Source organism: Helicoverpa armigera, chromosome 17 (genome assembly GCF_030705265.1).
Source record: "Helicoverpa armigera isolate CAAS_96S chromosome 17, ASM3070526v1, whole genome shotgun sequence".
Lineage (NCBI taxonomy): Eukaryota > Metazoa > Arthropoda > Insecta > Lepidoptera > Noctuidae > Helicoverpa > Helicoverpa armigera.
Genome location: NC_087136.1, coordinates 5595253 through 5667341, shown reverse-complemented (window position 1 = coordinate 5667341; position 72089 = coordinate 5595253). Strand labels below are relative to the sequence as shown.

Genomic DNA, 72089 nt, shown 5'->3' with positions numbered 1-72089 from the left:
GCTATAGCAGCATACAATGCTATATGTCTTCAACATCGAAAACAAAATCTTTCAAATTCACTGTCAAATTCACAAGTGTACAAAGAAAATCTTTTCAGGGACAAACAATCTGTACACGACAGGTATGTTTAGCACGACATTGACGCGGGTACACAGATAAAGATTTCTCTTTCACGCGACTAATACCAATTACAGGAGCTGAGTGTGTGTTAGAAAAACCATAATTCTTTGGTACACACGTAATTCAATAAATCTCATTGAGAGGGATCACAGTTCCCACTCCTAGTAATATCGCATTCCGTTCGTCATAAAAACGAGGCCATCTATTCGACGTAGATGTATGGACGGTAATAATTCACGTCAATATTCATTCGTGTCAAACAAATCGTAAAGCGTACGAAATCCAGGTTTGGAACCAAATATGCTTTACAATATAACATAGAAGTTTTCAAACGACCCGCTTTGATTTGAATTCCATATATTCCATATTTGTCAGTGCTAATAAATCTGGATATTTGTTTGGCTTTGGATCAGCCATTGCAATCAGAGCTCGACCCGTAAACCATGGTATTTTGTTTTGTTAGATTTCTAGAACCATTATGTTGGAATTTTGTTTGGAATAGATGAAGCACTGGATACGGAACGCCAGAAATATAACATGTTGTTACTATTTTAAGATTTCATGTTGTGCTTCATTAGCTAATACTATCAAAACATTATAAATCGATTTCATTCGATTTTTTTACAAACTAATCTAAGGTATTTTGCGAAAATAATGTAGGCAAAACTCAAAATATAACACGAATAAGTAAAGTTTTGTTTTTGAACTTAAACGTGTAATTGAGAGTGAACGACGGTTCTTTGATGCTGTTTATTCGACTATAATTTTAAACTACTTACTTGCCAACAAGCTCCTTCGTGCGGAGAATATTGGTATTTGACCAGATTTTAAACTCACTTCCTCGAGTTTCTTAGTGGTTCAAAGACTCCACTAAGTTTCAATATTCAAATTAGAGTAAATATACTAACTACTGACTAAAAGTAAACAGTTTCATTTTTGTTCTTCGAAAATTTCTGAATTATGAATAATGTAACGTAACTTTGAAATAACGCTGAATTCTCCATGATCTCAACTAAAATAAAAACGCCGAAGAAAGTATTTTCAAAATATTTTCCTATCTGCAAATATAGGAAACTCGTTTTATTTGAATACAATACGTATATGATCTGATAAGACAAGCTTACATGCTTCTCGTTAGCAATCTTTTTGAATTCGAAATATTGCATGCATGTAATAAAATAAAGGAAACGAATCAGAAAAATACAACAGCTATTCGAAAATGTACAGAAGGGCAAATACTTTTATTTAAATCAAAGCCTTTTGTTAAATAACAATAGTCAAACCCATGTCCACGAAAAGGGGGAAATCCCTTTGCATCCTTTATTCCATGCATTTGCAGATAACGTATTTCAGTCCCTTTTAACATTATCCATTATGTTAATCTTAGGTCAACGGTTTATCGTCTCCGAATTTGCGAATGGATGTTAAAAAATCTGGTTTTATCAGTTCGTATTGTGAAAGCTTTGAATGTTGATGGCTGACAAAGACTTTGACGGTTTTAGGTCCCTTTTGTGAGCTTATTTGATTATTTGCGTTTGGATTTGTGATTTGAAATGTACACGTGTATCGGTTGTAATGTTGTTATTTGTTTGTCATGAATATGTTTGTTCTTATTGGACTGCCAAGTATATGGCTAACCCATTAGTTAGAGAATTATGTTGTTTGTTACTTAGTAATAACAGAAATTGTATATCCTCATTAGATATTTTAATTAAGCTTCTATTTTAAAATACTAATAAATTACAAATAAATAGCTGTCGTGGTGGCCTAGTGGGTAAAGGACCAACCTCAAGTACGAGGGCGCGGGTTCGATCCCAGGTCAGGCAAGTACCAATGCAACTTTTCTAAGTTTGTATGTACTTTCTAAGTATATCTTAGACACCATTGGCTGTGTTTCGGATGGCACGTTAAACTGTAGGTCCCGGTTGTCATTGAACATCCTTGGCAGTCGTTACGGGTAGTCAGAAGCCAGTAAGTCTGACACCAGTCTAACCAAGGGGTATCGGGTTGCCCGGGTTATCCTGGGTTGAGGAGGTCAGATAGGCAGTCGCTTCTTGTAAAGCACTGGTACTCAGCTGAATCCGGTTAGACTGGAAGCCGACCCCAACATGATTGGGAAAAAGGCTCGGAGGATGAGGATGAGGATGAAATATCCTCATTAACTTTGTGCTTTGGTATCTTTAAAAAATGACGATCACTTGCTATATCAAAGGGTTTGCGTATATTCCACTTGCAATGTAATAAGGAACTAAGCGCTAACTTGGAGAATAGCTGAAGTTACAACCGAAAATTGCTGGAGATAATATAAATTGAGATGAACTTTTTAGAGCTGTTTTTATTAAAATGAGCTCCTAACATTAAGGACATCTTCGCTATAAAGTGTTAAAGAAGTATGATATTTTTTATACCTCTAGTTACACAAGTAAGTCGAAGTTACAAGCACCTTAAAAGACAGAAGTGAAACAAAAAAACGTTTTTTACCGAGTTCAGAAGTAAATGCTTGTTCACATAAATCAGTCTTAATTAAAATCAAACTGTTATGAATGGTGGGCCTTTATAATATGCCAAACAATGATGTAAAATTATAAACAAAAATCAAACTGATATCTAGCAAAAGGCTATCGAATAAAAATGCGTGAGACCGTTAAAAAGTGATCCGATCCGTATCCGATTCAGCAACAAACATTCAAATCCACAAAGCTATTAATAATTTTGTACACATATATAGTCTACGTAAAATGAGCATACACAAGAACCGCTTCTTATAAAAACCAGTATTAAAGCTTAGATATTTATTTCACCAGCGTCTTTGATAATGATCCGCCTGCTTAAGATCTAAATGGTGCCAAGTACTGTCCAAAAGAAAACTCTGCTATTCGCTTTCGCTTGGCAACTTTTCAGTTTTTCTAAGTATACACTGGCACTTACTTTGCAGTAGCCTCAGGTTTTGTGAAATAGTCGGGGAGTTATCTTTACTAATATAATCAGGAGGAAACATTATTTTTGTTTGTTTGTACACTAAAAGCTCCGAAACTTCTAAACCGATTTTAAAAATTTGTATACCGTTGGAAAGCTACACTCTTCCTAAGTAACATAGGCTATATTTTATCCCGTCGCGTTTACTAGTTCTCACGGAACATGGGTGAAACCGCGGAAAACGGGTAATATATAACGTATTTTATAATGCTCAGTGTTCTTTTGTCATAAATTTATTAAAAAAAATCAAAATCAAAATCTTTTTATTTCACATAGGCCTTTGCAGGCACCTATGAAACGTCACATTAGTTGCACGGTTCCAAAAAGTTGGTCTCATGGAGAAGAGCCGGCAAGAAACTCCATAGACACTCTTTTTAAAAAGTAATATAGTCACAGTACAAACAGTCTATTACATAACAATAGTATGCTCACAGAATTATACAATGCAAGAAAGTTTATCTGTAAATCTATACAATGCAAAGGGAGAAGAAAAAGTCGTTTAATTGCCAGGGAAGCCACACATGGAGAGATGAGTTATCGCCATATAATATCTTTATCGTCAACAAAATCTTGAATTTTATAATAAGCTTTTTTAATTAGGGTGGATTTTAAAGTGTTCTTAAATTTTATATCCGTGAGATCGGTTACACACTTAGGCAGCTTGTTGTAAAAACGGACACAATTCCCTAAAAACGATTTATTTGATTTCGTTAATCTGAATCTCGGAACTACTAGCTTGTGCTTGTTTCTTGTATTAATGGAATGTATATCACTTTTAACAATAAATTGATTTAAGTTTTTGCGTACGAACATGATATTTTCTAGTATATAAAGAGAAGGTAGTGTAAGTATATCAATTTCTTTAAATAATTCTCTTAATGACTCGCGAGGGCCGAGGCCATAAATTGCACGAACTGCCCTTTTCTGGAGAACGAAGATTGAGTTTACGTCAGCCGCTGCCCCCCACAGTAAAATACCATAGGACATAATACAATGGAAGTAAGCGAAATACACGAGCCTAGCAGTAGCAACGTCAGTAATCTGTCTTATTTTTCTGACTGCATAAGCTGCGGAACTCAGCCTCTTTGACAGTGCTGAGATGTGGGCACCCCATTGCAATTTAGAGTCAATGGTGATGCCCAGGAAGACGGTTTGACTAATAACATCTAATTTATTATCGTCCAGAACGATATTGAGCCCTACTGGTGTTACATTAGGTAAAGAGAATTTAATGCATTTCGTTTTGGAAGAATTAAGAAGCAAGTTATTCGCGGCAAACCACTTGCTCAGAGTAACCAAGCTATCGTTTACGTCTATAGGACTAGATTCCTTTCTGTTAATTTTGAAGACAAGGGAAGTGTCATCAGCAAATAAAATAATATCAGAGATCACAGACATCATATACGGAGATCATTTATATAAGCTAAGAATAAAAAGGGACCTAAAATTGAGCCCTGCGGCACGCCCATTTTTACTAATGACCCAGATGAAGTTGAGCCACTTACGTCTACTACTTGCTGTCTATTTGATAGATACGAAAGGACGAGCGCGAGAGCTTTACCACGAATTCCGTAGTGGTTCAGCTTACAAATGAGAGTGTCGTGGTCAACGCAATCGAACGCCTTAGAAAGGTCGCAGAAAATGCCCACAGCATCCCGCGAATCTTCCCAGGCGTTTAAGATTTGGGTGATCAATCTTGCACTTGCGTCAGTGGTAGACCTACCCTTTGTAAAGCCGTACTGACGGTCATGAAATATGTTGTTTAAATTAAAATGTCTTAACATCTGATCGAGCATGATCCTTTCGAAGATTTTGCTAAAGGCTGGAAGGATTGAAATAGGTCTGTAGTTGGAAGGGTTTTTCTTACAGCCTGATTTAAAGATAGGAACAATTTTGCTGAGTTTCATCAAGTCAGGGAAGATACCGTTGTCAATGCAAAGGTTAAAAATTTCACTAAGTATTGGGGCAACACTCTCAATAATAGAATTAATGACTGTGACAGAAAAGCCCCATAAGTCCTCAGTCTTTTTTAGATTTAAAGACTTGAATGCTCTTTTGATCGTGTAATCAGAGACATATTGAAATTGGAAGTCAGGTATATTTCTACTGAAGTTCTGTCGAAGTAACGTCTCAGCTAATATTGAAGATGAATTAAGGGACTTGGTAACCTCTACGGGAATGTTTGAAAAAAAGGTGTCAAAAGCATTGGCAACCTCTACCTTATCTGAGATAACAGCATTATCAATAACTAACCGCGGGTCAGCATCCCGCATTTTAGTTTGGCCGGTTTCAACATTTATAATATTCCAGACCGTTTTAATTTTATTGTCTGATTTGGCTATTTTATTACTAATTGATTTCGACTTAGCCAAAATACATACCCTTTTAAATATCTTCGAGTAGTTTCTTACATAGTCATGAAAAGTTGGATCAGAAGTCAATGACCTTTCGTGGTACAAGTTATATAGGACATCCCTGCTTATCCTAATCCCTTTAGTAGACCATTCACTGAATTTAAATTTGTGAGTGATTTTAATAGTTTTTCGGACATGACTTATTAAGTTCCTGGCAGAGTGTATTAAATAAATGTTTAAATAGTTTATTTGGTTCTTTACAGTCCATGTTAATAGAATTTAATTTATCCGAAGTATTATCTTGAAATTTTGCAAAGTTTTTGTTCAATGGTCTAAAAGTAATTATCTTATTTAATGAATTTATTTTATTAGTTTTAAAACTAACAAGCTGACCTTTGTGGTCCGACCGTACACCAGATATTAAGGAAGAATGTTCGATATTACTGTTATTAGTAAATATATTATCAATGCAGGTACTAGAAGTAGCCGTAATTCTAGTAGGATCATTAAATAAATAATTAAGATTAAATGAATTAAATAACGCTAAAAGGTTACATTTATCAGATGATTCAGTGAGAAGATCTATGTTAAAATCACCACAAATATAGACTAATTTATTACTTTTAATAACTTTTGAGAGAATATCCTCCATATGAACGAGAAATAAAGAAAAATTTGATGCTGGTGGTCTATAAACGCATAATATTATATGGCTTTCTATCTCTGCACATGCTACTTCGCAGACGCGATCAACAGAGCCAGAGGTAATGTCTAATCTATTTTTAAATTTTAAATTACTCTTAGATAAAATTATTGTACCTCCACCCTCAGCTGAAACTCTGTTAAACACACTGGCAACCACAAAATTATTTACATTAAATGACATTTTATCAGGCTTTAACCATGTCTCACAAAGACATATTATATCAATAGAATATTTATCAATTAATAATTCAATATCTAAAATTTTGCCAGAAAAGCGGTTTATGTTCTGATGAAAGAGTATAAGGTTACTACAATGCTTTTCTATTGTCTCAGGAGCTAGTTTAAATATTCAATCACCGTATTGTTAGGTAAACTAGACAATACTGATTCGTCGCTTATCCTAGGTTTTGTCATATTGTTATCTATGACACTGTTAATATTATATGCTAACAAAGAAGCAATCAGATCTTTATATTTATTAGGGAAATACATACATTCCCTTGTTAAATAAAAATCACTAACAAACTTGTTAGTGTCAAAAAACAATAATTTGTCGCTATGACAACATGTCAAAGTGTACATGAAATTGTTCAAACTATGAACATACTTATTTTGTTCGTCTGAAGAGCAATCTGAATAAGGTAATGCACAAAGTATAATATTCTTCAGATCTAGTTTTAGTAAGGCATTGATACCATTAGCAATATCAGATTTCATTAAGTCAAGACTATCACCTATTAAAAGAATTAATGTGGAGTCAACATCGAATTGAGTATTAATTATGTTTTTTATTATATAATTGAAATGTAAATCAGGGTAACAGTGACTAGTTACAATGTGTGATTGAGAGAGTGAGTGTTGAATGTAGGAGCCTATACCTTTACCAAACCTGTCTGTGAATAAAATTGAGTTAAATTGCTTGATGTTACAGGAACCCTTAACAGACTGAGGGGGTTCAGGCAGATTAGCTGCAAGCCGGGGTTCAGGCACTGCTTCAGGTTGTGTACAGTTGCAGGAAAGATTATTGGCCAATGCCTCATACTTCTCAGCACTATACTTCACCAGGTCAACTAGCTCACCGGCCTGTTGCAAGCGGGCACTTAGTTCCTTTTGACAATCCTCATATTTACTGAAGATGTAAGAAAGCAATTTTTCTTTCACGGTTAGTTGGTCATGTAGCTGTTGTATGTCTAGGTCATAGGTAGCTCTGCACTGTTCAAGTTCAAGGGAACAAGTATTTAACTGCTGTACTAGATTCACACGTTCTCTCCTAAGGTGCATACAGTTGTTTACCTTATTCTGTTTCCTTACTGTACGGTACTTCCTGATAATTTTTTTACATTTAATGTATTTCTTAAGTTTATTTTTACTTAAAGCCAATGGACATTGCATTATGGTAACATCCCCAGTCAGATCTATAATTTCAGCCGAGCTGCACGCTGCTGTGGTGCTTCCTACCAACTCAGTGAATAGGTTGAGGGTCTCGGATGTCTGATCCTTAGCTTTGGCAGACTCGTACAAGGATATAGTCTTGTAGGCCTCACATAACTCGAGCTCAAGATCAGTAATACGCCTCAATGTAAGATGATGTGTTTCACTGCATTCGTGTAATGATGACACTGTTTGCTGTAGATGGTTGTGTTGGTCGAGGAGGTCCATGTGCTGGATATGCAGCTCAGCCAGGTCATTTTTCAAGACAGTGTTTTTGTCAACAACGTTCTTAACTTCCACCTCGCTGTCTTCCCTCTCCTGCAGCAGCTGGACGCATAGTTTTTTGGAAGTCTCCAGATCTTTCAGGGTGGCCCTCAGCTTGTCCTCTAAGTCTTTGATAGCTGTGGCTCTGCGGGTTGTCATTTTGTTGATACTTTCTCAATTTAATCTGAAATGTGAAAGTATACAGCTAAGTGGCTGAAAACTATGTTTTTTAGGACAAAATCAGGGGGTGATCATAAGTGCAATGAAGATTAGAAATGATTAGAAAGAAAATAGTTTACAATTACAACAAACAGAAAGAAAAATATACAATTAATAGGCTAGGGTATTTTAAAAACAAATAGGAAGTTTAACAGACTATTGAGAATTATAGATATGTATCACTATACTATTATGATTAAAGATAATAAGTTACTTATAAACCAATATAGAAAAACTGACTAGGCAATTTAGTTAAAGAATATTAAATAATAGGGACAGAAATGTAAACAATAGATTACTTATTTGAGTTTGAAATTAGGTTAATATAAAAAGTATGATAAAAGTAGCTTTGTGTAGTAGGTTTTGAAGTGAATGAGTGTCTGGGGCGAACGTTAACGTCGTCGATTCTGCTTCCACAATATTGTCAAGCAGAAGGAGACAGTAACTGAGCCGATGTGTGTGTATGGACGTTGCTCATAACAATGAGCAGTGTATTATGTATTGTTTAGTGTACAAACACAGAAACACAGTAATATAATACAAGTAAAACACAATACTCCCCAGTTTATTTGATGATTTCAAATCCGTCCGTTTGACAGCTGGTGCACCGAGTACCTAATGTTTTCTTCGTATTTTCAGAATTTACGACAAAAACACATGAGCTACACTATAAGCAACACTTGTTTATAATATTTCACAATAATAAATGAGTTTTAGGCTAGATTATTACTATAATATATTTTTTTAGAAATAATACTACGGCGAGCCGTTTTTTCACGACTTATCACCGATGTTGCCAGCGCAAAAAAGTATTGTAGTACTGTATAACAAATGCTCGTATTTAAATGAGTTTTTTTTTAATTTTGTTGCATTTTTTATCAGCAAAAAATTTATTGACCGTTAAAATGTTCCATCTTAAAAATACCCAAAAATAATTATGTATGTATGTCTCAAAATACTATGTATCGTACATATAGCCAATAAAAAGGATGTTTGTTTCAATAGAAGAATACTTACCAAAAAAAGGTAATACATTAAGCTTGAACCTTTTTCTTTACCCAAAACGGCGGTAGATCTGTAAGTAAAACCTTTCCTATGTTTTATTCCACTTCCTAATAGCTGAAAGATCTATACCACAGATGTTATCCGGGAGCTTATAACAAAAACCCTATCATAAAGTTTGCAAACCATCTTTTAATGGAGCTGTATAGATTTTGGGTTGCTATCCTCCAAAGTGTAGGTAGGAACATTTTAAGGACGTACCTGAATCAAATATAAACAATATCGTTATCGGCACGAATCTTGAGTTCTGACCTACATCTGCGCAGAAGTGATTTATTAGCAAAGAACCAATCCCAATTGACGACTATGACGCGATGCGCTGCGGGCCAATCACCGCTTTAGCCCACCCCCGCGCCTCACTTCATACCACAAAAGGGACCCAATAAATTACTTCTGCGCAATTGAGGGTCAGAGCTCAAGATTTGTGCCGATAACTATAACAAATCCATACCAAAGCAATAGGAATGTTACATTTGATTGCGGAATATTCCTTAGGTTGTGTTTTTTTCTAAATATCACTGATGAAAATGATAAATCATTTTATATTCTTCGAAAAAATTCCCAGCAACCGAAACAACCATTAATATTTCTTCAATAAATAAAGCATGAACGTAATATTTTATGGATGTATTAGTTCCGGTTTTTTCCTAAAGAAATGTGGGGTTATGGAGTCCATAATCAGTGGTCTGGAAATCTGTCCCTACATCTTAACGTTTTTATGTCAAAGCGTTCTGAAATTATTGGAACACTTGCCGAAAATGTGGCCCGTGTTTTTATCGGAATGGCCTTTTTGTAAGAAGACAATAATGTAGACATTTTTTTAAAGTATATTATTTGAAAAGGATTAATTGTCAAGAAGCTTACCTCAAATAATTCACAGGTAACGTTTTACCTATCTTAATCCAAGCAAAACATATTTTAACATCGAATTCGTAATCCTATAAAAGCATTAGCACGAAAAAGAAATCTTTTTACCTTTGAATAGAATTACTGAAGTCTCATTACTAATACTCGAACTGTCATACGTTTTTTATTAGCGACTGAAAACTTTTTCCGATACTCGCATTACCGAAGTAAAGTAAATCTAAGCAATGAATTACCAATTTTCTTCATAACAGAGTCGTGACTTTCGCAGTTTTAACCCTTTCAGTGGCTAAGTTCGTTCATTACGAAGCAAGGCTGCCAACTTTAGCCCGAATGTCGAATATTCCGAAAGAGCAAATGGGAATTTGTTTAGTATATTTCGATCAACGTGGCTGAATAAGCTGTGGATGTGGTAATTAATGATTGAGATACAAATTTAAGCTATCAGACAATTATAGTGAAAATATAGCATGACGATATTATTTCTAGTTTTTGAAATGGACACAATTATAAGACGGGTTATATTGCAAACAAATGAAAAGAAGCCATTTTCCATTATGTTTCTTGGTAACTGTATACTTAGGTATCTAATTTATATTATGTCTAAGTCGTGCCGAAACTCGATCATAATTCTTTTGTTTTAGCATTATCGTGTCAAATATGAAGACCTTACTTATTCTGTAAGTATGTAGCAACAAAAAAACATTGGTATCTAAATGGCTGCGTACGTACTTAAATATCGAAATGGACCTGCATATTCATTTTGCGGGTTGCATATCAATGATTCTACCAACTCCATGCATTGTTTACCAACAGAAGATTATTTCCTGTGGCTTCGCTCAGAATGGACGTTTTGATTCCAATTCTGTTGAACACTATTGTCATTTGTACGCCTGTGTTCGTGTTGTTCGAAAAACCGATTCCAAGTTATTAATACTTGGTTTCAAATGGAATTCAAGGTTGATTAAAACTGTGTTGTTTTAGGTTCACCTATTGTATTATTTGAGTAATTTTTACCACACAGAAAGACGCATGTTTTTTTTATCAATAGTAAACATCATTAGGGTATATCATGGGGCTATTAATATCCAACTTTTAATTATTTAGCCAGTTCCATCACTATATTGGTATGGTATCAGACATAATACAACCAAATTAGCTATTGTATACCTACGATTAGGGCATTTCACAAGGACTTTTCATTCAAGTACCGCGTTACTCTTGTTCAAAATGCTCCAACAATTTTTAAGTCATTTAAAATCACAGTTTCGGTCTTATCCTGGACTTAACGTTATTTTGATTTACAGACTTATTTTTGGGCTATACTATGATTTAAGTTCCTCAGCTATTCTTTGCTTATTTGCTAGACTGTATTGTATTTTGATATTAATAGCTACAGTTTATACAATTAATTTTGTTAAAGCTATAAGTCCCTTGATGTCAGTGACATTTTATGCAATGACTAAGATAATCAACGCAATTGTAAATATGCTGTTATCGTTAATCACAGCAGAGAAACATGAAATTGAATTTTCGTCCAAAGTTTTGTCCGAAACGGGCCTAAGACATAAAAACTTTTACAGAAATCTAATATTTTGTTATCTAGCGGTAAACGTTTCAGTTTGTATTGAACATTCTGAAGCACCGACTACGTATCCGATATCGTTTTTGAATATTACGACTTTAAATAGTCGTGCTACATCTGGCTACATACTACAAATTTTTTACGACACAGTACGGTCCTACCGATTATCGCTTATTAATAATTTTAAAAACAAACAATTGACAAGCCAAGAAAAAAAATATGAATTGAACAAGTTTCTGAATTCTTATATGAAACTCATTATTAATTTGGAGAGCGTATTAAAAATAGCAAGGTTTAAGGTAAGACAAATTAAATATACCTACCTACCATTAAATGGTATTTTTTTTTTCTAACAGGTTTAGGATAATAAGTTTTGTATATGTGTTTCAGATTATCCTTGGATTTATAGACAACTGTTTTACAATATTCAGTTCATTATACGTTGGAGTTGTGTACACTAAGCAGGTAGGTCCAAATCATTGCACTTACCGTTATTCGAGCATTTTCATCATCATCTTCTGCAGTCTTTTATTTAGAAAATTTTTAGTCAGAAATAATCTACGTAAAATTTATTGGTTGATTTTTCTTCCAGAAGACATGTTTTAACTATTATATTAATTATTTTTTAGCTGATATCCACGTGGTACGTACAAATATTGCTTGAAATATTGTTCACGTGTTGTCCTTTCATATCTATGGAACTTGCTTTTAATGAGCTATGTGAGATTAAGATCATTATAGCGGATGAACTTTTGACCTATGAAGGTAGGATTTACATACTTATATATTTTTGAAGGATTGAGTACGTTAGCGTACATTTTGATCAGAGAGAACAGAGGTTCCACAACACCAGATTTTTGGCTTGGTTTTTTATGCATCAAACATTCGTAATAACAAAAACCGTCGTTTGCTTAGCCAAGAATCTGCTAGCCTGAAAACGCTGTTGTAATGAATCCACCCAAGGGTGAGTTGCACCATTTAAGTATAACTTTGGTGAAATCGGCGATTTGACAATTGAAATTGGTTCCGTAATCGTGATAGTTAAATGGTGCAACTCACTGGTAAGCAAATGTTGATTCGATCATCACAGTACTAAATATGTGAAGATATCATTACAGATTTTTTGACCGTTCCTTTTGTATATTTTTAGATGATCATCTCAGGACAAAGTTGTATCAAACATTGGAATATATTGATGCAAGTGTTGTGAAATTTACAATATGGAACAGATACCCAATGAATATAACGATGGTAGTGGCCATTTTTAATTTCTGCGTCTCTTATATTATTGCCTTATTACAATTTGTGTTTTAAGAATTATTTAAAATAAATTTGCGATTTAATTGAGTGGTACTTACATAGTTTTTAGTGCATTTTTTTGTGTGTAGGTTGATTATGAATATATAGTCTAAAGACGAGATGCAATCACTGTTCAGCGTTTTAACGCAAAATATGTTTCTTCTGATCTACTCGCTCTTGCAAAGGGTAATTATGTGTGTGTGCAATCTGTTTACAAAGAATAATAAAGTTTGTCTCATAAAGCATTTGTTATTTAATAAGCTACAGGTAACCTAACTTTCTGTAATTTCTGAGAGTGTGAGCTCAGGAGCTTAGGCAATCAGTCATAGAAAATTAAATACTTTTCCTATTCACTTATATAAAAATCGAAATCAGTTGTTGAAACGTTTTGGGAAACATGGGAGGTATTCAAAGTACCTACTAACCTAATTAAATATTTTTACTTCGTACAATTTTAAATTATTATCTTGCTTATATACCCACTCTGTACGTAGAAGTTATGATAAAATCATTGAGCTATTTCCAACCTAATTTTTTATGTTGCCCCGTGCTAGTAGGTAATTTTATGGGCATGTACCTAAATGGAAATAAAACTACTGCAACGGCACTATCAAAGCAACTCTTGAAAGAAGAACCGTGTCACTTTCTTCAACATGGTTAAAAAAATTATACATAAATTAAAAACACAATTCCAGTATTATTTTGGGCTGAACGCAGTATTATTTTTCAAGTTAATTTTCGGATCCTATTATGATTTTAGTTCCTCAGTTATTCTACGCAGATTTGCGAAAGCGTATTGTATTTTTGTTATCATAGCTTACTGGTTTGTCATTTATTTTATTTGGACTGTAAATTCTAAAATCTCCCTGGCTTTCTTTTTAATAGTCATGACAGTCGATGCGGCAGCAAATATATTGTTTTCATTTATCACTGAAGAGAAATATGTTATAGAATTTTCTTCGATGGTTTTGTTCGAATCAGGTCTTAACGATAGGAACATATACTTTTATCTACAAATATTTCATCTGGTTATAGTGATATCAAGTTATTTAAAACGTTATTATTCAATATATGCGTATGCAGTGGGCTTTGTTAATATTTCGGCTTATAATAATCGCATTATATCATTTTATGTAATGAACACGTTTAAAGATGCTGTGCGATCTTTGAGGTTGTCGCTCAGTAAGCATTTTAAGAACAAGCATTTGACCAGCGACCAAAAACTGGTTCAAGTAAATAAATTTTTGAATGCTTATATGAAACTCTTAAGGATTATTGACAAAGTCTTTAAAATTATTAGGTGCAAGGTAAGTTTTCGTACCTACAATTTGTGACATTATTTTTTTACCTGTTTCGGATATTTCTTTTATGTTTTGTTTTTTCTGTTTTAGATTGCCTTTGCATTGATAGTTGATTTTTTCAAAATATTCGTTACACTATACCATGGATTAGTATATGCATATCAGGCAAGTGCTATTTTGCGTTATTATATTTATACGCTTATTATTAGGACTGGTCGACACGGTCGAAAGACCGGGAAGTGTGGAAGCGAGATGGCCTTGCCCAACAGTGGGACACTATAATGGCGTCCACAGCCGATTTCGGCCACGGCGGCTGTTCTCACTTAAGGAGATCAGCCAGCTGCGCAGGACATATTATAGTGCACGAGTATTTGCGCAGACACAGGTGCACTCTCTATTCCTTCACTCTCATAACCCGATGGGACGGCAATCCGACACGACCGGAAAGAGATCAGGCGCAGGACCGACATTTACGTGCTCTCCGATGCACGGTGAATCAATCACCAACTTCCAGACTACGGGCTGCTTTGTGAAAGTTTAAGAAAACCCACAAAGCAATTTCGGCCCAACCCGGGAATCGAACCCGAGACCTCGAGAACAGGCCGTCATACAATAATAAATATATTAATACTAAGTGAAAGTTTAACAAAATAATAATAATAGATAAGGAAGAAATGTATAAGCGTATGCACTGAAGGAACAAGGTATTTTAGTCACGAAGACTAGAAATAAATCCACCCACTTCAAGGCATAGTAGAACCTTATTTGATACTTTCTTTATGTTTATTTTTTAGGCCGTGTCTGTCTGGTATTTTGAATTATTTTTACAACTTTTAACTACATGTAGCCCTTTGATATCAATGGAATTTGCTTTAAATGAGCTGTATGAGATTAAGGTCATCATTTCAGATGAACTTTTGAGCTACGAAGGTACGGCTAATTATTATTTTAAATTTTAATTACTAATCCCCTTTTTTCCTAAGCTGATTTAGCAAAATTTTAAAGGCTCAGAACCAAACAGCTGATTTGAAAAAATCTTTCACTCTTACTTAAGAAAGCTACTCTCTTCCCGAGTCTCATAAGCTATATTTTATCACGTTGCGGGCTGTACTTCCCACTTGACGCGTGTGAAACCGCTGGAAGGCGGCTAGTTGCAATTTGAATGGTGGTAGACAAAGATGCAATTGTTAATAGTTTATATTTTTTACCATGGTCCCTATTTACAGTTTGCTTGTGTTTTTAGATGAACATTTGAGGACAAAGTTGTACCAAACGCTGGAATATATTGACATAACTGCTTCTAAATTTTCTGTTTGGCAAGGATATCCAATGGGCATAAACATGGTGCTGGGTGTATTTAATTTTATCGTCGCTTATATTATTATTGTATTACAATTTGTGTTTTGAATGTATCTTAGAATTAAAGGTAGGTATTTAAATATCTATAATATAAAAATGAATCGCAAAATGTGTTGGTAAGCGCATAACTCAACAACGCCTGGACCAATTTGGCTAATTCTTTTTTGTTGTGTTTGTTATTGTCAGGAGAACGTTCTTATGAAAAAAATAAATGAAAAGGTACTAGGTATCTATTTTAGAAAACTTCAATTATGTAATTACTTATGTGTGTGTGATATATATCTGTTGAATATAGTTTAGCATATAACGCTATTTGTCAAGAAAATTAATCTTTACCTCTAGTGGCAGCGCCAATTAAAAAATAGAAATAATGTTATACAAAATACCATATCATCGTAATATAGATCCCACCCAAAACAAAAATGTGAAAGGCTGCCAAGTTGGATAATATGGGAATGCTTTACCTATAAAAGAAGTGAGATCTGAATAAGTACCAAGTTCCATACACATACCTCAGTTAAAAATAGTTTCTTTTTGATGATGTTACTTGTCAAGTTTTCACACACCTTGTTGTAAACCTACTAAACGCAATGAATCAAGTATTTAATTTTCTATTAAAACTTGCCAAGTAATATAACCCACGGCCGGTGTGTCGCTTTTTTTGCTCGAACTTGGCGGACACACTGCCGTGTGTCTAGATACATCTGTTATAGCTTGTAATTACTGACAGTTCGAGTTACTCTGAAAATATGCCTATCAAGGAAAATGTTTCATAACATTACTAAATTAAATTCTGACCTTAAAGTTGGAGGCTGTAATTTGTGGAACATGTTTATAAACTAATTAATCTGTATCTGTGTTATTAATATGGAAAACATGAATTTCATGATTTAGGTATATAAATATCTGTGTAGATTTATTTAGTCTGGAGTTATAATATCATTAAACTTGGATATAACCGTTTTCCTTTCAATAAACTCATAATAAATGTATTTTTGTTTTATTTGACTTTATTATAATCCGTTTGAACATTTTTTGTCATTTAAATTAGTAAATTCAGAACTTTTCATCAAAGTATAATTTTTTTTCTGATGGAATCTTGGCTTTGAGATTCGTCACAGATTTTGGGGCCGTAAACTATTATTATAGTACTATGTCATAGATAGACGACTATTGTTTATAAATTAATATCCGGGATTATGACGCTAATAACTGTTTGAAGTTGCCATAAATCAATGCTTATCTTATAATATTATACGTAAACGTTGTTAAAGTTAGTCAAGGTTTAACAAAAGGAACTATCAGATATCATATGAAAAAAATTATAACTTGAAATCGAAAATAAAACTATAAATATCCAATGTAAAGTGGTACTCAATATTTTATCAAACCCTGTATTTGAAGGCTGTACCTATTTTAAATGCAAGAATATTCATAGAAAACACATACATGGACAAATGAGCATCTATGTTTTAATTTTAGTATTAATAACAGGTAAGTATGTAGTGATAAAATCAATCGGATAAAACCATCTAGGTATAATATAAGTTGTATTAATATACCTTGTTCTAAGTTGTCCTATCACTATAAGGCTTTATTTAAAAGTGAAGTGTTGTTATTTCATAATGTTACAACAAATTATTTTAAAAATCAAAAACAAAATCCGATCATGTTATAGTTTAAACTCTATTTTATTCCTCAGGCTACTATTTGGCTTATATTACAAGTTAAGTGAGTCAATTATTATTAGGTTATTTGCAAAAATCTATTGTATTTTATATTTAAGCCTATATCTCATTTGTGTTAAAATATATAACACAACTGATAACAATAATTTTACATTTGAATTCTACGGTTCGGTTATATTGATAGAAACAGTGACAAGCATTTTGTTTTCCTTATTTTCTGGGGAATCATATGTTAATAAGTTTCTTTCTTCTTTACCAGAATCTGATTTATATTCCTTTGATGTACCCTTAAATTTAATAATATGCCATTCAATCAAAGTGATTTTAGAGTACTTATTTGTACCGATCCCGGTATTTATTGGGTGGGTTTATTTGTCTGTACATATGACAATTTATAACAGTCGCATGACTACTGTATGTGTAATGGACATGTTGAGACAAGCTTACAAGTCTCTTAGTGGAACATTAATACGAAACATCATGAGAAGAAATGTTACTGATGAAGAGAAAATCACGGAAATAAAAATCTTTCTAAAAGGCATGATGAAATTGGGACATAATATGTCCATAGATATTAATATTACGAGGTTCAAGGTAAGATTTTGAATCACTTTTTTTACTTATTAGGATGGACTGTTCTTAAAAAAATTAAGAGCCGAGAGACTGATCATAAGGTGCTTAACGTGGTCGGTTCGAGGATGGGTGACCATCTAAATCATGACGAGTTCTACCGTATTTCGGAAAGGACATTAAATTGGTGGGTTGTCATTTGAATGTATTTGACAATCGTATCGAATATTCACAAGCCAGAACGTCTGAAAGCTAGTCTTACCTAGGGATATCGTATTGCACTGGTAACTGGGTTGAGAAGGTCAGTCAGATAGGCAGTTACTCCATGTAAAATACTGATACCCAGCTTATCCAGTTAGCTCGGAAGCTGACCCCAACATAGTCGGGGAAAAGGTAGGTTTATGAAGGATAGCTTCGTTATTTTTATTATTTATAAAGTTCGTTGATGTACAGAAAATAATGTTTTATACAAAAAAAAAAACTTTTTCACTTGTATTTCAGCTAGCCTTCGCTATAATATGTGATTTTTTAAAGCTAATGACCGTTTTGTACATGACACTTTCCTCAAAAAATTCGGTAAGTGTTTTGTGTTTGTTAATTATAATAATATAAAATATAAGATTTTTCTGTGTTTGTTCATTTTAATAAGATATTTTTAATAAATCAATGAGCACATACGTCATGTAAGGCACTTCTAGTATGAAATATTCAATTTCTCATTAATCTGCATAACAACAAGGTGTAAAAATCTTTTACTTAAAGTGGTCCTATGTGTTTAGAATTTTATAAATATTAATGGACTTTGCAAAGGATCAGTTAACCCCATTTCAGCCTAAAACGGTTTTTTGTAACCACCTGTATATGTTAAGCCTAAAGATGCCTTGAACGCCTGTGAAAAACAAATCAGATATTTCTTTTACTAAGATAAAAATGGGGCCAATCTTTTCAAATTACCTTTTTTTTAACGACGTTAAAAATCATCAAATGACCCCTCCCGCTGTGGGTTAGCAGCGGTGAGGGAGTGTCAGACTCTTACTGACTAAAACCGTCGTGTTCCGTCGTAGGCCTTTTATGTACCAGGGCCGCGATAACTCATTCGAACAATCCCTCAAATGTATTTTAGATCACCAAAGAACTTTAAGTAGTTGATTATATTTTCAGTCTTTTTTTGAGAATCTACCTTGGTATTTGGAAATAATGTTTCACTCATTAACTTCAATTGTTTCTGGAATATGTAGTGCAATTATTCTAAATGACCTTGAAGACGTCAAAAGGACTCTTTCTGAACAACTCTTGGTCTATGAAGGTACGTACATAATTATTATTCTTAACATTTATTCAGAGATCGTAGTTACGTTACAGTTACAGGAGTCGATTGATAATAACGCCTGGCGCGGTCGGTCCGTTGAGGGGTGACCATCTTCTTATTTCAGTTTAGTTTAGCAGTTACTAATTCACCTTTATTCACAACAAAAATATAATCCTATTTATATTTACTAAATGATAATGATAATTGATTAGTATCTTGACGATATTTCCGTCCATTTTCACACAAGCTTTCACAAAATTTTACCGGTTCCAAAAAAAAAGACATGTATATTTACATATACACGAAGTTAGTTGAATATTTCTTTCAAGTATGCTTAAATGTTTATTTTTTGCAGACAAAAACCTTAGAGTCTTGGTACTGGAGACGATGGAGTATATAGATTCCGGTACCTTTCGATATGCTATGTGGAACGGATTTCCAATGGGCACGCAGATAATTTACTGTCTTTGTAATTTTTGGGTTACTTATATCATACTTGTATTGCAAATGGTCTATTAAATAATATGTATATCATACTTTGGATTTTATTGTGGGATGTAGCTGACCATGTTTGAATTCAAAAAGTACTGCATTTATTGTACTTATCTTCACTTAGACATAAAGTAACGAATTATATTTTCTTATGAAATAATTTGTGATAGTCTTGCAATATCCCTTACAAAAGGGCGAAACAGGAAATGTAAGGAGTCACGTATTCTTAATCTCACGCATGCTTGCGTAGAGTATCAATCTCAGTCGTCTCGAAAACTGTAACTTTGATAAGTAGATCATGTCTTTACCTTTCTTTTGTCCTGACAAAAAAGCCAGCCTTCACCGTAACTCAAATAGATGATTCATATTTTAGTTTCAGTTTTCGAAAGGCCTTTTATACGAATTGTTTCAAAGCTCTTAGACATAAATATCACTCCAATTTATTAATTTAAGTTGTTCCCTTTGTATTTCAGTCTATAAACTTCATAATTGAAATTATCATTATTTAGTACAGTTACTTACCAAAATTTTATAGTCCAATAAAATGTTGGGCAAACCGTCGGTTTAAGTGTAAGTACCTACCAAAGGTGGTTTTACGACGTCGTAATTATTAACGTACTAGGTTAATAATTAGTCCGCTGTAGTGCAAAATTAAACTTAACCTTTAATAAACAAATACAAAATTCAATCTGAGGTAACTCCTTAAGCGCCGTTCGAAATAAAGTGGGTGGGCTAAAATTAAAAATAACAAACCTTCTGGGAAATGAGGCACCTTGAAAGAGGGCTCGTTATCTTCGACGCAGAGGCTTGAAGAAAATAATCAGCGGAAAACAAAGGAAAGCGGTAGGTAAGTGGAATAAATTCCATTTTTGAATGCAAAGATATTGTCCGAGACAACACAGGTCTGCCTCAGGGATATTTTTTTTTGGTCACGACATTCCTATCCCTTATGTATTCTTATTTTCCATAGGTATGTAAAATTAAATTATGGTCGTATATGAAATTTAAAGTTATGATTATTTATGTTGGACCCTGATTATGTAGAAAACAAAAGCGCTGATACGACGGCCAACATACCTACCTCATTAGCAGTATCAGAGTTCTAATTAAAGTTTCAAGCAACCTTCTATTACCTAGCTCATGCAGTTTCTGAATAAACTTCCCGAAGGCTCATTTGCAGTATAAATCTATGTACGTCTACAAATTTTCTAGCCAGCCAGAACTTCAATTAAACCGTCGACGCTCATTCAAGTTAATAACTTAGAATAACACGTCTTCGCCGGAGTACAAAGACGTGTTCGGGATTTTAATCACAAGTCTGCCAAGTGAACATTAAAAAAATGTTGTTTTTTCTGTCTTTGCCTTTTTTTATATCTGCTTTTACCATTCGTTTATGTCGTGGCAGATATTTTTCTCAGCATATTTTTTTTACTTTTTACAACTGTGCCGTAAAGGAAAGAAATTCATGCTACGATGTTTTTATTTACCTAGAATTTAATGTTTTTTTTTATTCAAATAAATTAAATATTCTGTCAATACTTTTTCCACAAATGGCTGTGTTCCTGGTACCAATTAATTCATGCAAATAGATTTTCTTTGACAACACTTTAAAATTAAATATCTAAATCTAAATTGTGAAACTCACTTGATAAAGCAGCATTAAGTACGTAGCATTTCCTTGTTACAAAAGCAAACCTTTATTTTTCCAGTACAAAAACGCTGAAAGTAAACATACTAGAATCCTTATTCTCATTAATTTGCCACAACTGCAATGAGATTCTTTTGTTCTTGGTGACGCTGCAACTTGGGATTCCGTAAAGCCGCTCCAAGCCCCATACGATGCTAATTTCCCAAGAGAAACACCAGTATTTGTCACACTCCATTTGTTACTTATGCTTACTTACTTTGAAGCAGCAAAAAAATGTTATAAAATTGAACCAAGACAAGACAGTAATAGAAATAGTGCAGAAGAATCGTGTCGATATTATTTTCTCTTTACCGCTCAACGCAATCACAAGGTAATGAGAATGGAATCGTGAAAAATACCGTCAAGCTGCTGCATCATAATCAATCCGATCGAAGCGACTCCTCTAACTTTACAATCTTTGTAAATTACCCAGCGCACGAGCAGCTGGTGCGGCAAAAGTATTTTGCATTAATATGGCTCGAGTTTAAAATTCGAATTTCTTGGCACTGGCAGACGAGAATTGCTCGAGAAAATTCGATAACCCATACTTTTGTGGCATAACTGCGAACTTTGATCTCTATCGTATTCTTTTTGTTTGTATATTGAGACTTCGGAAACTGTTTCGTTTTTCTTACAAACGACAATTTGCATAAACATCTAAACGGACGCCGTATTTTATCATGATTCGTTGTGTTTATTTGTGGACAGAGAGCCAAGATGTAGTATGTAGATCGCGTCTAAATCATTGCGCGGTAAACAACATAACGTAAAATAACTTTATTTGGTAACCGTAGATCCTCTTCCTATTTGGAGATGACTTATTATATGCAATGAATTTTGATTTATTATACCAGTTAATGTAATAGGGAAATGAGATAGACTCACTATCAAAAGTACTTTTGAGCCTCTCCTTGCTACTAGACGTAGTACAGGAAACAATTGACGACTACACCGTCCGGTACTGTCTCTGCTGTCCTCATGTCCAGATCCACTTAAATAAAATTAATAGGCCTAACAAAATTAACATTAGCGATACACTTACTATACAGGCTTCACTATAAACAAAAGGCTATTGAACAATATTACTATGTACTGTTTATGCGTTGTAACAATAAGTGAGCCTTCATTTTGTTCGCTACCCACATTCGGTTTTATGAACGTCGCCTATATTTGTTCCATACAATATTATGGCACTCTGAATACGGAATATGATTTTACGTGGTTTTAATTAGCAAGCATAGTGAGCTAACTTGCACAGCGTGGCAAACAGTTACGTTCTATATAATGTACGTTTCATGTTTCTACTGCGCTATAGTACAAATCTTTGTTGCGCGTGTAAAATTTTTACAAGAGCAAATTTTTGGTATTTCTAAGTAAATATATGTTTTAAAAATTTTGTTTTCAGCGATAAGGGAATAATAATTTTAATCACAATAGATGAATAAGTCGTATAGTTATCGGCACGAATCGTGAGCTCTGACCTACATCTGCGCAGATGTAATTTATTGGGTCCCTTTTGTGGTATGGAGTGAGGCGCGGGAGCGGGCTAAAGCGGTGATTGGCCCGCAGTGCATCGCGTCATAGCCGTCATTCGGGATTGGTTCTTTGCTAATAAATCACTTCTGCGCAGAAGTAGGTCAGAGCTCAAGATTCGTGCCGATAACTATAACTCCCACAAATATATTCTCCGGCGAATTTCTCATAGCTAAGAGTGAGCTAATTTATGTGGTCAGTTTGAGATTGTTTTAGTTGCAGAACTTCTAGGTTGAACTGGCAATGTCTGTGTTTTCACTGTCTCGTCGTCATCAAACTCAAGATAGTGTAAAGATCGTATTTTCATATCAAAAGTAAAAAAAAAGTCGCAAAAAAAATCAATCAACGAATCCAAAATTCCACAGCCGACCTATGTAACTGTTACCAAATTTCTCACATTTTAGAATTCGCTTTCCCGGTTGCAAAGTTTGCATGTTTGCTTTAAATGCATGTAGAATAATTAATAAACACGGCTCTGCACTGCAAAACGGAAGACTGGAGGTAGGAGCGTCGAGTTGAAAATTTACGATCTTCAAACAAACAAAAAAACGCCGGTTTCATAGGCACTCGGACGGTTACGTCTTTCACTGCGTTGGTTCCGTTGAAATTGGTTTATATTTTCAAAAATATTATATAATAGGTGTGTACTGTGACATAATTTTTTTCATTCCAGAATCTCAAAAAATGTATTTCAAATTGTATTGGGTTTTAATATGTTTATAGATTCTATAGCATAGAACAAAAATTCTGCCACAAAACAAGCTTTCAGTAAGCTAAATTGTAAAGATGTTATAAACTACATGAAATTACTCTAGTGTGAGTAAAACCGGGGAAATGACGTTAGTAAAAAAAGCTAAGCTAAGTAGTTAACAGAATAATCTCTATTTTTAACAAAAGCCAAGCTAAACGTTCCACTATCTACGATCTGTGTTGCACAAAAGCGGGCTGCCACGACCTGCAAAGACAAATTTTAACTAATTTGCATTTTACAAATATTCTACGTAAAACACCTATAAACTGGGTAAAATATTCAAACTCTGGTTACGGTGGCTTTATAAAATTAGTCCTTACTTTATAATCCAGAAATGAGGTCTGTGGTACTTGGCATAGTGTATGTGGTAAAGCAATTAATTTGCATAGTTGAAACGGCCACCGCGTCAGTCCCAGCCCTGTTGTCTCGACCATTCGTAAGTGCTGCATTGTATAATGTATGACTGAATCCGGCTGTATGTCAATACATTTGGCTAACTGGACACACATTGCCCGCCTACTGACTAGAAATAATGATGTCAACAGTAGAAGCAATGGCTTATTGCAATGATATCTCGTTTAAGTGTTATAGTGTTTTGACTGTAAGAATAAAAAAACTAATCCAACATTTTTTTAGATCCCTACCCCAATTGTATTTAGAGTCAGCGCAGCGTGTCTTCTTCCTCCTTATACCTCTTCCTGACTTCGCCTCACAAGTAGGTTCTTACCATCCATCAACAGTCTAAAAATATTACACCATATTTTCAAACCTTTCACAAGCCCTTCATAACACATTCTAGGAAAATGAAGTACTCATTACACTTTTAATAACCACTCATTGAACACTTCAGCTTCAAAGTTATCAGACTTCAACCAGTTCACCAGCGAACAAGAACCAAAATATCGCAGAAAAAGCGTTCTGAACAAGTTAGAGTACAACACTACCTCAAGCTTCTCTTGTAGCTAATTGCACTTTTTTCTTACAGCATATAATGAATTTAATAAGCGCTGAAGCAGAGTTAACTTCTTAGTTGGCCGCAGCAAACTGCTGTATGGATTAAACAGCTTTTAAAACTTATTTAACCCAGATTAACTTCAATATTCCAGTAGGATTTGTAGCCCACCTCTCATATTAAAATGTAATTTGCTAGATAGAAAACACGGATTCATGTAATGAGAGTTTATTAATTATTGTTTGGTGGATGGCATTTCCAGTCTTGTATTTTAAATAAGGTCTGCTTTTGAATGAAACGATTATTAAAGATATTTAACGGAGGACTTTTAACACATACAGCCCCAATGATCATTTGCATTGGGGCTGTAGGATTAAGCTTTCTCAAGACAGTTAACTCTTCTTTGGGACATGACTCCAGAACTGCAGGACTCCAGAAGTAACTTAAATGTAAACATTTAATACAGTCTGTAAGACTCTGGCAGATCTCATTTTATAAATATCCATCAGCAACATCTGCAAGTAATTAATCGTTATCTCTCTCATAATTACTGGTGACAACATTGACAACGATTGAGATGTAGATCAAACCAATAGGATTCACTCAATCCTATTGTAATGGCAAACATATCACGATCCTATTCGCTGAATATTGTTAGTGCATCAATCAAGTGTTAAATAAACGTCAATAGACTGGCTGCCTAGGTTGTGGATATTGTGGGGCACGATCGTATTAGTGCAGCTGTCACAACCCTATTAATATGAAGTTAAGACGATTTCCTACAATGAGGTACCTACCCTACTCATAGGAGTTATAGAATTTGGGCAGACGTAAACTTTAAACACTTGACTCGTTAATTTATTTCAGTGCTACTTTTGAAGAAACTTAGGCAGGTACTTGGTGGAAAAGAAACACCAAGAAACCATTTGTAATAAAAAAAAATAATAGTTTAAAAAACTAAAAAAACAGGCTTGTCATGTATTGTCATCAGAACTCAGAGCGTGTGCAAAATTTCATCCTAATCGAAAACCGGGAAGTGGGTCAAATTAAAATTCTAAAATCGTCTTACATACATAGTGAAGCTAATATAAGCGTGTATAAATTATTTAATCACCTTCAGCACTTGAATTCTTCCAAAAGAGAAACTATGTCATATTATCTACTAAAATGGCAATTTATGTTTTATACATTTAAGTCAAATAAATAAATAATGTTCACTAAATAAACATTTGTACAGTATTAATATTCCAAGAAGCTTTTTTCAATTGAAACCTGAGTACTGAAATGCTAACATAAATAATATATAAAGCGCCATTTGGTTTAAAGGCACAAATGTTGACTTGTATCTTTTAACTTTCACAGAAATAAATATCATTATTCATTTCATCAAAGCTTGGTGAGTTGTTTTAAGGATATTCTTTGCGAACGCAGAGTAATAAAACAGGAGTAGGAAAATGAAAAGAACCTAGAAAATATAAAATTGTATAACTAAATCAACTAGTACTATCTTCATAATAATACCGTTTTCTGTTTCATACCGGTTCATGATCGTTTACTAATGACTAAAGAAATATTTAAACTTTAAAAACGACTCCAAGTTTTGAAACCATTTCGTTAAAAAATACAGAATTAAAATTTATGACTGTTATCTCTCTTGGCACATACATCGGTCAGTTTTCAATTAAAAGCATGATGAGTAACAGAAATACGTTCAGAAATATGGTCTTCAATATTGGGTAAAGTAAAATTGTACTTAAAACAAATAATTGATTTATTGGCTTCAATAAAAACGAAATTGTATTGAATTCGTAATTTAAATCTGTATGATGGATTCGAATTGCTTAAAATATGCAGATGTCAATAATAGATTATGGTCTTTTCGTTTTAAATTAAAGAAAAAAACTTTTTCTTTCATGGAATTCTGGGAATATGCAAAAATAACTGAATAAATACGTTTTAATAAAAGGTATTTTTAAACAATTGAAATGTAGGTTATATCGTGAGTTTTCAGGGACAGAAGCTTTCAGGAATAAAGTCGAACACGTGACACTCTTTCAGCTTGTGTGAAATGTCACGAATGACATAAAATGTGAACTGTGACCCACATAAAAGATTGACATGGCAATGGATTTGTAGGATAAAGTAAAAAAAAAAACAATTTTATAAAATCTGCAACTCTTTTGCGTCAGTAAAATCTCTTCCTGTTAACCTCTTGTTTATTGTAAAATTTTACACACATAGAACCAAATTGTTATAAAAAGTTTTCTGCGTAATGTGAGGTCGTTAACCTCCAGCACACCACAATAATTTCTTTATAAGGCCGATATATTTTATTAAATAATTTAAAACTTTGAAAGCAAATTTTGTTATGCACAGCCCACTATCCCAAGAGATCCGACGGAATTTTCGAAATTTGTTGTGCTCATGGGAAGTCAGATACAAATTGCCGAACTTAGGTCAAGACGGCCACGTTTTGCTCTGAAAAGTTGAGGAATCTGCATGGGTTGTTGTGGGAATTAACAAACTGATCAAGAGTGAACCAAACCTACATACTTTTTAACTTATTCCTCATAATGACGGCCTCATTACAACGAATTTCACCTTCATTCACATAATTGCTCCCAATTAATCCGCCCCTAGTTAGTGTGCTAGCTTTAAGCGCCAACCAAATATAAACGACTGAAACGAAACACAAAAATAAACATTAACGACTTTAGTTTTACAAATAAGTAAAACACACATATTTCACATACTTCGTTAGCTGGGTATTTAACATTAGCTATTTAACAAGCCTGCATCAGATCGTTTAAAAATAATAAAACCCTTTTGCTAATATAAATAAATGGCTATAAACATTGACTTTTTGTCCCAATCTTGACCTTTCAAATACATTTTGTTTAGCTGTAAAAGTTAAAAATAACTTGACTGTTTTAATTAAGTAGTAAAGAAAAAAACAGTATATCTCATTGTTATTTTTCTTAAGAAAATAGAAGATGGTGCTCTATATTTTATAACTTTGTTTACATGTGAGGTGAGAATTAAATGTACCATGTGTGAAGATATTTTAAGTTTAGGCTCTAAATCTGAGAAATGGAGATGAAAACCTACCTTTTATTTTTATAGCTGCTCCGCTATCAAGTAGGTAAGTTTCACACACGTCACAAAAAACATTCATCCACCTTCTGCCAAAATTGTGATCTAACTTTTCAACCCATATACAAACAAAAACTTTAGATATTTATCCAAGACATTATTAAAATAACTGGTTTCAAGCAACATTTGTTAACAAAACCTTCTCATACCGGCGCATATTTCACTGGAACTATTTAGATACTCATGCTTCATGAATGTCAAATGAAGTAAAGTTTCGGGTGTGAGATGAAAGAAACTTCTTTTGAGACGTGATAAAGTAGGAAATTCTTCTCTGAATATATTTAGAAATTTGAGTTTATTTACACATAGTAAATATTTGCTGTGACATGTCTGATGTGGGCATCGTTTGTGTCTGAATAATTTATATCTTAAAAATTGTGACCCGAAATTTTATTATACATTGTGGTTACCGGTATTCCAAGTATTGATTGAAGTTCCAAGGACTGCAGGTATGAAACACATTCATTTTGCAAAATAATGAAAGTTTTTTTTTACAAATTATCGTGAACGCAATAATTGTAGCTCTTAGCAATTAAATAACGGAGCGATAATTAAGAATGAATAAAATGTCTCTTGCAAATAAATCGTGCTCTCAGCGGTACATTATATTATTTTCCTGTTAAAGAAGAGAAAGATCTTTAAAATATAATACCGTTGACAATTGATCTCAATATTCACGCCACGTCGCCGTCGCCGCGTCGTCATCCCCCAATTTATTTGGGTGGAATCGACAAAATTTAATTACTTTGTCGGCCATTTTAACTCTGATTATTATCTTTTTGTCGTCGGTATTGTAAATTATCTTAAGCCTAAAATAAGTTCTATTTCTCCATTTACAAAAATCGTCGTCATGACTAGACTATTCGATTTATTCGATCTCTGTTCAATTCTACAATGAAAATCGAATTCTGTTTAATAAAGTTTCAAAAATTAAAAAAAAATATTATAAAACCCCAACCCCCATAAAACCATATAAAATAAAAATCTACAAATGAGTATTAAGTCTTACTAATTCTCGATCCTCTTAAGCACCTTCCTAAGATTGCACACATTATTCCGTAACCTTTCACAAAGAGATACTTCTAAGAGTTCTCCCCAAGCCAATTGGAGCCGAGACTGCCCCTCAATTATTATCCTTATTCATTCGTCCACCAAGTAAATACGGAAAATATTCGCATTGTCTTATAATGGACGGGGCGAGGAAGCCTGCTTTATCACTTATGATTTATGATGATAATATTTATTTGCTGAATCGAGTATATTCTTGAGTATTTTCAAAACTTTTTGTAATAATTTAGCATTTACTGTAAGACATATTTAATAAGTCCATACATTTTAAAAATCAAAAATACAAACAATCGCTACAAACTAACCGACATAGTTTTAAAATATTAAAAGACGGCTGCTGAAATAGTTAATCAATGCCAATCAATAAATAAAAATCTCATAACTAACCATGAACTTCCAGCAAATCTTTTAACAAAACAATACAGCTCACAATCTTTCTTATATTCACAAAAACTAGCCATCCATTACGTAGCCGTATGTTCCGCGATGAGAGTTCCAACCATTACTTTTTTACTGACCCCTTTTAACTTCACTTCACATTTCAAGACATGAGACCGCTACAGAAAGAACTACCGACCTCCATAACTCACGTCAGGTACTGGGATCCAGCTTTTATTACTCACCTTATCTGAGGCACGTTTTGAAGACTGAATTTCGTTGTAAACGATCCAATATTTCGTATGGTCGTGTTAAAATTTTCACCTGGTTTTGTGAACCAGAGATGGATTATGTTGTCTGCATAAACAACGGTTTGGGAGTTTTAGCGGTGCTAAAAGTTTGTGCGGGATTTGTAGGGTCTGAACATGTTTGCGTGATTGAGGACTCGTGTTTATGCCAATATAAGCACAGAAAGTTAGACCTTGTTTTTATTTCTGTTAGGTAATAAAACATATTCATCCTACTCCCACACCAAAAATTACAAACTTGAAAATGAATTAATTACCCAATAATTTTCATGAATACTTCAAAGAACATTCTAATCTAATTGGAAAATTAACTAATTATACTCAAGACTAACACTCACGACAAAATGTATTTATTGACTCCCACACAAATTCATTCTATTAAGCTTTTCTATTTAGTACAAATCTCGAGGTTTCTGAATAAAAATAAATGAGAATAAGTGTAGATAGGTAGCCATAAAAAGTTACACATGAGCATAAAAATGAGTAACAGTAGCCCATAAACAATTTTATGTAGATTGTTGAGCCCTTCGAGAGATACCAACTAATACCGTCTGAGGAGAAAAAAATAGATTACATTTTGGTGAACCCATCTCGAGTGTGTGGTATATTGTACTATTAGTTGCATTGTGTTTTATTTTCGGGAAGTTTTTTATTGCAAATGTGGTCAATATGTACAAATGTGAAAGATATACAGTGTCTAAGTAATTTTCACTGAGTATAATAAGATACTGAATTACTGCTAAAATTGTCAATCCTCTTCGATGTACCTTTGTGAAATTATTATAAAATACCTATCATTTAAATTAATACAAGAGATTAAAATGATATTAAATATAATATTGCGATAATATATGTAAAACCGGTGCATTCACAGTTAGGTGAACGCTTACAATAGCTCATGACTATTCATAAGATGAGTGACATCAGTTGATAAATATTCATTATTCAACTAAATCCTTGCAATAATACACCGGCTTAAATGTAACTAGAATCTTGTCAATGAAAACGGAATGAATAATTATTAGAGGTCCGAGAACATACATGGGTCCATGTTACGGAAACTGGTCGTTGACTCAACAGAATTCATCAAAGATAATATTTTCATTTTGCTCAATGTTTTATTGTGTTGTTGAAGAGTAAATTAAATTAAAAAATGAGGATTTTACGTGGAATTCGTCAAATAATAATTATTGCATTATTTTTACGAGTATTTCGTTAATAGTCATAATATTTCAGGGTTGTAAATTTTACGTAATTTATATTTTTTATTGTTTGTTATATAGGTCATAGGCAAAGAACCTCATTATCGTTTGTGGTATTTATGATTGAGTATTTACTTACACTATACGTTACTAATACCTCAAATGAAATTCAATATATTTTATAAGTTAATTTTAAAACCAGCTTTAAATGTAGCAGTATATTGGCCTTGATGCCTTCAATAAATGGATTAATAAAACAAAAAATGTGAATGTTATTTTTGAAAGTGAAACATAAAATATTTTAGGATGATTCCGTCAAACTTTTTGCCTGGAAAGCCCAAAATGTTAGAAAAAAGGTCTAAACACAGACTATAAAAGCTGTGCAAACTAAATTGAAGGGGAACTATCCTTATTTAGTTTCATATCACGTACATAGAGAGGGCTCCACGATAACGACCTTACGTTTTCGGTTTATTTAACAAAATATATAGAAAAGGATTATAGTTGTGGCGGTTTTTGTGGTTCTGGGGTTTTTCTTTGGTATATTAGTAAAAAAGTACAAAAAAGGCTCTAGAAATGCCTAAATAGTGTCAACTTTAATAACTTCCCTGTCCCATGAGTCATATGTGATACACACCGATTATTTAACTATTGTGTCTACATCATGGACAGCGAAGTGGTTAAAATTAAATGATATCATGTACACACAAAACCAATTGATATGCATGAGGGCACGAAGTCTTAAAGTAAATCAAGAAATTAGTAGTACCTAATTATGAACTAAACAATATTTTTAAAGCTTCAACAGGAATGGTTTACATCCTCTGTTGTCCTACTTGGTCATTCATATAAATTACTCGCATATAAACCTTTTATACCAGGCAACCCAAATTTTAATGAACGTGGCCTACCATTAATGTTATGTATTCTACATATTTTTAGATTAGCTTAACAATTATATGAATAGGACAGTGCCTGTTGTGATATTAATATTAGGAACCATTTAGACTGGGTGCGATGACCCCTGGCATCCTAACTCTGTTAAAAAAATATTATAATTATTAGTGCCCGTTTGTTAATTACGTTTACACGGGTAATTTGCTTATGGTTTTTAATCTATACTTACATAATCCTTACAAATGTATTAAAGATTAAATATTTATTTTATGACTCCGAAACTATTGTACCGATAAAAAAGATCTTTCTCTGGAAAGCTACACCTTTACCGAGTAACATACGCTATATTTTTTCGAGTTTCGGGCAGAAGTTCCCTCAGCGGGAGACAGCTAGTAATGTATAAATTCTTTGAATTTGTTTGAAAAATACACTACATTGTTTCAACAGTATGTACATAGCAAATAATTTAAGTCCTTCGTAAGAAGACCTACTAAAACTTTACAGACCATTTCAAATGACGAAAAATAAATTCTGTGAACTAAAAAAAAGACGATCGTTGCTTCAGTCGCCTACAAGAAGTAATATTACATTATCGAGTTTTGTACATCAAAAGGACGTTTGAAAGAGTTCCGTCAACCAAGCAGGTTGATTAGTTGGCGATCCAGCAGGTAAGAAAAAAGTTTTAAAAAGTTATAAAGAAACTGTAGCAAAGAAAAACTTCTAAACGAGCTCTCTAATATCGAAAGAAGATAAGATGATAATGTTTGGATACTTTACGGCCTTTATTAATTTTTATTAAGATGTCCTTTATTGAGAAATGAAGCGAACCTTTTAAAGTATTTTCAATAGATGTGTTTATTAAGACGGAACATCCTTTCATGGTTCGTTCCTATTAACAAAATGGATGATGTCAATAGAAAGAAGATAAAAGGAAAAGTTTAATGTTATTATCACAAAGGTAAATACGGCTATAGACCTGTTGACCTGATTCTTAGAAATAATTTGCAAGGTTAAATTAATTATAAAGTTTATTGTATTTTTTACCCTACCAATTTCTCTTTTATTGCAGTTATTAAAACATTTTGGCTTGAAATTGAATTTTTTCAATTTTGTTTTGTTTGAAAGTAAAATAGAAGCTTCCTCAATTTGCAGATAAAAATGCGTGTTATTCTCATTGAAAGTACTGATAAATTCCTGGTAATGTATAATAGTATTATGTACCAGGTTTTTTGGACAAATCTTTTAGTTACTTTATATTTTTTAGGTACATTATAATATATATTGACCGAAAAATGATTACTATCTATCTGTATAATCTTCATAGATCAAAAACTTGACGAAACTTCGTCATACTGATCATGTTTTATCTAGATATAACGCTATTCTTAGCCGTTTATAACGGTACCTACGTTCATTTCACAAATCTTATCGTTCAGAATGTCTGAATAGGTCCCTAGTCTAAGCTATGATGATTACGCTTCATTAACCCTTATGTGAGTGACGAGGTACCCGGGTACCTTTAGCATTTTCAAATTTAAAGAAAAGTATGTTTTACGCTCGGTAGGTGGCTGTGATTTCCTGAGAGCTCTTAACTATTTATAAATTATATATTTTTTAATATTTTAACCCAATCAGCTATTTACAATGTTTTGTGGAAACCAAAACATAATATAAACTCACAATGGAGTGACAAGGTACCCGGGTACCTCTTCATAAAATGGTATTATTATGATGTTTTATTTCCATAAAAATTACTAATTCTTTGTTTATGCAGAACTTGTAGGTACATCTCTCGAAGCAGGTGTTGAACGAGTTACTGCATGTTCATCACAAACTGATTTTTTACAGTTAGTGCAAGCTTTTCGTGATTTTCTTGGCTTGCGTTTGAGTTCTCTGCATATGTAGCAACTTCCTACGACTGCAACACGCCCTGTAGAATCTCGTCTGGTCCGACTTATAGAAGTTGTAGATCCAGAAGGAATCGAAAGCCTAAGTTCTTGCCCAAGCACCTGCATTGTAGATCTTACATGTGATTTTCATGTCACAATGGATTTTATTGATCGTTCTTCTATATTTTTACCACACTGTTGTAGACATAATGATTTCAAAAACTTTCTACGTCTGTCACTCGAGACAAATTGTGTGTTACGTTCCATGTAAATGATATGTGCTGCCAAAGCTATTGCAGCTATTGTTATTGCAGCAGCATATATCATTTGCCAAAGATGCAATATCAATAATAATGTAAAAAAGTCCACCTATTCGTTCTGTGTTTTACGGTGTATTCTGCTAACAACTTATCCATATTGTCCACTCCACTTTTGATTTTGTTATAGGTATTATAAAATTATTTCTGGCTTGGCAGTTTCCTTATCACTTTCAATAACTGGTGACATGTGCATTGATGACAGCATTATTACTGCTTTATTCATTTTGGGTAAATAGGAGCACACAGTTGCTTCTTTGCTAAAGGCGAAGTTAGAAGCATAAATCACCCTCTCCTTGTGTGCTTGCATATTTAGAGGAAGAAACCGTTTATTTTTTTTTACCGTTCCAACTAGGTGTCATGTTCCACAAATTCAAGGAATGAACCAGTTGAAGAGATATAAAAAAATTATCCGTAGTTACATTTAGTCCTGAATTTTTCAATTTAGCCAAGAGATCTAACACAATGTATTGAATGGACTCAAGTGTTTCTTGTGCTTGTCCGATCGTCAACTGTTTAGCTTAACTAAAATAACAATATTCAAAATGAGGGTAATTTTAAAACAGACCTTGATTGTTTACATTACGTCTAAACTGTATGAAGGTACCCGGGTACCTCGTCACTCTAATAAAGGTGTTTTATTCGTCACTCACATAAGGGTTAAAGGCGAAGATAAGGCGTTGATACTTTAACCAATATTAGTGCGTAAGATTTTATGTGAATTGGAAATTAGATATTAAAACTAGATAGACTTGTTTTTAGATTGGCTGTTTTACGCGGTTTGGTGAGCTTTAGCGTCGACACTTGGTAACCTCTTGTAAGTTATACTGTCCTAGTACTTGATGAGCAGTTGCGTCGTTTCATTCAGTCAATTTCTGCTGGATAAAAAATATAGCAACTGTGAAACTACAAAAATATTTTTGTTATATGTACTTCTTTTTTGTTGTAATGAACATAGCTATTTAAGCTGAAGAAGAAGTTAAATGTAGACTATTTAAGTCTACATTTTTCAAATTTCTAAACCGAAACAATGTTCTCTTGAAATCCCATTTAATGTATAACAGCCCACGCGAATGTTGTGGCTCCAATGTACAATTACGAGTCAGACTTATCAATGGTTTAAGCGAAAATATTGCCTTTCTGAAAAATAGTTTATTTAGACAGGAACCTACTTTTATTTTAGACAACGGTAATTGTTGAGAAATTGAGATGTTTTAATAGAATAACACAATATGTTTGAAGTAAAATGCAAACGCAATATAACAGCATGGTGTTTGGTGCTGCAACGGACAGTAATTTTACCCTTTGGGTACAGAAACCTAAAACAACTTAAGCTTTCCACATAGTAACAAATAGAGAGCAGCTCAAAATAGTTTCCGATATCAAAAGGGTATGAAGTCAAGGTTATTTGAATGGAAAATTTTAGTACAGAGTTGTATGTGATGTATGTACCTATGTATATGTCAAGCTGTCTTAGCAACGTTTGAAAGATTCTCCCTTGGGCTGAACGTCAAATCGTGACAATATTTTCGATATTCGGGAACAGTTTGGGATTTTCACTTTGAGATGAGAGTCGTGGGCCCTGTTGAAGGTTATATTATATGTATACTCATGGTACTCTTTGTATCGAAGCGGGTTCTTTTTGGCACATTTAAAATTTCAAAAATATTAAGGGAAATAAATCAAAATTAAGTTGGTGGGGATGTGTTCCCATAAAACATTGAACATATACATAGATTCAGATTCAGAGTCAGATGTACAAGAAAAAATATTTTCATCAAAATAATCACAAGAATATCCATAAAAAGATAACATAGTAAGGTGCAGATACGTAATATCCAACATTAGGTACATAAAATAACCCAACATTTGTAATGGCATAGCAATCGTTTATATATACGAACAGTGGGATCCACTTTGCTAAATCGACTTCGGCTTTCAGTCAATGGAATGCCCTCAAAATATCATCGATATTTCCTCTTCCTTGCGTCTCGCTGTCAATACAAAATTGGAGTTCTCAATCAGTGCGGTTCGTTTAGCTGAAATAACGTATGCTTAATATGAAATCTCGACGAAACTGGGGTTAGTTGACGACTGTAGTGAAGTGTGCTTACGTAAGTGAAGGTTTTGGAATCAATTGTAATCAATAAAGTAGACTAAGTAGTGAATTGTAGTGTCGCTTTAGGATTTTATCACCTGGATTTATAACTATGCAGTACACTGGTAAAAGGCGAGTTGTGGTTTTTCTACTTTTTTAAAGCACCCGTTTGAAATCTTCTTATGTGCAGGTGCTAAAAATCTTCTATAAAGAAGAATAACCACACTACCATATAGATAATATTTATTGCTATAGCTATAAGACATTATCTCGAGAGAGTGGGAGAACCTTACTCGTGTGTGTGTGTTATGTAAATGCAGATAAATCTTTGATGAGTCAGCGACTTGACCACTACTGAGTACCCCTGAGCTTACGCATACAAAGATAAGTTGCATCTACACTTAACATACAAGCATAGCTCACCCGCTTTCGTAGAAATTGAATAGTTTCAATTTTGCTTATTCCTGTGCGAGTTGATATTATGTGCCCAGTGTTTGTATCATTGAGTCGTATTAATTGCTACCATTACACAGTTCCAAGCGCAGTGTATTCCTATCCCGTTTGCGATTCGATAGTTTTACGACTAGTTTCGATTATTAATCGGTAATCGTGTTCACCCTGATTGCAGATTAGCTAATTTCCATTGCATTTAATGAGTACGAATGAGTACCTATTTCGGCTATTGTAGTAGCTATGTGCATTGTGCAATGTGCATTACAACTCTGAAAGATACTTGGGTGTAGTGTGTATGTGTACTTTGTATGCAATGAAGTAAGTATATCACACAACAATATTTTTTATTAAAAATAACACAATTTTCTTTAAAAAAAATTTGAATTGCAGTAGACAGAAAGGAGCTAATCGTAGGTACATGTATTTTTAAAGCAGTTTAAGGGATAAATTAAATACCATCATACCTGATGATATTTCATTTACTTTCTTCCAACGAGAACTAAGAATAGTTAATTTATTTATATTTACCTCACGCATTGGTCAGCTTTAATAATCTTAATTTGAAAAAATCACAGTTTGAAGTAAGGAACTTATTTTACCTTACCTAGTGTATGTACGAGTATTCACTGTTCTCCATGATGTGTGAATAGTTACAGTCGTTGAACAGCTAAGTGAGCATCGCTATGCATCAGGCAGACACTTCTGTTTAAGCGCATTCGCATAATTTTGAATTTATAACAACGCTCAAAGCTACGTGTAGCGTGCCACTATAAATGTTCTCATCCTTCAAAATTTTATAACCTAGTAACCCTATGGCCTGTAAATGTTGCCTTCCATACTTAGCTATACTTATAGTTCGATTTTTGGCTAATTTATGTATAAGCTTTTTTGATAATTTATGTTTATAACCCAGCTCTTAGATCTCATAGTGCATAAAAAGTTTCTTTTTATGAGTTATGGACAATATGGCGGGTGATATCTCCGAATCCTCCGCTTAGCTTTGGTGGAAATGGGTCAAGCGGAGAGGAGAGGAGATGTCTCATTTCTCTATAGAATTTTGTGCAGCGAGCGAGCAACTGGCACGGCAGAGCGGAGAAGTGGCTAGTCGGGCACATCGATGTTAACATCGAAGCAAAAGTATCGCTGTACGATAAACACACAACTCACATCTCCTCTCCGCAACGCATCTCTTCTCCGCTTTGGTGGAAATAACCTGCCAGCTTCGCGGCACATCTCCTCTCGTCTCCTCTCCTCTCCGCTTTGGTGGATACCGGGCCTTATGGTCACGGGGCCTGGCCGGCTACTGATTGGCCGTAACAGTAATGGCGGACTTTTCAACGTTTGTGATATTGTAGCTTGTGCAAATGTTTTGAGTTTTATTAAAGTTTGTGCCGTGTAATAGTGATTATCTCTCACAATAACCCTCCCCGACTACAGCTATCAATAAATGATGAGAATAAATTAAAGTAAATGAAGTTTTGTTAGTTTTCGTTTCTGAATATTTTATATCTGTAAATATTACACAGGGAATTAGAATTTCCTGGAATCTCGATAATGTTGTGAAATAAAATAATCTGGGTTGAGCATTAATTAAGCCAATTCCAGGAATTGTGTTTCAGGATAATAAAACCCTGTGTGTGAAACAAATATATTATATGGAAGCTTACGTACTTAAATAGGACAGCTATGACTTTAAATACAATTTTATTTTATACATATCCATAATCCTGATGGTGTTTTATTTGCCTTTTTAATACGGGTGTGTTTTTAATGTTCATCACAAGTAAACAAATAAATAGGTAAGTTAGTGAAAAAACAAGATTCTGGATTCGTCCCGGTGAACTACCCCAGGCTTATTTCATTTATTTTGTTACTAAATCTATAACTCAGGAACGGTGAAACTTTTTTTCAAGAAAATTCAACCCAAAAATTCATTCAGCCTTTCTTCAAAAGTCGTCAAAGCTGAAATGCGGGTAGATTAAAAAAGGAGTTCTAAAAGTGTCTGTAACGACCTAATTACTGGATAAAAAATTACTTTGACTTTCAGCCAAAAGCTGGCGGCATTGTTTTGAGCTACTCAGAACCTAAAACTTAACTAGAATTTTTTGCAATTTTTGTTGTTCTAAAAACAATGGGAAATGATATTTCACGAGATTAATTTGAACATTCGCAACATAAAAGTCTCTTTATAGCCTTATTTGAAAATTAATCCGTAGCTGAATGTGTCAAATTACAATGTGCGGGCTTCTTATCTTTCCGAGTATCGTAAAAGTGAATGAAAGAGGGTACGCTTTGATGTGTGGGGAAGACAATGACGTCACAATGAGGGCTTGTGTTAGTTGACGACTATTTTCAGTTAGCTTCCTAACGGACTAGACACAAAACTGTGAACGAAAATCCCTACTGGGAGGTGGTAACTGATAAACACTTTTGATTCTGTATTAAGGAATTATTATAGGTACTTTTGCTGTATACCTACGTCTTTTTTCGAGGGGAGGGGGTGAAAATAAATCGTCTCTATTGACTTTGCCCTACCTCTCGAGCCAATTACCATACAATGGCTATAAAAAAGGGACTGTTGGTCGCATCAAGCGATTAATCGTTGATAGAAACATCAAAGGTCACCTTCTTTATTAGCCAGTACAATGTATAGGCAACTATTGAATTGATTTTCTGCATCGTCGCCTCCCTTTCCCATTTTCTCCCTGAAAGGTGAAGATATCGCCCGCTTCACAGCTTTGTATGTAATACAAATCTCACTATATTGCATTTCATAAGGTGCTTTTCAAAGGGTTCATTCAAAGCGAGTGTTTTTGCTGATAAAACTTCGACCCCAAGGCTTGGGTTACACAATTTTGTGCCGAAGACCAGAATTGGTCCGTTCAATAAAAGGCGGAAAGACAACAAACTAAGCAATTGGATAGGTTTATATAGGATGGTTCAATTTGGTTAAAAGCTACGCAAACTCATGTGGAAGTTTCTATTGTTTCATTCACGCGAATGAGAATAGCTTTAGGTCCAATTTTGTAGTACGTGCTTAACCCAGTGTCAGTACCACTGCAGGGAAACAGGTACTACTTTGTAGGTTCAGTCAGTAACATTCGTGTTCATAGATTTAGATTTTAGTCTAATAATTTTAAGTACTGCTCAATTAAACTGATATAAAGTTAAGTTAAGATAAAGTCACTATCACTTTACTGGATAGGATGCTTAAAGAAAGTTCAATAAAACCACCGAAAGACTTTAGTATAATGTTAAGTTTATTTTATAGTTTACAGTCATTTAACATAGTCTTTCTTTTGTTTACAGATGAGAGATTTGTGTATTATTAACAAAAATGTGCAACAACATATAAAATATCTTATAGATTAAGTTACTATTTTGGCTTCGCCTCGCATTATTCCTATGTTTATATTACAAACGAGAAAGTTTCTATTCCTTAGAATAAGAGTTTAGTAGCATTAACTGTACATTTTGTATTAAAATACATGTTAAGTATAATATTATTATACTACAGATATTACACGGTTCAAAGTCATACCATTTGTCATCGTAAATCTCAAAATGGAATTTATGTACAGTCTACATCGTTTAACCTTACTTTAAGTAATAATTTTGTCTTAAACTAAATACACTTTGTGTAAACATTTCGAATTTCGATAAAGTATAAAATTAAATTATATCCAACAAATCATAAATCTGAACGCTCAAATATTTCAACAGTCAAATTATATTATGTACACATTTTAAAATTACATGTTCACGGATAGCACTTTACGTAATCACTCACTGCATACTAAAAAAGTACTAAAACCTTTTTACGAGCATTTTATGCATTGTTGTGTATTACGTCTTTTGTAAATCAACGGATTTTTTTATAAAAGCTGCTTGCCAAAAATAATTATTACATCCTCTATGAACCAATGACGTATTTGAATTTATTTTACAACAGATTTTGAAGACTTTTTTTAAATTACTAGGCTAGGTTTATATGCATGGTTTTAACTTTAGTTAAGTCTAATTCATGGTCGAATGTATCGTACTCTAAATTTGTATGACAGAATAAAAATATTTTTATAGATATTTTATAAAAAACTGTTTCAAGCAAAACAAAAATACATAAGGATAGTTCGATTCCTTGAATTTGATATCCTAGCGAACAGGATTTACACTCGATGTCGAAGGATTTATTTATTAGATACCTATTTCACAAGCCCGGTCCAATGCTTTACAAACTGAAATAGACTCTGAGGAAAATTCAACCATATTGCAGCAACATTTCTGAGAAAAAGAACTGGTTAGAAACATATCTATAAAAATATATTTATTCTAAATTCAAATAATCTGCTGGAATATCAGCGAACATCACATTTTATGTCTCAAATGACGCTCTCATTTCCCGACGTTCATAAATTTTAGTCGTAACGCAAACTAAGACGTTTCGTCGCGCGAAATAGTTTAATGTCATAATTTAGAAGTTTTTTTTCCATCAGGGGTCAAATAATAAAACTATGATAGTGAAAGAAATTAAAGCTAAGTCACGTGGTTGCCAGAAAAGTGTCCATTTGTTTCCCCTGTTGTGCTGAACTGCAGCCTGATTTTCGCCTGATAAACAGAATGAAATTGTTAAAGTTTCTCCAAAGTTTTCAATATGTCTCAGTTATTCTATTATATTGTACGAAACTATCAACGACGAAGTTATACTGCGACAGTAAATTATTAATTCATATCTTTGTTCGTAGTGGAATAGTTTTAGCTTCACTATAAATGACAAAGCATTTAGAAGAAAATCTTGGTAGTTTAAAATAGCATACTTTATATTAAGGTTGCTAATACTTCGCCAATATTGATTTTGATAGTAAAGAAAAATCAATATTTCAGTGAAAAACTGGCACTTATAAATCTATGTTGAGAACATAGATTTTATTTGATTTTATTTCTATTTGAATATTATAAGGACGTTTTTCCGAAAGGTTTTATATGAAAAAATTAAATATAAACCACTTACCGATCAAAACATGAACATTTATCGTTACTTGGGAATGATTCTGCAAGTGACAGGAGTACGTTCCGCTGTCGTTCTGTGATGCCGACCCTACACTAATGGTAGCACTGAAAAGGAAATTAAACATTTAACACTCTTCAACATTATTAAACATTCGGTCTGAAGAAAAGACTAAAATAACTTCGCACCTCATATTCCTCCAAGTGACATTTTCAGTAAATTCCTTCCCATTTTTCTTCCAAACAATTCCATATACATTATTTTCTACTGGCGGTGTCGTTGGTTTGTTTGTAGTCAACTCAGTCGTCGTCCTTTCTGGTGCTCTCTTAGTAGTAGTACTTACGCTAACAGTTGAGGTAATCGTCGTAGTTTCGACACTCCAACTTTTATTCATCATTAAATCTATTCTATTGAATATTGTACTCAATTTTGTAGTTAATTCTGTGGTTGTAGTTACGGGTAAGGGTGTAGTTGTGGGCAAAGGCGTTGTTACTGGCGCCTTCGTAGATATAGACGACACATATTGTTCTGATATGATACAGGATAATTTTATCGCGCTACCCGCTTTATAAAACCTGTCTTTCACATCATGTGTCTCATCACCGTTTATGGATATTACAGGGGCTGAAAGTAAAAATATCCTTTTAAATTGTGAAAATATACGACCTTAATAATAGTACATTGTACAATGTAAAATAATAACACGTTTTATGCCCCAAAGAAAATTAAATAATTTAACATTTTCTGCCACATTTATAATTTGTAGGTTTATCACAGTCTCCGGGAAAATTTGAATTATTTCCTTTACGGAGACGCAAAACATAATTAAGTTTGAGTTATTTTGTCTGGAAAAGCACAAACAGGGCTTCGAGGCCTAATAAAAAGTTTACTACTTTTTTAAGGCCCTACCTTTCCGTTACCGTGGACAAACATACGCGAAAGAAAATAGCTATAGGGGGCAATACTTATAAATCCGAGTAAATACTTTTTGTCTAAGACCACATAAAAAAGGCAAGAAACGACGTCATTAAGTGCTGTTACAAGCAAATAGAGACTAAGGCTCTTTTAAGGAAAAATATCTTACCTTAAACGGTAATATCAGAAGCGATTAAGACGAAATGAAATGGCGTGCCAAAGCACAAACTGAACTAGAGATAAAGAAGATATATAAGAAGATATATGAAATAAATAAAAAGGTAGCCTTTAATCTCTCAGAGCAGACAATAGAACAGGTTGAGTAAACGAATTGAACAAAAGACTGCTAATAAATAGAAAGTGAAGAACAGGCGTGATGAGTTAAAAAATATATTCTGATCAGTCCACAATTTTATTAAGATTGGTAAAAAATATTGGACACATATTTTTTATTTAAACAAAGTATTATCTATTTACTCAGATATAACGCAACAAATATTGAAAGTGGGGGCTCGTCACGTCACGTCGTCACGTACTTAAAAGTGACGTTACACAAAATTCTATATATCTATTCTTTTTTTTTTTTTTTGTACTACCTATTTATTTTCTCCCTTTAACCCGATGGTTGACTGGTAGAGAATGCCTTGAGGCATTAAGTCCGCCAATGTACCTATTTTGTACATAAAGTATAAATAAATAAATAAATAAATAAATAAATAAATTGTTTAAGAGAGATAAGAAAAAATATGTGTCCATTATTTTGGGCTTATCTAAAAGACGGACCAATTATTTTTTTCTTCTGCAATGCCTATTTGATTGTATTTTGTTTACTTACGTAGTACGGTGAGGTTGGTGAATATCGTTCTTGGTGGGTGCGTGGAGATTTGGCACATATAGTGACCTGCATCGGTGAACTTCACTGGGTTCATACTGAGCCTCCAGTTGTTTGGGTATTGGAATTTTACTGCTATCCTATTGTCGCCGGCGTATAACGCTGGACCCACGGTGAGGAGTTGCGCTGACTCCGAGGTGTTTCTCAACCACATCACCTGCGTTAATTATAAACTTTAAAAAATATACAAACGAAAAAAATATATAATGTACTAAAATAACAACATTAAGAACACACTGCAGACTTTTAGTCGGCCGACAGTTTGATACAAATATGTGTTGGAGACGCACATAAAAACATCTAGGTATTTGACAGGTATCAGATCGACTAAAAGCTTTGATAAGGTATATTCGATTTTCTTTTAAAAAAAAAAAATTTCCAACCATCGCGCCAACTGTCGGTCGACTGTTTAGTCGCCAGTGTGCGGGTAAGCTCAACCAATGGAAATATTAAATGTTTCACTTCCGCCATAATAGCCATTCAGCAACAATCATGATTAATTTCTTTGATTCATTACTGATGCTTCACAGCCTTTGACTTATTTTATAAAAGAGCTAATTTTAGAAACCGAAATAATACGCCTTCTGAAATTACAAATTCTTTTACGGTTTGAAATGAAATGAAAGATAAAAAAATTAAATGAAAATGGTGTAAACATTTTTACCATTAAGGAAAATAAAAAAAGAAATTCTCGGAAATCCAACGCAAAAATACTGATATTTTATTTTAATGGTTGCGTTGAAACTAAATACTATACTATATAATACTTTTAGCTCATTATCACTCAGGCTTATTTTTATATTAGGTATTTAACCTTTATATTACTGCCTGTAAATGAAAATGAACACAGTTGGTACAGCAATTGGTAAGTTTAATGGCATTCTAGGATGGTAGGAATAGATTTTCAAATGCATTTGATTCACAATAGGTACACTAACGTTTTGAATTGAAACACAATTGAATAGACAGAAAATGTGATGCCGATAAACATGATTTTCTCACTATTTGTATATGGAGAGAGGAAGAGGCTTCCAATTTTGAAATTGCAGGTCTACTAACGGGAAAAATGTGTATTTTAAAGACACTTTTCTTGTTATATTATTGCAAAACTAGCTTCTTTAGCAGATTTCGCCCGCACCCTGATAAAAAATAGCCTATGGATCTATCTATATAACTGCCAAGTTTCATCCATTCGGTAGTTTTTACTTGAGAGAGGAACAAACACCCATACATCCATCCACACAAACTTCCGCGCTTATAATATTAATAGAATTATGTATGACTTAGTTACCGTTTTGTCCTTGAGCATGACGACTCTACAGTTCAGCAAGGCTTCGGCCCCCACATGGGCTGTCACTTGAGTGTACTTCTCTTCCTCGAAGTATGGCCCCCAATGGTGTTCATGATGATGATCATGGTAACTCTGATACGGCACATAGGGGCGTGACTCTTCTACCTTGTCTGTTGGTAAACGAAACCAGAGGCTTACGTCATCAAATGTACTAGGGAGTTAGAAGGATAGATAAGTGGCTCTTAAAATACTAATGTGTTGTTGTCGTGCTTGTAAAAGCAATAAATATAGTGCAATGTGTTGTCATAATTAAACTAAATTAACAAATAACTAAACAAACAGGTACTCGTGAAAAAAATGTTTATTTAAAAACTACGGCTATTTAATTTTATTATCTTTTAGTTTATCAAAAAAGCTAGTGCATAATGTAGACAAAATTTTGTTAGTGGAAAAAATAATTATGCAAAACGGAACGACCTCTTTCAGAGAGTTGATAGTCAACTGTTATCTGTTTTAACTTTCGAAATAAATTGTTTTATTGCAGTACTGAAAGTAATTTAAAGTGGAAGAATGTAAATTACTTTGACAAGGATCGCTGATTTAATTATTAAATGGTCCTGGTGTTGACCAACTATCTCCCAGAAATTAATTGAAATTCCAATTGATAAATCAGTCGTACGCAATATATCTAGATAACATTTTGTAGCTAACATGTTAAGAGTACACAAAACGGAAGACTGAAGATAAACTAAACAACTAATAGAACCCTTGATTTAAAGGGCCTTAGTCAAATTCAATTAAACTAAACGACGAACAAAAAGTTATTTTGTTAATCAGTCTTATTTAATTCAGGAAGTAGCTATTTGAATTTCAATTCCGATAAGAACGTTATCAGCATCGTTAAAGGAGAAATGTATAAAATCTGATACTGTTACGCTTAAACGTCTTGAATAAAGTAAGCAGTTTCATATTTCTTATGTAAAATAAGACCACGAGCGGCCAGGACTAACTGCGGACGCGAAAATCGATACTCACTCTGTAACAATTGATCGTTCCTGTCAGTCGCTCCTTCGCGCTTGATATTTTCGCGCAGTTGCTTGGTGATGTTTTTGAATATCTCTCTGGACAACGCCAAACTGTCCTTCTCATCGCTTCGACGTCTCCGAACAACATTTGTTCGATAATCTTCGGGAAAACGTAACGGTTCTGCACAGATACAGTTCTTGCTTTAAAAAGCATTTCTTTAAGTCACTAAGTCTCGTCTCAACGTCCTCGGGTGCTACGGTATAGTTTTTCTCATATTTACGTTTCGGAGTTGGGGGAATAGAAAAGAATGAGACGTTTGACAACTTACCTTATTGTTACCAAATATATCAACATACGTACTCGCATAAGCTAAACCTTCATTGTAGTTACAATAACATGGACGAGAATAGCTATTTTTAGAAGGAACTTTCAATGGGCAAAAATCTGGTTCATTGAATTTCCGATCACGACTTTCTGATTTGTTTTACATCCCTTGTAAAAAAAAAACATTGAAAATTTCGTAGAAATTCAGCGAATATTTTAAAAATGGATATAATAATAGATAAAAAGGGGATTTCCATTTCCTAGTATATATCAAAAAATTTTGAATATCATTGATATAATCCCTACATTTACTTTTCAACTAAAGTATATTTATTATTTTTGACAAAATTATAATCTGATGCAAATCCATTTAAAGTCTTCTTTAAATTCATAATATAGTAAAGAAGAGTAAGTTTTATTCAAAATTCGATTCATTATGAAAACTTGAGAGTAAGTTGATATTCAAAAACACCATTATATAGGTATTTTGAACTTTTTAAAATATAATTGTGAACAATACTACTAACCAAGCCCAAGACCCGATTCCTAGACTTAGTAAGTAGTACCCACTATAAGCAGGAACCTTATTTATTTATATGTAGATATATTTCCGACAAAACAGTCGCCGATAAAAAGGTTCTGTTATAATGAATTATTATTTTCTTTATGTTCAATATTTTGACTCAATTATCAGGGCTATATACTTCTAGTATTACTTATATTTAAGTTATAATTTAACTTCCATAGTACAAATTCTGTTAAACTCAGTTTAGGATACCTGTGTGTTTAATTACTTAATTAGTTTTAGATTATAATGTTAATTATTGATTTTGATGGCACTCTACGAGTATGTGAAAGTAGATTTTTATTCATGAACGTATGTTTACAGGTAAGGGTTATTGATAATGGTCCTCAATGGTAAGTATGTACCGAACTTCATGAATGAATCGTTGTTATAAAGAGCATATTTTATTTTATCGCTTTTGCATTTCAATAATATCTTGTTCGGCATTCCCTGTGTATCGGTCAATACAACCGGAAAACTTTTTGTAATGTAAATACGCATACACAGAGTAACGCGCTGATTAAAAATGAAAATTCATATATTTTTCTCAAAAGATTACTGTCATCGGTTATTTAAAATCATGTGAGTATTAACACACCTTACCGTTTAACTATAAAATACATGGTGGTAAAATATAATTAATTGTCATTTCCTCAGTGTTAATTAATTAGAAGTAAGAAACACCGAAAGTACTAGTTTTGTTACAGCTTACTAACTTCATACTTAAAGTTACATATTTGTTTTTTTTATTCACCACCCTCAAAATTGTGGAACTCGCTTATGAACACTCGTCAAATGTTTCAAATATTCAAAAGTCGATTCTGGAACCCGATATTGGTTATGCTGACCGTTGTATCAATAAACTATGGATCTGATACTGCATGGAGGTCGGTTATGTAATAGGCATTCTCGAAACTCACTCCGTTTCAACCATTCATTGACTGAATTTCATTCTGTATTTTTAATTTTTATTTGTAGTAACAATAAAAGTGGGATAAAATGTACGTTTTCATAACTGTAGTGTTGTTTTGTTCGGCAATCGTGCAATTGCATGCTAGCAAGTGCTCTAAAGTTTTAATGCTTGTTTCTCTGCTCATTAGATCTAAAGGTTGCTTTTATGATGCTAGGTGCAAAAATTCTTCCTTTACATTATTCAAGCTTTAATCCATTTGTTTAATACAGAAAATTGCTAAGGTTTTATTTATTTATTTAGTTAGGCACGTTTTTATTTAGTTTTCTTTTTAGTGATAAGCGTATAGTGCTGCTAGACAGACAAGGTTGTTGATAGATGTTGTTTGTACTTACCAGATGCGGTATGGATGCAGCATAACGCTAGAAACACGAAGTAGAGGCCGTCCCACTGCATATTAGAGACATCACAGGCGTGGACGCATTACGCTCGCCGTTTACCTGTAAGTAAATAACTAATTTATAGCAACCAATACTTTATCAATAACGGCTTAGATTCAATAGATATTGCCACCAAATGACTGCTTAATTACTATGCTAAAGCAAATTAACAGTGTGTTTAGTCGACAGCTTCTTCCATAAGAATAATATAAGTAGTAAATTAAATATGTAAATACACAAGAATTCCGCAACGTATCGTAAATTTTATAATCTTTTAAATTACTAGTTTCCATTTCCAAGGTTTTCATTTAATCTAAATGGACTTTTTGAAGACACACACAGAATCTTAATACCCAACTTATCCAAATGTGCTAAGGTTATTGAGTTCCCGCAATTTATTGGTAAGATTCCGCGCTATTGCTTATTGAGGCTCTAGGAATTGCTTTGAAATGGCTTTGAAGTCGCTTCTCGTTGTATCTGAGCCCGTTAGTGTCAAAGTGATTTTGGATTCGAAGATTCCCATTTCCCAGAACCGTCAACATTATATTCGCATTATAGACTGGTGAGCACATTGTGGGCCACACTTTAAGTGTTACGAGCCTCCGCTCAATATAATACCCCCGCCCGAGGCTCGAGGCCACGTGGTCCATAACTAAACACATCTCGCAAAATAGTTAACAAACTTAGATTGCCTTAGATATGTTACTGAATTATTTAAATCAACGTAATTGGTTCGTGCGTGTTTGTGAATAAGAAATGCTTCCGTTGGCTACGGCTAAACTTTCGAGGTTGCGGTTTACAGCGGGTAGGAGTCAGCTTATAAAATTGTAGCGGGGCAATTTTCATTTTATATCACGATGTGGGATTCTACGAAGTATATGAGAAATTAAGTAGGCACTCTGTTGCCGTAGGAGGTGAAGCCACAACTAGTGGTTAATGTTTAGATAGTTTAGGCATGGCGAGGTGGAGCGCTTTCGATATAAGGGTAATGGAGTTTCGTGGCTAGTTGTGACCTAAACGTGTTGCAAATAACCTATTAGTATCACAGTTTCGATCAGAAGGTGATATTGATGGAAGTATATAGTATATAGTATATTACGTAAATAAGGTGCGTTTCAAAACAAAGTTCAAATGTTTCTTACCAAACAAAATCTAGCAGCAGGTACTGTTCATAAAAAAACTGAGTTTATGAATGAAAACGAAGATATTTAGATCTTCGTTGAAGTGAAAAAGATATACAGACATAATTCAAGCGTAAAAATGGCACCTATTAGGTATGCCTACATGAATTCAACAGAAGTAAGTAAACCACTTGACCTAATAAATAACAAAGAGAAAACTTATAACGTATGCATGACACAACCCAGATATAAGGAGGTAACTCATTTAAAATTCTCATATAAAGTCTATAAAGCAATCAGTTGAGTCAAGACTTTACAAACTCAAACTTGAAGAAAGTCCCTAACATTAAGACTTGAGTTATCGAATTCGTAAAAAATCAGGCAAAATTTTTATACCTCATCTGAAATTCTGTTTCATGAATTTGAGTCAAAAAACGACGACGAAGAGACTCTTGACATGTTTGAATTAGGGATCCGTCTGTATCTCATTAGAGACCTGCTTTTTAATAGTTTTATGTCATGAATAAAATTGACAAACTGAAATATATTCTTTGTTAAAACTGTATCAACTGGGCATCCGTCTAGCAAGTCTAAAATGACTCACATTTTCAATATCAAATCAGTTAAACAAAGCTTGGGAATGATGCAAAATTATATAATCTGATTACGCTATGGTCTCTTAGATCGGTACCTCCGTACGAGTTAGGTATCTACTCAAACTTAACTAGTTAGAATGATTCCAATGTTTCCAACGACGGAAGCTTGTTATTAGCAAATTAGAAATACATTCATTCATGAAAAACAACGGTGATATTTGTGTAATTTGTAATAGATTAACCCTGGTTTCTAAAGGGCAACGTATTATGCCTGGATTAGACGAAAATGTGGAAATCTAAAGGACGCGTAGACGTAATGATAGGCATTCCCAACACAACTACGGAACCCTGAAAAGTAAGTTATTATTAGATTCTATTTGACTTGCTGAGTAGATTTGTATTGATTATACGCGTACAGCTGAAACCAATGTTACTCATTGAATAGTATCAGTTCTTTTCTGTTTGATTACTAGAAAGGTTTTTAATTTTATACTAATAGGTTCTAGGAAATTGTAATGATGTTTTACTAGCAAATACAGTTAATTTGATTGAAAAAAATAATTACAGTAAATCTACATTTACAGAACCAATAAAAATATGTCTTTTTCCAATATACCACCTAATTAAATGCCAAATTTCTTTTCAATCAGTTCAACCGCTTTAGCGTGAAGGCGTTACAAACATACAAACTCACTTACAGACTTTGTTAACCTACTCTCAGACCTGAAGCGATATGGTAGTTTTATTTTTTTAATTATTTACTAAGTTTGCTGATATTAATTGTCAGTTAATTTTACACTCAAAATAGGTAAGAATAACTCGGCGTGCTAAAGTGATGGTAAATTCTAAACCATCGTAAGTGTCCGAACACTTGTCAATAATTCTAACGTTGTGTTAAAATCGATAAATTATTTGACGCACTGTCTGTGTCGACGAACTGCTAAAATATTACTGGAAAACTTTTTGGAGTAATAGAAGTAGTATTTGAAGAATATCTACAGAATAATGTAACGAATGTGTTATGCGAGTAGTTCATAAGATATGTACATTTTCATTTTTCTCCAACGAAACGTGAGACATAGACGAACAACAGAGATTTTCGGAAATTATAAGATTTACTCAAAAAAATAAGATTGTTTGTTTCACTTGGTGCTATCTTGATTTTTTCTCTTACACATATAGGTGCGGCTTAAATGTAAATAGAGAAGTCTCGTTGACAGAGGTGAGAACAAATATGAAAAGGGGATAGAAAAAATTGTAGATCAAATAACGCGTGCCGTTGAATCTTTGATCATAAAGAGTACACTTCCAAAAATGGTTTTAGGGAGTGTCGTTAAAATCCCTTTCAAGTGGGCTTATAGAACTTACCGTCGGCAAAAGGTATATTAGGGAGAGCTTTGAGTGCTCTCGTAAGTAAATGTTTTAGTGGTATCAACATTTATACAATAAAATGGCTTCTTTGTCAATTATACGTTGAGTTGTGAAAATAAACCTGTAGTTATATTGTGGTGCTGACATTTGCGTGGGTTTTAGTCTGTGTAGGTTTTTTGATCGTTTGTTTGCAATTTTTATGTCTGCTGAAAAATACATTTTAAACAGGTTCGTTCTGTCAATCAGCACTAAGCTAAGAAATACGTCATACATTTTGTAGATACGAAAAAAACTATCATCCAAGAACTTAAATAAATAACCATAAAACTTGAAAAAATAAACCCGTAGTTCATCATATCCCATTGAAGGGTCGAAAGAACCACACGGCTCCTAAAATAGCGACTTAACCCCGTAACTGCGCATTATGATGTGGTAAAGTATGATACATTAACCTTCCCTTTCCGGTCCTTGAAGACGAAAAGGTCACAACTTTAATAACATTATTTATTCACTAAAAACGTAATACAGAACAAAAACTCTCCGAACCAAAGTACGACAAAGAAGTATTTTAATCGAATTCCTGTTATTTCATAATATTATGCTGATATCGAAAATTGTATGCGATATCGAAATATTGTAGATATTTTGGTACATCAATATTAGCTTTTGTGTTACACGTGAACATTTATTTTGTAGATAAGAAGAATGGCAACCTTGACATAATTTTCTTAAAGAAATATAGTTATCGGCACGAATCTTGAGCTCTGACCTTCACCTGCGCCGAAGTAATTTATTGGGTCCCTTTTGTGGTATGAAGTGAGGTGCGGGGGCGGGCTAAAGCGGTGATTGGCCCGCAGTGCATCGCGTCATAGCCGTTACTCGGGATTGGTTCTTTGCTAATAAATTACTTCTGCGCAGATGTAGGTCGGAGCTCAAGATTCGTGCCGATAACTATATAAAGCAACAAAAATTAAATACCTACTTTTTATCCAGTAAACCATTTTCTAAGTTCCTTGATTTCGTAATCATTAAAAGTGTCTCCGTAGTCACGTATAAATTGACGTGAATGTCAGTGGACATAGACTAGAACAAGGGTAAGATGGGGGTAAGGGCACCATGTGGCCTCTTTCCGAATATGTAATTTGATTTTATTTGACGTTCACAACCTGAATTTTCTTTGAAATAATAGCTACTACTTTGACCTTTCTGTAATAATATCATCAGAACTACTGAATAAAAAAACCTTTGGCAATATATGTTTGTAGCTGTGAAAATTGAATAACTGATAGCTTTTGTCTCTTGTTAAAAATATAGTTATTCGGAAAGAAGTGCAAAATGTGTAATACAAATACTTAACAGTACAAAATATTATTGTTGATAATTTAAAACGATTAAGTTTTAATGGGTAGTACAAACAAATTATACTGCTATAAAATCCAACATTCTAGCTTGAAGATTGTTAGCAGGGTCGACGAAAACTACAATTTTATATTATTTCCAGCCCTAGGGTTCGTTTGCTATAACAATTAAAATAAACATTTGAGCACTAAGCGTTAATGTTTTATGTATTCACACTGAATCGTTAAAAGCAACATAAATTATTAAAATAACAACTTAAAGAAACTCTTGTATAAATAATTTGACCCTCATTTTGTCGTCTGCTCTTGGTTTGAAATAAATGTTAGTAACATAAAATAGAGTAGACATTACTTATTCATACGTTGTTATATTGATATCAAATCAATACAACTGTAGTAATTGACTTGATTTAATGTTTCATGGTGATTAATTGAAAACTTATTTCTTACGGTACTACGAAAACTTAAGTACGGGTTTTTTGACGTTTTAATTTTGATAAATAGTTAGGTAAAAGTTTTACCTAACTATATATCAAAATTAAAACATACTGTCCGTGATTGAGAGAAACGTCAACATACTTTATTGAAACGTATTGAGAAAATATCATTATTATTGAGATGGTAAAAAAATACAGACTACGTATTATACAATGTGTTTTTTTTAACAAGTAATTAGGAAGATATAGTAAGTACATATTAGAATCTGCAGTAACGGAACTTTGGTTTAATTTGCATTCGTCACACTTTGAATCTTTGAAAAGTTACGAGTATGTTCTATACAAACGAGATTTAAGTAGTCAAAAGCCGAAGCGGTGCTTTGTTTGATTGTGAACTTGGATATCGGCTTGTGTCATACAATCCCAAACAAAGACAATTTCTGAAGCGAGACCAGTAAGTAATAGTGCCTATATCACCATCAAAACTGCTTGAAGTAGCCGTTCAATCAAACAGCTGGCTCTTTGATGTTTAGTCACTTCTCTATACGTACTTCAACAAGCTGACTTGTTGACTGTATCGTTCAAAATTACATTTAGCTAACTGGTTACAAATTGGAACCCAACCTGGAGATGGTTGATTTTTAAAATTTAATTTTGTTCATTATTTTTGTCGATTACAATCATTATATCTAAGATTAATTAATATAGTTTATTGTTCTTAATTTGTGAGTACTTTTTAAAATGCTCTTTATATTTTGAAAACCTACCATTTCACAATAAAAGTACTTCTTTAAATGAATTTATGACTCCATTTTAATTGACCAATAGCCCCAAAGTGTCAAGTTTAAATATTTTAACACTTGAAAATGTCCAAATCTTAATCCATAATTAACTACTGGCAGTTTACCCCATTTTCCCGGCAGTTTTCTGCCAAAACCGTGTAATTCCAATGACATGTAGTGTATATCTTATTAAGTGACACCTTGGCACAAGTTTCTAGTTAACAAGCCAGAAATAGTTTGTTTTAAGTCTTGGTTCGTACTTATTATTATTTTTTGTGTTAATTGACTAAATTAACCATTCTTACCGCATAAAAAAATGAAAAAAGGAAACGTACTTCACAAGAAGAACTTGAGTAAGAAATATAATTTAGGTTATAATTATAATAAATTATAGGTATGTTCAGTACAATTAATTAAAAAAGCTATGTACAAAGAACCACGCAGTATAAAAAATGTAGAGTTTAAAGTAATTTCACAAAGCTGGGAATTTTAATTAGTATGCAAAAAAGCAACTTCCCTCTTGTTTAATGTAAAAATACCATTACGCCGCCTCTTACCCAATTCGAGAAATAAAAAATGTATGTATTCTAATCGGATCGACATTTATTTTCCCTTTTAATTAAAAAGATTGACGTTTAAGTGCACAGACTGGACTAAATAATGATTCAAACACGAAACGTATTTTTAAGGCCGTAATTAAATTAAAGTAAATTGTGATGGAACAAGGACAATTGATCAATTACTGTTATTAATTCTCTTGTCACTTACAAAAGGAGATTCATCTCCGTTTAAAGTCAACATTCCTGTGTTATTATATTTAGGCTCCTCCAACGATGCTTTGCTTCGCCGCAATTTGGAGCTGAAATCTCAGATCATAAAAGATTGCTGGATGACCACAATAAGAACGTATTTTGGGAATACCGGTCTTTGTTCCGTTGTCCTATTGTTGTCCTCAGAAACCTCGACATATCTATATCGGCATTATTCAATAGAGATACTTGCAAATACCAGTGGGTATTCAGTTTATTTTCAAACGAAATCTGTCTGTATTCAGTAAAATCTATTACTGAATAAAGGATGAAGAATTGGAACTTGAGTTTTCGATGATATAAAATAGCTGAGTACTTGACCCACTCGAAGCAGCAATTGTCGAGCTATTCTCGTTAATGGATCGCATTGTTCATTATTTGAGGTAACTATATACCCTCTAATATTTTGCAACGCATATTATTGTAGTAAGACAGTATCTACCCATAATACCAAAGAGCTCTTGGATTTTCCAAATTATAATGTGATCAACCATTTTTTCCACGTAAAATTCTATTATTGAGTGAGAACTCGTCTGAATAAAATTGAAGGTACTTTTCTGTAATTGAGAAAATGTCAGACAGACAAAAAATAGTCTAAATATAAATGTAACAGGTTTCGAGAGAGAAACTTCGAGACCAAAAACTGTTTGAACTTATTTCCAAATAACATCGGCGCGACCTATTTCGTTAAACATATTTGTTCAGAAATAAACTAAGTAAATAAAAAGCCGTTAACTTCTGTGGAACTCAACTGAAGGGGAAATTGCTGAACGATACTTCAATGAAACTTTGTAATATTTATTATTATATTGCCAGACGTTCTTTGTATAACTTATGTAAATTGGAGCGAGCTTTCAATTGATCACTTCGACGAAGATAAAAGAGTTGCAATACTTGTCTATGTCAGGAAAATCACTAGACGAAAGAATTATTTTCGATGAATCGCTGCCTTTATGGAATAAATGATATGCTGTCAACAGATAGATGTATGTACATTCATCGATATTCCTACATACAAGTATGGAATCTTCTCGGTTTCTACCGCATCTATTATGTATATTTAAGTACTGAGATTTATTATGTCATCGTTTAAAGTAGTTGCCAAGTGTACTTGCCAAGTATTTAAGGTGGAATCGATGGGTCTGTAATGCTATTCAATGGTGATTGATGGAATAGAAGTCTATTATGAGGTAAAATCTTTTCGTATAAGTATTGAAAATATTCTTTAAGATTACAAGCTCACATGTTTCTTATACTATAAAACCCATTGCTACGTAGAAAAAAAACTGAATTATGAGTTTATACTAGCTACACTACCTCAAATAAAACCCCTAATGGATCAAAACTTACAACATAGCCTTCGTAGGGTTACATTACATTGCTTCACAAACATTATATTACGGAGAATATATCATTTTTACTGGCCCTCGTACGTCTTCCTGTAAGAGGCCATGACTTTGGTTAACATGCCTGAAAATTCCAGAAAATAATATACTGAAGATTTTTATTTTTGCCTAAAATATCATAAACTTCTTCAGTGTAGTGGGATTTTTCAAACTGGCCGATTTCCCGCAGTTTACTGCCCATACCGGTATATAATATAGCCTATGCTACTTGGCATTATGACAGTAAAATATTTTTCAAAATGGCACTGTTGTCTTGTAGCCTTTGGGTACAAACAAACGAACAAGATTTTTTTACCTCTTTATCGTATTTAGTACAGATAGCTACACGTAGGTACTAAAAAAAATATTTTCCATTTTTGTAGATAGACAATCCAATTTTGTCTGGATAAAGCTTTGACTTGCTAGCTTGTCATGTCTCACGTTAACAGTATGTAAGCAAGAATTATGTACTTAAAGTTTTACGATGTCGGGGTAATGAAGTTAAGGTTTTATGGCTATTGGAATAGGTACTGCTAAAGTAGTTTTTTCAAGTTTACGTTGTAGGGAATGAACGTTAAATAAGTTTAGCCGTCGGTTATTTTCGCAGTCATAAAATTTAATGAAGTGATAAAAAGACCTATAATATTGGTATGAGTATCATCTGCTTCGTAATTTGTGCTAAATATCAAGTAATTTATCTCATTATCATAATGTACTTGAATTCAGAAAGTTAACACATTTATTATCCACTTAAATACGAGTTCCGAATTTTAAGTATAAATAAAATAAGTCAGGTAAACACCAGGACAAAGAAATTCCCAAATTTTCTCTCACAAAGTTTATACAATTAAAAATGTTTGCTACGGTTTTCGTAGCAAAAACGCTGCGAACTTTTCTTTTTTCACGTTATTTATCAGGAAAAACAAATTAGGATTAAAGACTGGTCCTTTAATACTAATTTGTTTTTCCTAATAAATTATCTGTGGGAGTACGAATGTACTGGAGTGGAACTAATCACCCCCTAGAGGGCAACGAGAGGTATTTTTGATTTGGACACACAATAAAAAATGTGTAAAAGATATTTTAATTTGAATTTGCTAAAACCAGTTACAAGTTTATTTATTTAGTTTAGGTATTTAAAACGCTACAAATATTTACGATATTTCTGATTTTGCTCGAATAGATTTTGCGACTTAAACTTCGAATTTTGATTCGAATTTTGCGTAAATAAAAAACAAGTTAATATAACACATGGTGCCATCGTAAATCACAAAATGTCAGCTTAAGTTACATTAAAATAAAATAATATATTTTAGTCGAACCATTTTGATTTCAATAAAGATATACCTAATTTAAGCTAGCCAGCAACATGAACACACAGAACATTGCCAGCCATAAATACTTCTAAAATGTTTCAAGCATTGTGCGAAAGAAATTAAAAATTAACCGCACCAGACAAAAGAATAAAACATCTACTAATTAATTAATCTAATGGACTGAACTAGAACAACCTTTAACAGGCCTGCCTACGTAGAAAAGTTTAGAAAAGCTGCTAGGAAATTCAATGAATGGCAATTACCAAAAGGATTTTAACAAGATTGATAGAGATTAATGATGGCGATTTTTTTAAGTCTCTCTTGGAACTTTTGAAGCTCTGATAATGGTACGGTTTGTAGAAAAAAAACGTAAGGGACGGCCAATAATTTATTACAAACGTATTTTATACTTATCTGCTTAGTGCTTTTTCAACTTGGTACAATATTCGCTCATACTACTACCGTTCTATACCACAGCAGCCCTCAAGCATGCAGAGGCCAATAAGAAATGACCCAGAATTATTATCTAAGCTTAACCTAAGTTCAGATTTATGTCCGGCTTAGGTTTCACCGTATTACATAAAAAAGTATATACATACATATGTATATCTTATATAGATAATTACGCAGAGTATGCTTAATTATTCGTAGTAAAGTATAGTAAAATGCAGTACAATTCGTAATAATATAGCTATTGTCGTAACTCGCATAGCATGCATGAATCGTATCAGTTTATTTGTTCGCTGGAAATAATGACTATCCTCTCAAATAGGTATGTAATTTTTGGAACATTGCCACTGGTTGTGGTCTGAATATTTAATGTTTATTACTAGATTTTCATATCAGTTATACGATTTTCCGGTTATGTAGATGTAAATAATACGGGGTTTTGTAGATCACGCCTAATATACCCGGTATTTTTGATGCTACAACTAAAATTTGCAAAGGTTACGTTGTAATTTCGGGAACATAGGCAAAACATTTTCGGGAACAAAAACGATGTGATGATGAAACAACTAGTGTTTTGTTCAGAGTAAAGCGAAAAGGTTCCCAATAAACGTCAGCCTATCAAATAGGTGTTTGTAGCATAATTTCATAACATCCCAGCATCGTGAATAAAATTTCATTTTCGATTTACGTCACGGAAGCTGAAGTGGGTCAGGAACTAGTTCACAAAAAGTACATCTACTTAAAGCTACGTAATAAGCAAGACGTGGTTATCTGCCACCAGACTTGGCAAAAAATGTATAGAAAATACTGGGTCGACTAGCTTATCCGTTACTTTTATGCGGTTGTTGCGTTCGAAATTAAAAGCACGCTGTATAAATATAATAGGATTAAAACACATTAATACTTGCGAGAGCGGCTTCACGTCGAGTTAAATATGTTTGTGCAGCAAATGTACTCCATTTTAAAGTCTTTTTCTCTTTGTTTTCTGGCCGTATTTAATTCGCTGGATTATTATAAATTAATAAAAGTTTTCCGACACGTAAATAGTGATGTATTGTGTTATTTATGTAAATTCTGTAAGAACTTTATGAACGCCAAACATAATATATTTTTTTCATTTAATTATGTTTTTGTTTGTATTACGGTCTTTTTCCATATTTTATTACACTTCGCTATAATCTTAGTGAGAATAATTGATTAAATGTATTGATGTAGACTACAGTAAAAGTTAAAATTAAATTTTTATCATCGAAAACACTACTCAGCTGAATCCGGTTAGACTGGAAGCCGACCCCAAAGGCTTTTAAGATGATTAAATTTTTATCATCAAAAAAAGACACGTCGGTGCACATAACAGAGCTAAGGTCAAAAGCCAAAACTATCAGTGTGACGCATTCGGGATTTGCCTCTTAAACTGTCAATGCCTGTTAACTCAATTGAACTTAGATTTTTTTGGAAACAAAAGTACTACAGCCTCGACTGCTATTTTACCAAGCTCGAGGTTTCAAACCAACTGAACAACCACTGAAAAGTGCTAGAAAGCTGCACAATCTGTTATAAAAAGTTAAATAAATCGCGGAATGGTCCGACAAAGTTTCTTCAGGTATGCTTCACAGAATGACAGAGGATTTTCATTCTTAATTTTTTACGTTTGATTTTTCATATCCAATGGGATCAAAGTTTTTTGGGTTACTCTTTGCAATTTCGCCCTTACTCCCCTGGGTAGAGTATATATTATTTTCTGCATCAAAAAGTCGATATCCCGATCCGACTCATGGTTTTCTAAGATGTGAAATATCATCCCAATTCACTGGGGCATTCAGGCGTGATTGATAAACAAACATCCGAAGGTATACGAAGTTTAATAGGATTTCTAGGTTAATAGATCCTTCAATCCATTCAATCACTATCATCACTTATGTCAATCATGACCCTTTGTATCGATTCCGTTATTATATTCAGTACGATTTCCCAATACTACTTGACATATAAATTGATGTCACGAGTTCAGTCATATTTAGAACTCATTTCTTGATATTGGAAGAATCCTTAATTGAAGAAAATTATAGTGGTAACTGTACCCTACAAAGTTTTATTTATTTATTTATTTAATAAGTACAGTGACAGACTACAGGTTAAGACAATCAAGAAAAAACAATAGTTAAAAAAAGATAGAAAATATCTTTCATCATCATCATCATCAGCCTATAGCAGTCCACTGCTGGACATAGGCCTCTCCAAGTGCACGCCACAGAGATCGATTTTCGGCTGCTCGCATCCAGCTCCTGCCAGCCGCCTTGCGCGAATATCTTTACTTGCAGGTTAATTAGCGTAGTCTAGTGTAAATGACGATAAACGTTTCAGTTAGGCGATAAGCCTTCGTAGAACTTGCCGAGCGAAGTTTTATTGTAGAGCTTTTCCTTAAGGAAATTGTCGTCGGCAGCATGGGGCAAAATTGACAATTTCTCTAAATATATGGAAATAACCTCTGTCTGTACCTGACTATGTTACAGTTCAGTGACTCGTTGAAGTCTGATATTATGTTTAAGGCAAAATTAAGTGCACAATTCATGGAAAAAACAAACAAAAATAGCAAAAATAAGGACCTCAGTTTTAGCGCTTATCTTAAAGATGCCAATTCACCTCGCCTTGAAAATAATTCTAGAATCTAGCCGCAACCAATTCCCTTTGCGAGCGGTCCTCTAATGAATGATAAGGCAAACTGTTTTGTACGTAGAAATGGAATATTTGCTATGTGAAGACGGAATCTGGCCTTGCGGCCTGAAATTGGGGTTGTGTAATATTATTTAACACAATCTCAACGCTATATTGTGGTTCCCAAAATAACATTATCAGATTGTTTCTTTCTCAGTGCTTGTATTAGACCCTATACAATTCAACCATATTTGGACACTAACATATTTATAGAAGCTTAACAAAGCATCTGATACTGATTAATCGTAGCTTTCTTTAGCCTACTAAACGTAACGTTACTAAGTACTAAAGGAAACTTTTTTAGTCGCAGTCAAAGATTCTTGCCCTAGAAGTCTGAAAGTGCGACGTAGAATCTTAATGTGGGCTTTGTTTGACCAGTGGTCACGCTCTATGAAGATACACACTTTAAGTCGACCTCAACGACGTTGGCTAACGGTTGAATAAGACACCGAAGTCTGCTCTCAAACGGCACTTTATCTGTGGAGATTTCAAGTAGTACTCAAGTAGGTTTAAATACGAGTGTGGTATCACAACATAGGATAAATCATGCGATAAATTGTAGGCAATTATTGCTATCTATATCACGGTTGAACGATAATGATGGTCTCAATTTCCAACCAACAAATAAGTGTAACAAGTTGGTATGCTCAAAACGTATAACTGCCACTATGCCCAATTTTCAACGCGAATATAGCCTTATGAATCGATAGATACTAAGAATACTGCGATCGAAGTCTAGAACGACATTATCAGAGAGCTAAATCTGACATATTTCAAACAAATTGGCTATTATAAGTCGAAGCCAGAAACAGTGGCAGCTCTTCAATACCAGGAGTATAAGGGATTAACTCAAGTGTTAAGTACGAAAGTCTGTAGGCACTGACGCATAAGTTGTAGGAACTTGTGCGAAAGTAGATCTTGAATAAAAGGGAACACTTATGGACGAATACAGTTTCGAAACTATTTAGGAGAACTTTGGTATTAGGTTTTAGTTTTGTAGGCAATTTGTCGCATGATACTTATAAGTTGAAAAAAATCCTTCAAGTCGTGCCTTTACAATACATAGGAAGTCGAAAAGGTCATCCATGGCATAGGTTAATACTTGATGAAAGCTGCGCTGGTAAATTAATTTGCAAGTTCAAACACCGCCTTTCAGGGCCAACACTTGCATGGGTGACTATTAATTTATTTATAGGTACACTCATAAATACTTAATGATTTTCGGTTATGAAGACATAGTATGTGATAAGGGCGAATAAGGAGCCTAAAACTCAGGCAATGAGAATTTTGTAACGTTAAAATATATCACCCGGAAAGTTTTGTGGGAAAGAAAATAATTATTATGCTTTGACGAATTAGATTAGGTACAGTTCCTTCTTATTTAAAGTAAAGTATATAAAGTGATAATAAAATAGATCTTGGATAGTATAAATAACTTTCTACTAATATTATTAAAACAGTCTTACAAAAACGTGGAACAAAAGGTGTTACCGTAAAACATAAAAGCTTTTCCCTTTATTTCGAAGAGAGTATATAAATAAAATACAAACACGAACTTCAAAAAATTCTTTGTAACACTTGTTTTGTGAATGTTGCTCCATAAAATAAATATACATTTTAGGTGACAAAAAAGGCTTGAGGGGCGTTAACGGTTTTTGTAACAAGTTTAAATCCACAGAAGTCTTGTCTGTCTGCCGCGCTGGTGAAAGCGGATCTTCCCGGAAAAGCGTTGGTAACAACACTGGTACAATTTTTTTTTGTACGAATTTGCATCTGTTCTTTACGCTGTTTTGTATTTGGTTTAAATTGCTTTTGTTTCGTGAACAGGTGCAAGACATTTCTAATGATGGTTTTCTGCGTTATTGTTATTTTTTGAGACACGTTCTTTTTTTTGGCTTCCCGGAAACCGAACAATGTCTGTTGGAGCGTGACACATTGCGGTATTTGTATTAATATTTCAGAGACTTAAAATTGAAGAGTGAAGAATCTCAAAATAGAGCTAAAATCATTAATGATTCATAATTAAATGCCAAAACTTCGATAAATGTCAAAGCCAATCTTATTTGTAAACCGTTACATCGAGTTTTATTTTCTTTCCAAATAAAATATGCTTTTAATTTCGTACAATGTTCCAGGTAAATTAGTATAAGCCAAATTAAAATAATTTGGTATTAAATAATTACACTTTTCATGTTATATGCATTTCGATATTAATAGGTGTGAAAACATTGTAAATGCTATAATTCTTGACCTATTGTCGGAATTATCATGATTTATTATATTATTTGTGTTAAAATAAGGCATAACTAATAAATTAAACATGATATTAATTACTAAATATATGTATGTACTGTATAATACTTTCTAAATGTACCAACACCGTATTATCAAGGTCATGCGGCACTGCTTAATTTCTAACATAATAACAAATTAAATATGCATTCTTGAATTTAACATGACTTTGAGTTTAACGAATTCTCTTATCTTGTATCCTTGTAGAATGTAGGAATAAACTTGGACGCATTTAATCTTTTGTATGTCCGCGTTTCTTAAATTATCTTGCAACTAAATGATTTAGTTCCAAATGTATTTCACCATAAAATTGCTTCTAGAAATAAATTCGATTTCCAAATCTGCTTCAATTTCGTATTGGCCAACAGATTCTTTTTACGGCCAAAGCTATTCCATGAAAGGGGAAAAATGATTTTCGTGCAGAAAGAGCGCTATTTCACTTTGGTACTCGCGTTTTATATGACTTTGATGGTTATGAGCTATTACTTCATATCAGCAGATTTTCAGTTTTTCATAGTTTTCCTACGAATCATATTTGGGCGTAAAAGAGAGAGTATGTATGGTATCTAAACTATTCCAAGCATGAGTGGGTGGTTCGAATTTCTAGCGATATATGTATGTAGACTATTTTAATGCTTTTTGGAGGTTTCCACATCGATGTTAAATAATTATTTTAATCATAGTTTTATTACTTGTGAAAAGACCGTTTTCAGATCGTATTTTTATTTTATGAAATATTTAATTTGCACTTAAAATATTATGACGTGTAATTAGGTAATGAAAGATTATATTGCAAAATATATAATTTTCTACTGTAGGTAAAAGAGCTACTGTAAATGAAATAACGATAGCTCTTTAAAATAATTGGCGTCTGTAATTAGGCCTATTAGGATTATCTTAATATTAATATTTTAATAGCTGACTCGCAAAATATAAGATTTTTATAGAAGTTAATCTTTACAATACTCATAATTACTGTCATAAAAATTATTTATTAAACCTTAATTTTTTTTAACTCATTAAAACAAAAAATCTGTACTTACATTTTTCATTTAAAAACATTAAGTCCGACACGGTACCAGGCGACCATAACATTCGAAGAGCACTACCACGTATATTCACTGCACTCCACACGACAATGTTCGGTCGAACGAGGCGAATTATAATAGGGGGGTGTGTATCTACCGCGGAACGATGTTACCTCACCGAGAGGCTGCGTGGTACTGAATAAGGACCGAACGGGAGCGCACTGACGTATACGTCACTTTGGGCCGCGGGTGCCATACACTGCGTACAACTAAAACTTGTAATTGGTAACAGTAGAAGCCTCTTACTAAAATCCTTAAGCTTTGAACGGAGTGTTGATAGATCTTACACTTTTTGAGGTGTCATTTATTTCAATATCATTAATACAACATATAAAATTTATAACACGACGACATATTTAATTTCTTCTTGAGAAAATTTTTAGACATTGAAATAAATAAGATATAGGTATCACACATTTAAAAGGTCCTGTACCTAAGGTGTTACCTTACTTATGCTGATATGAATAACAAGCAGGTAACTATATAATCGTCTTTGGTGAACTGAATCTGAGCGCTATAAGCCCAGACATAATCCTTTGGAGTTCACAAGCGATATACTATGTGTCATACATTGCGTTTGTAGTATGAGGTACGGCGTATCCATCTTGAGTGTGAAACGCAATGAACGTTGTCGAAAATTGAATGCATGTGCAGTCTCAGTGACGACTACAACGTCATTTGAATACGCAATGGAAGCTTTATAGACAAGAGCAATTTTTGATGAAATTAAAATGTTGAATATCTTTTTTGTTTAAGAGTTATGTCGATTCGAACAGAGTTTTAGTAGATGTTTTACAAGAAACTTTTTAATTTTGCATGAATTTTTTAAACAATATTTTTTGTATTCTGGTTGATGTTTTTCTATGCTACGGGTATCACACAGGTTGCGGTTTGCTTCTTTTACGACCGTCTTATGTAAACTAATTTTGTAACACAAATTGCAATATTTTAGAGAGCAATTTTTAAGCTAATAATATCCTAATTTCCTCGTTTTAGATTTGGCCTTGTAACCCTCTTAGCCATGGCCAAAAATATTTTTACTTATTCCCGGAGCGAGAAACAAAATACTTATTATTAAATGGACAACCTATTTAACTCCTACGTTGGCTGAAAGAAGGATTTTCCGTTTTTACATCCGCACTGTATGAGTGGGAAGAAAAAGATTCAGGCTATTTTAGGATATCAATGATACTCTTGATTCTGCAACAATTTACATCAGGCTTTTATTATATTGTTGTACCTACATTCAATCAAGTACATATGTATAGTAGGTATTGGGTTAGGCATGATTAGTTCCATACATTTTCTCAACGTGCTACTTACTCTGATTTTCTCAAGCTAATTCAGAGCTAAGAGTGTTGTGGTTTAAATGTCTAATAATAGTAGATAGGTACTCAAAACTGCGTAATATACATCAGCCCTCAAAAGCATGATGTACTAAATTTAGCATAATGTTTGGGCCGCATAAACTTCAAAACATTTGCACAGGTCACTCCGTTCCTTTCCTTTTACTCCAGCGCTCCGTTCCTTTTACTCGCTCGTCACATTATGTAATTAACCAGAGATAATTTTCCTTAAAAAGAAAGAGCTTCGGCGAACAAAGACATTTCTATGTATGTGGCCGCTTATCTTTGTAGCTAGGTAAGCCGGGGAGGAAAGTACAACTGTAGGTATTTTGTGGGAACAGTCACAATTTTGCTTTCAGCATTTTGTTTTATTAAGACAATGCTGCAAGTAAGCTCTGCAGAATTGCTAGCTTGTGGCTGTGAACATTATGTTTTAGATTTATGTTTATATTACTTTATTGTTCTCTAAATCCATTTAGGTCTTGTGCATTTGAACAATATTTTCGCAGTGAAGACAACGAGAAAGATACGGTTATGGAGTTTTTATTTTGAGATGAAATCTCATCGTCAGCAGTTTTATACACTCGGTTACAATCTCTGTATGTAGTTTAACTTAACTTTCAAAGCGGTCGTAAAATCTGGAAATCAAAGAGGTACATCCGATATTTCCAATCACAACTTTTGGTTCAGAATTATTTTCTATCTTGAAAACTTTATGGGTCAGTCCTACCTATCTAAGAAATAACTTAATTATTCTGCGCTTTTATAAAAACAACCTCGCACAAAATTTTGCATTTATTTCTATAATAAAATCCCTTTGACGGAATTATTAAAAAGGCCCGAAGCGAAAAAAATTCAAGTGAATGAAGAAGACCAGGAAATTACACATTTTAATTCTTTCACCCTTTTTCTTCGTTGTCCTTTATACAATTTTATTTTGCCTTGACACAAACAAAGTGCAAAAGCAATAGAAGAGACGCTAGTGGTTTACATGTAAGTAAAAACGTTCGCTTTGTGCAGACAACTGAAGGAACAGTAATGATCGTAAAAGCAATTTAGTGAGTTCTACTCTATGTCTGTTCAGGCGTCTAAAATGACTGACGCTCAGTGCTATCTAAAGCTTCTACAGTGTATGAAATTCAGTTTTATAGACGCAACTTACTGCAGTGAGTTGTCAATGATATTATTTTCTTTTGAAGTCTTTGTATTTTTCTCGCAATTATCTGTTTGATCTACAAAATGTTTTAGATTTAGAGTTTTGTCCATGTTTGTGTTTTTGTTATATAAAATGTAAACAATATTAATTTCAAGACTTTCATTAAAATAACACTCCAAATTTCAAAGTTCTGTTGTACAATAAAATGTTTATTTTGCAAATTAGGAAACCTAAGTACCGACATCGTCAATTCACGTCCCTAACAACAACTCCAAGGCAGACTATTATCATGACATATTATTATAACAACATTAATAAAACACACGTCTATTCATGAAATAATTGTTAACATAAGTTAGCAAATTATACCGCCCGTAGACAGGCTGTAATTAAAACAATTGTCTGGAGAACGCTTTTAAGCAAACATGGGACGAAGGGTACTTTAGTAATACTTGAAGCATCGGCCATTTTGATTCAGTTGAGCATGTAAAATTAATTTTGCGTGACCCATCACTGACCTAAAGGATATACCGTTGATTTTCCCGCCCGTTCGCTTCTAAACTCTCACCTTTTGAGACATTTTAATCACAACTTATTTTAATGAGAAGTTGTTTTGTAGCATAATGTTCACTGACAGCATTGAAAAATAAAACCTGTCTATGCGGTGACTTAAATATTTCCTATTGCTTGTGGTGTATAATTCAATCTCCAATTTATAATTCTGTACTTAATTATAGGTACCAATGTAAGTATTTACGTAATTATAATGTTTTAATTTAGTGTCGTAAACAAATTGAAATATTTCCTTTAATACTTTAACAAGTTCCTCTAATTAGACAAGCCTTTTAATTGAGGTAATCATAACTTAGAGTCGAAATTATATTCTATTTGTAAATCTCGTTTCTAAGGAACATACTAATATACCAATTTACCTTACAAAGTTGTGTTGTTTTAACTTGTCGAAAGATGTTTTCGCCAAAAAATACCATCATTATAATACTGTATGTTCTCTCAATTAGGTACAATATTGTATCTTGCACACCAATCTCAATTTGCACATCACTTGGAAACTCCACTTAATTTCAATCTAAAGCATCAAAAGTAATAGAATTAAGAATCTAAGCAGTTTCCGTCCCCTACAATACCAGTTTAGCAACAATAAAAAAGCTATAAACGTTTGTCTTTGTTACCGAACAACTGACCATAAGTAGCGATTCACGCGAATGCTAACCGTGCAGTGTAAAACAAGGGGAAACTATATGTCTTGTAGGGAAAAAGGTTCGTATAGGAATTTATTTGGAGGTACCGACAGAGGCTCGAGTGTATAGGGGTTTGGTGAGTGATGGATGGATAAAAGGTTCGTGTTTATTTGTTATAGCAATTGTTTTTAGCCGTTAATTTACATGGGATCTTTTGTTTGACTTTTGATCAGTATGTTCTTGCTTTTTGATAAATCTGCACTGTTAGTTTATCAGGTGTATTTTACATACCTAGTAACATTTGACTCATAATATCAAAATCCTGTTTTTAATGAAATATATGAAACTTATGCCTCCACATTTTGTTAATGTACATGTAAATAGTCAGACCCTTTGAAACGAGACACTATGGAGGTGTTTTGCTATAAGGTAGAATTTTGAAACACGGGTGGTTATATACTTACGTATGAGTATTCAGATAACATTTTATAGTTTCTTTGTCAAAAGGTGGCATATGAAGATACTGTGTAAGGTTTTTAGTACATTATACACGAGTATATAGTTATTTAGTTTTTTTTTATTTCTGTGTCAGAATATCAAAGTTTCTATTAGCTGAAGCAACAAGATTATCCACAAGGAATATATTTAACTACGGAAGCGTAGTGAGCATCACATCACCCTACAATTCCCATTCCTTTGGGTAGATTCTTTGCCTAAGCTTCCCATTTTTCATTTTCACTTGCCGGCTTGAAGACAGCTTAGCTTTTCTGAGGACATCTCCATTGTTATCGCTCCGTGGTTCGCGTTGGCTACCATTGCTGATCCTCAAAGGAATTGTGGAATTTTCGAGAATAATGCCCCAATTCATGGGTAAGCGTTTCATTATTTGGTTATTTATGTATGCATGCGCTGTTTTCGTGTAGGGATAAGTTATGTTAGTTTCGAATATGTAATAGTAAGTGTTAGGGATTGTTGGCGTTATCGATTGTTTAGAGAACAAAAATTATGTCGGACTCTTGGTGTATTTGGATTGATGAAATTATTTATCTTTAGCTTTGTGAAACTAACATGTATTTTAACTGTAAGCGCTTAATGAAACAAAGTACAACCTGAAATATAATTGATTATTTATTTGATCCTTATTGCCACTCTAGTTTAATTATTTTTATATAAATAAATATTTTATCATAGTAAAACGCATTTGCTATACGATTAAACTTATTTTGCAGTTTAAGTAGGTACCTACTTTTCTTTTACGTAATGACACCACCCAAATATTATTTAACAAAGATTGGTAACAGAAGACCTACTTTTAATAATAAGAAGAAAAGGTGTCATAGAATAATTATAGGTAATGTAACAATTATCCAATCGTAGAATGCGGTGATCTGAATTCAAACAAGCAATTAAACCAAGTACCTAATTAGTATCCACTCAAATTAATTGATTAATACCTTATCGCTATTACTTAATCGCCATTGCATAAATTGATAATACATATTTATCATTGTGATTACATACATTCTATTTTTGGAATTTACTACGATTTCAAAACTTAGACCTGCTACAGTAACACATTTTTCACAATGAATTTAAGGTGATAACAACATGCAAAGGTATACCCAGTATGTACTTATCCCCAATTTTCAATGAAAGATTCGATTTCAATAAAAGAACTTGCACTCATAATATTTATATGAAACATCGATATTATTTACAACTGCTGTTACTTCCCGCAATACCACAAAACGCATTATTAAATAGCCCAAGCTGTTGTGGTTCAGTAGTGAAAAATGCTATATGGTGCAAGTGTTTTGTACAGAAAAAAAATGATAACTACATACCTACATGTATTACTGTTAAGACGAAGACGGTCGTCGTTTATGTAGGTCGTTTAAAATAAAAGTAACATAAAAATATCGAAATATTTTACTTGGAACAAATAGGTCACGAAAAAGTAATTTAGACATATTTTACCACTAACAAAAAATAAACGAAAATATTTTACAAACTATGTACAGTCGTAGCAAAAAATACTTAACAATAATCTTTTTATAAGACCGATTTTCAATATCCGCAATAAATCTTAGCAGAGAAGATTGTTGAAGGTCTACGCAAATATAAGTTGTCGTCCGAGATTGACAGATTACAGAGAAAAATCTGTTAGCAACTGTACATTTTCCAAAGTTTTTTTTGTACCCGAGCTCATATTTCAAGTTGGGGTAACAATAGTGGTCTGGTTTTATTTTGTTTGTGACCGTTTGCGCTGTATTTTTTAGGAATAATGTCGTAGTTTTAAATCGTGAGAGATGTTAGGCTTTTTCATACCGTTGAGTTTAAGAACGTTAGGCTGAACCTTAGTGATCCTATTTTAAGCTTCATATTTTAGGAAAATATACAAAAATGTATTAATCAAATTCTACGCTAATATAGTAAAAAGGAAGCATTTTGGTTTGCAATCTAAAAGCTTCGAAACTACTGAACCAAATTAAAAATTTCCTTCACTGTGAGGCAGCTACATTATTGCCAAGTAACGGAGCTTTGATTTATACCACGAGATGCTAGTGAAAACAGTTACAAATAATTTGTGAGATAAAAGAAATGTATGAGATAATAAGAAACAAAAGAAGACCACTGCTGGTCACAAGGTTTCCGCGTGCATCGACCACACGCGCCCAGTCTTGTGTGGTTTGCATCCAGCGGTTCCCGGTTCACGTATTTATATTAGGGGTTAAAGTATGAAATTGCCGTTTTATTCTAGAAGGTTTTTGAATTGCCATAGAGTCTTCATGGTTTGAGGTTTTCGAATGGAACTTTTTTCACGTGGTTTCTGTGATGTTTTTCTTTTAAAAAATGTGAAACATTTGATTATCGATGTTCAATTGTTTTTGTTATTCAACTTAAACAAGAAAGATGGATACTGCGAAAATTTGAGTAATTTTTGAATATGAGTTCCGACGCGGGATTGAACGGCAGAAACAGCCCGCAATATCAATGCTGCATTTGAAGAGGTGTCTGCTAAAGAACGCGCCGTGCGATTTTGGATTAAACGCTTTCGTGGTGGAAACTTCGACTTGAAGAACGAGCCATGAGAAAGACCGCCTGACAGGTGATTAACGAGAAATTAAGAGAGACGGTGAACGCCGATCCTAGTCAAACTACCCAGATACCCAGCCGAACACCGAATAATGTTGAAAAAATTAGCAGTAAAACAGCCACGACTCATGAATCGACCTTCACCGCTATTGCTCCATGACAACGCGAAGCCTGCGCGCGAACTGCAGTTGGAAACTATTCGTCTTCCTCCATATTCGCCAGACCTTGCTCTAACGGACGACCATTTTTTTTGTGATTTGGACAATTATCTACGTCACAAGAAGTTTCTTCCCAGGAGGCAGAACAAAATTCTTTCACACTGTTTGTGCAGTCTAGATCCTCAGAGTTCTATCGTAAAGGCATAAATGACCTTCTTATTAGATGACCGCAATGTATAGATAATAATGGCAACTATTTTGATTAAATAAGTTTGTTAAAAATTAAAAAAAAATACAATTTAGGTTTTCAGTACAAATCGGCAATTTCATACTTTAACCCCTATTATTTTATCACTAAGAATCTGAGCTAGTTTTATCATTAACAAAAAATATTATATAAAAATTCAGTACTTCCTACTTTCAAAACAAAACAAACCTTTGCCCTACTTTCTTATGAAACGTATTATTCTGGTTGTATTCTACAGTAGTTTTTTTGTAGTGTTTATGCCTCAATGCCGTTTAACAAAAAGTTCTGTAATTCCAAATAGCAAAGCAAATGCTTTGCTGTAATTTGATTAGATGTAACTGTAGATCATAACAAGCATTGAATGATATCACTACGAAAACAGCAATAGGTATATGCAATACTGCCATATATTTTATCATCTGCCATATCAACCATACCTCTCATATATCGTAAAGTTAATTTAAAGTATACTTCTCAAAGACGGGGGCAGTATTCATCTCACTCTTACTTGAAGCTCGAAATTAGGCTGTATCTTGTAAAAGTTAGCGACTCATGATTTTAACTAACACTTTGCATGCGTCATCTCGTCTCGCTATCTCGGAGTAAGTTGAAAATGTTCTTAAATTAATTAGTGTCTCAGTGTAACTTTGTGCGGGTTTTTTGAAGCAAGATTTCTTACGTTATATTCTAGAGGTGTAGGACGTGTCATGGAACTCATAAAACAGTTTAAGAAAATATTGTTTAGGTTCGTACTTTTTGCATAATTTCAGACCCAGTGTTTGAAGGTAATAAAATGATTACGTCAAATCAAAATGATCTGCATCATAATATTTGTACCTATGTTTATTTTGAGTTACGCGGTGTCCTGCGTGAGCGACGAACGCGACGCGACGCGACGCTGCAAACGCGACGAACGCGATCAACTCAACGGCGTACCCTACATGCGGCCTATGTGACAGTCTGCGGCGAGACGCGACGTAACGCGAACTTGTTTTGAAGGCGACCAGACGCGACACCACGAACTATTCAGAAAAGTTGATTGTTGTGGGACAAAAAACATAAACATTAAAGAAATCGTTTATTAGTACAAATAAGTTGGAAGAATGTTGCTGTCTGTACTTTAAATATGAACATTCAAGCAAAATTGTAACATGTTTTGTAACACAACTTCTCCATAATTTGAGAAGTAATGACCAAAATCACGTAGGACATTTGTCGCGTATATCATCGCGTCGCATTACGTCGCGTCGTGTCACGTCGCGTCGCGTCGCGTTCGTCGCTCACGCAGGACACCGCGTTAAGCTGCAATTGTCAAAACAAAAGAAAACCATTCCATTTATAAATTGTAAAAAATAAAAATGAGTCGCAATTTTAATTTAGAACTGATATTTTATTTATCATAGAAAATACAGTGAATTGACGTCAGCTACACCTGTCAATGTGAGCCAACCTCTGGCCGTGCCAACTTCCCTAAAAATAGCCAGTATTTTTATTGCAACCATCCAAGTCTTTTA

General features: G+C 33.5%; 1 protein-coding gene across 2 annotated transcripts; it reads right to left on the bottom strand.

Moving 5' to 3' along the window:
- Positions 1–39535: 39535 nt before the first annotated feature.
- Positions 39536–63512, bottom strand: LOC110374386 (uncharacterized). Of its 2 annotated transcripts, XM_021332062.3 has the most exons (8): positions 63329–63512; positions 47609–47713; positions 45424–45594; positions 44389–44558; positions 43041–43254; positions 41479–41914; positions 41294–41397; positions 39536–40890 (listed from the first exon to the last, which is right to left on the bottom strand). In XM_021332062.3, exons 2-8 carry the CDS (start codon positions 47667–47669, stop codon positions 40775–40777), a joined length of 1272 nt encoding a protein of 423 aa, XP_021187737.3. In that variant the 5' UTR covers positions 47670–47713; positions 63329–63512; the 3' UTR covers positions 39536–40774. The 2 variants fall into 2 exon arrangements, with proteins under 2 accessions (XP_021187737.3, XP_021187738.3); XM_021332063.3 differs by lacking the exon at positions 45424–45594.
- Between the last annotated feature and the right edge of the window lie 8577 nt (positions 63513–72089).

Bases quoted from the DNA above. Each gene is read 5' to 3' on its own strand.
- LOC110374386 (XM_021332062.3), bottom strand. From the start codon at position 47,669: ATGCAGTGGGACGGCCTCTACTTCGTGTTTCTAGCGTTATGCTGCATC. The intron at 44,559-45,423 runs GTGAGTATCGAT...GTTTACCAACAG, and splicing joins GAACGATCAATTGTTACAGA to ACAAGGTAGAAGAGTCACGC. The intron at 41,915-43,040 runs GTAAGTAAACAA...TTTTACTTTCAG, and splicing joins CACCAACCTCACCGTACTAC to CCCCTGTAATATCCATAAAC.